Below are 72,089 nucleotides of genomic sequence, written 5' to 3'. Positions count from 1 at the left end.
TCAATTGCATGATTTAGGGCCTTGAGGGCCCTTTTTATGGATTTATTGGATGAATGTGAGCGAATTAATTTTTTTAAAAAAGTAATTTTTTTATGCCCCGATCAGGTAAGATAAGTCTAGTAACGCCTCGTACTTGACTCCGGCGATGGTCTCGGGTAAGAGGTGTTACACTTATTGGTATCAGAGTAAGATTTTAGTCAGTTCTCAGAATATTCTGTATGAGTAAGAGTCTAGCTATACATGCCATACTTATATTTTGATAGTGTGACGATTCTTGAAGATTTTAAAATATTTTTCTTTTATAGTTATGGATCACGAACGAGTTGATGCAAATGATGTAGAAAGTAACGCGCCAACTCTCGCAGAAGGGACGGTGCCACCAGATAGTAGTGAAAGACCCGTTACAATTATTCAGGAAGGAGGGGCTCGAAAAGACTTCTTTCAAGCTATGAATGAATGGTTTGCTGAGTTCGTTCGTACGAATCTGGCCGCTAGACCTCCACCCTCTCATGATCCTCAGACTACCCATGTAGCTTCCCTAGTCATAGATACAGTCAGAAGAGAGAAGCCATCAGTTGATAAAATTAGCAAATAGGGGCTGATGAGTTTCGGGCTACTAAAGATGATGATGCAGAGAAAGCTGAATTTTGGCTCAAGAATACTATCAGGGTCTTTGATGAATTATCCTGCACACCTAAAGAGTGCATGAAGTGTGTTGTGTCTCTTTTACGAGACTCAGCATACCATTGGTGGAAGACATTTTGTCAGTAGTACTGAAAGAGAGGGTTACTTGGGATTTCTTTCAGGAGGAGTTCCGTAAGAAATACATTAGTCAGAGGTTCATCAACCAAAAAAGAAAAGAATTCCTTGAACTAAAGCAGGGTAAGATTATAGTGACTGAATATGAACATGAATTTGTCAGACTCAGTAATTATGCTCGAGAGTGCGTGTCTACTGAAGCTATTATGTGCAAGAGATTTGAAGATGGGCTCAATGATGATATTCGACTGTCAGTTGGTGTTTTAGAAATAAAAGAGTTCGTCATTTTAGTTGAAAGAGCTTGTAAGGCAGAGGAGTTGCTGAAAGGAAAGGGTAAAGCTAAAATTAAGATGCAAGACATAGAGAAAAGATAGATGAGCAAGTCATTTCAGTCTACATCCAAGAGGCCTAGAGAGTTCTCTACAAGATCTAATTTTTCAGCAGGGTATTCTAGCCGAAACAGAGGTAGAAGATTTATGGGTCAGAAAGCTCAGACCACTTCAATTGCAAGTGTTGGCAGTATGCAGCCTGATAAACCCAAGTGTTCTCAATGTGGTCAACGTCATCTAGGTCAATGTCAAGAAACTGAGACTGGTTGTTTCCGATGTGGTGCATCGGATCATTTCATTCGGGAGTGTCCTAAGATGGTTAAAAGAGAAGTAATACCGAGTGTAAGATCAGGCAATGCCCCCGTTAGAGGCAGACCTCAGAGAAGTTCGGGAGTAGGGGCAGGTAGAGGTGCATCTAGTGATTCAGTAGCGAGACCAGATGTTAGAGCACCTGCAAGGACCTATGCTATCCGTGCTCGTGAAGAGGCACCCTCCCCTAATGTAATCACGGGTACATTTTCTCTTCATGATGTTAATGTTATTGCTTTGATTGATCCGGGTTTGACCCATTCCTATGTTTGCATGAAATTGATGCCTAGTATGAACATGTCTATTGAGTCTACGGGATTTGTGATTAAAATATCGAATCTATTAGGTCAGTATGTATTAGTAGACAAAGTATGTAAAAATTTCCCTTTGATGATTAGAGGTTACTATTTTCCGACCGATCTCATGCTATTGTCATTTGATGAGTTTGATGTGAATTGGTTGACTGCGCATGACGTGATAGTGAATTGTGGAAAGAAATTCATTAAGTTGAAATGCAAAAATGGTGAAATTCTTTGGGTTAATTTAGATGAGTCAGATAGTTCAATTGCCATGATTTCTGTTATGTCTGCTCAGAAATGCTTGAGAAAAGGATATGAAGCTTATCTTGCTTTTTTGTTGAATACTAAAGATCCAGAGTTGAAAATTGAATCAGTTCCTGTGGTATGTGAGTTTCCTGATGTGTTTCCGGAAAAACTACCAGGTTTGCCTCTTATTAGAGAAGTTGAGTTTGGTACTGAATTGGTTCCAGGTACAAGACCCATTTCTATTGCTCCTTATAGAATGGCTCCAATGGAATTGAGAGAATTGAAAGTTCAACTGTAGGAACTAACAGAGAAAGGCTTTGCAAGACTTAGTTGTTCACCATAGGGTGCACCAGTGCTCTTTGTGAAAAAGAAAGATGGTTCGATGAGATTGTGCATAGATTATCGGTAGCTTAACAAGGTGACTATTAAGAACAAGTATCCACTGCCTAGAATTAACGATTTGTTTGACCAATTCAAGGGAGCTACTGTGTTCTCGAAAATAGATTTGAGATCCAGATATTATCAGTTACGAATTAAAGAGTCAGATGTTCCGAAGACTGCTTTCTGGACTAGGTATGGCCATTATGAGTTCCTTGTGATACCATTTGGCTTGACTAATGCTCCTGCCATTTTCATGGACTTAATAAATTGAATTTTTAGACCTTACTTGGATAAATTTGTAGTTGTGTTCATTGATGATATCTTGATTTATTATCATGATAAGACTGAGCATCCAGAGCATTTGAGAATAGTTTTACAGACTTTGAGAGATAATCAACTTTATACCAAGTTTAACAAAAGTGAGTTCTGGTTTTCTTGGACATATAGTCTCAGGTGAAGGTATTAGAGTTGATCCGAGCAAGATTTCAGCCATTGTTGATTAGAAGCCTCCCAGGAATGTATCAGAGGTCAGACGTTTTCTTGGTCTCGCCGACTATTATAGACAATTTGTAGAGGGATTTTCCATGATAGCTACTCCATTGACAGGATTGTTATAGAAAGATGTCAAGTTTGAATGGACTGAAAAGTGTCAGCAGAGTTTTGACAAGTTAAAGGCATTGTTGACTGAAGCTCCTGTCTTAGTACAACCAGAACCGGGTAAAGAGTTTGTGATTTACAATGATGTGTCCTTGAATGGACTAGGCTGTGTACTTATGCAGGAAGGAAAGGTAATTGCTTACGCCTCTAGACAGCTAAAACCACATGAGAAAAATTATCCGATACATGATTTAGAACTAGCTGCCATTGTATTTGCGTTGAAAATCTGGAGGAGAAATGCCGAATATTTACTGATCATAAAAGTTTGAAATACTTGATGATTCAAAAATATTTGAAGTTGAGGCAAAGAAGATGGCTAGAGTTGATTAAAGATTATGAACTAGTGATCAATTATCACCCAGGTAAGGCAAACGTAGTTGCTGATGCTTTGAGTAGAAAATCTTTATTTGCATTAAGAGCTTTGACACTAGTTTAACCTTATCGAATGATGGTTTTATCTTAGCTGAATTAAGAGCTAAGCTAATGTTTCTTGAAGAAATTTATGAAGTTCAGAAAGATGATAGTGAGTTGCAAGCCAATAGAGCTTAGTGTGAGTCGAGTATAGAGTCAGATTTTCAGATCAGTTCTGACGGTTGTTTAATGTTCAGAAATCGGATATGTGTACCAAAGAATGATGAGCTTATTCAAAAGATTTTAGAGGAAGCACATAGCAGTTCCTTGTCTATTCATCCAAGTATTACAAAGATGTATAATGATTTGAAGAAAATGTATTGGTGAGTAGGAATAAAGAGAGATATCTCAGAGCTTGTTTCTAGATGCTTGATCTGTCAGCAGGAAAAATCCAAACATCAGGTACCTTCAGGTTTATTGCAGCCTGTGTTAGTTCCTGAGTGGAAATGGGACCGAGTTGCCATGGATTTTGTGACAGGATTACCGTTGACACCGAGAAAAAAAGATGCAATATGGGTTGTGATTGATAAGCTAACGAAGTCGGCTCATTTTATTCCAGTTCGTATGGAATATTCACTTGACAAGTTGGCCAAGTTGTATATTTCAGAGATAGTCAGACTACATGGAGTACCGTTATCGATCATTTCAGATAGAGACCCGAGATTCACTTTGCGGTTTTGGAAGAAGTTACAGGAAGCTTTGGGCACAAAGTTGAGTTCTAGTACAGCTTTCCATCCTCAGACCGATGATCAGTCAGTAAGAGTTATTCAGATACTTGAGGATATGCTCAGATGTTGTGTCTTAGAATTTCAAGGTAGTTGGGACAACTATTTGCCGTTGGTAGAGTTTGCTTATAATAATAGTTACCAGTCAAGTTTGAAAATGGCACCTTAAAACTTTGTCTGGACGTAAATTTTTATAATTTATGGAATAGTAGAGTTTGCTTATAATGTCTTGACATTAGGGTTTAAGGATACCAAGTAAGACCATGTCAAGGCATGGCATTGGTAAGTTTTACAAGGCAAGGAAATCATATAAGACCATGTCAAGACATCGCATTGATAAACTACTATAAGGCAAAGATCCCATGTAAGACCATGCCAAGGCATGGCAATGGTGAGTTCATAAGGCAAGGATACCACGTAAGACCATGTCAAGACATGGAAATGGTAAGTTTAAAAAGAAAAGGTACCCACATATCCCTAGTATTCCAAAAGGTTCAACGAAAAATTTAAAGAGTGTACCAAAGGGAAGGTAAGATAAGTCCATGTTCGAAAGGTTTAGGTTATCTTGATAATTCATTTACAATGTTGTTATTTATTTACATGCAAACTTACTAAGCTTTATGCTTGCTCCCTTTCTTTTCTCTCTTTTTATAGTATCGCAAAGCCAACTCAAAAAATCGTAAGGGCGTCGAAGATCGCCTCACACTATCAACGAGTTATCTCGGTATTTTGTGACTAGAAATACTTTAAGTTATGGCATATATAGAAACTTGGCTATTTTGTGTGTATGTCCTTATGATATGATTAAAGAATGGCATGTGAATACTTGGTAATGATTAGCTTATGATATAGCTAAATAAGAACATGTTTTGGTATTATGTATGCCTAAATGAGGTTTGATGCAAAGAAACTATGAAAGAGTAAGAGTTGGCCATGGAATAGTTAGGAAACAGCAGCAGTGACGTGGTTTTGATAAATAACTAAAAATTGTAGAAATGGAATTAAATGGTTAATGAGATATAGAATTAAAGCTTGTTGAGTGTATTTTTGTAGGAAAGAAATAGAGCAAGCAAAAGAAGTCTATATTCTGAGATATTTAAATTTTTGTAAGACTGGTTTAGAGTGACCTTGTGATCCTCTGTTCCAACTTTGGAAAATCACTAGAAATTGTAAAAAAAATAATTATAAGTCAAATCTTATATTTCTAGAAATTTTAGAGTCTATTTTCATTATAAACAAACGGAAACATTATCTGATTTCTGTATAATGAGATAATCAATTTTTAGTGAAGAGAGGTTAGGTCCACTGAACTGCAAAATAGGGGAAGTTTTAATGAATAAATTGTATTAATTGGCCAAACAAAAATTTTTGAAAAAATCATGGTAAGAATATATATATATAAGTCTAGTTTCAGGGAAAATTTTCAGATTTAAATTTCAAGTTTTGTAACTCGGGTTATAATTAATTTAATGACTGTTACGCAGATGGACAGTTTTATTATGAATAGTGAAATAAATTGTTTTGATTTGTGTAAGTAATCGAAAAATTTTTAATGTTCCCGGTTTGGTCCCGAACAGTTCCAATTGCATGATTTAGAGCCTCGAGGACCCTTTTAGAGATTTATTGGATGAATGTGAGCGAATTAAATTTTTTTTAAAAAAGTAAAAAAATTTGTATGCGCCAATCAGGTAAGATAAGTCTAGTAACGCCTCGTGCTCAATTCTGGCGATGGTCTCGGGTAAGGGGTGTTACACATGCTATCTAAACAAGTATTTTAACATACATTTAACATAATGAACATAATTTATATTTCATCAAATCACTTAAACTTACTCATCACATAAACAACATTGCCATAAGTTCTTCACATACCAAGGCATTACTCATGAGTTCGGTATACATACCTGCATCAACTCATAACATAATCTCTTACTCATTCTTCTCATTAACTTGTCCCTTGGGTCTTCTATCAAGTTACTCGATAATTTACCCGTTCAACACTCGGAATACTATTGGATACACAGAAGGCTCGCACATAAGTGCCACATACGTAGCTAAAGCTACCTCAAATCACATAACGCATAAAAGCTCACTCACGGGTCTGCTCACACAAGCTTTCGATCAGGACGTAGTTACATGGGCTGCTCACACAAGCTATCAGGTATCCGCAAAACAACCACCAGTAAGACGTACAAGACCAGCACCCGGAACCACATAAACATATATCACATGTCTCATGAGCTCATAAATCATATAGTTCCTAGTGACATGTCACTTGTATCCTAAATTATTCCTAAGGTTCAAACGGGATTTTTCGATATCACATATCTGTCAAGCTTGCTCATAATGTCGATCTCAATGTCCATAATACCAATCACTTACTCATGGAGAAATCAAAGGATAACTCATGATAGCATTAAATATTTTGAATTCACATAATACTGAAGCATCAAAAATATAACATAACATCGCATTATTTGTATATGAACTTACCTCGGTATAAAATAATGTAAAAGAACCTATTCTTCGTAAACCTTGTTTTTCCCCCTATCAAGACCCAAATCACGTTTTTCTTGGTCTATAATGCCAAATTTAACTTGTTTAATACATACATTGTCCAAATTGACCCATAACACATACTTTGGTAAAATTATCTTTTTACCCCTAACTTTTCACTTATTTACAAATTGGTCATTAGGCTCGTAAAACAAAATACATGCATTTTCTTTGTTACCCAAGCCTAGCCGATTCATATTCATACTCCTAGCAGCCCACATTTTTCTTTATTTTACATATTTACTACCCATTTTACAACTTTTACAAATAGGTCCTTTTTAGGTGTTTTCATGCAAAATCACTTTGTAAAATATGTTTATCACACATCAAACTTTCATCTTCTTCCATTAAACATCAAAATACATGCATGTCACACATTGGTAAGTTTTTTAACATGAACCCTATCTCAAAATAATGGTAGAAATAGCTAGATCGGTTGATGACAACTTCAAAAATGTAAAGAATATTAAAAACAGGGCTTGGATGCACTTACTATTGATTGAAAGTTGAAGAAACCCTAGCTATGGTGAGCATGGAAATTTTGGCCCTAGCTTGAAGAAGATGAGCAATTTTTTCTTCATTTTTCCCTTTTTATTCTTTTAATTACTAAATGACTAGAATGCCCTTACAGCTTTTCTTTCAAATTTTTCCTAATCATACCCATTTTTGTCCAAAATTTTAGAACTTGGTCAAATTAATATTTAAGTAATTAATAATCCATAGCAATTTCATTCTTAAAGTTCTTGAACTCAAGTTTTCCAGCTTATTCAATTTAGTCCCTAATTTCAAATTGGACACTTTAGGCATAAAATTTCTTCATGAAAATTTCACACAAACATGCATTCATATCATAGGTCATTAATTAATCATAAAATAATTATTTCTACTTTAGATTTGTGGTCTCAAAACCACTGTTCTGACTAGACCCTAATTCAGGATGTTACAGTAACCCTATTTCGGCAATGGATACGGGTTAAGGGTGTTACAATATTTTTCTTTAAAATTGGCAGAATGCTAGTTTGGTATCGTTTTCCTTATCAGCATCAATACCTTTTCACAAAATATCGATACCTGCGTTTGTGTATCAATACCTATGTGACTTCTTTGGATATCTTACTAAACGGTCCCTAAGTATGTTTCATATTGTTCTAATGCCAATTAAAGGTGGTTAAGTTGTTTTTAATGTTGCCTAAGGTATTGTAGACTCAAAATTTCTATAAATATTTTGAAAATGGCGATGGTTGCATATAATTGATATTGTGTGAATATGTATGAAGTTTGATGTTTAATGTAGCGTCCTATTACTTGGGTCCAGCGATCGGACCAGGTATGAGATGTTACAATTTCTCTAAAGTTTTGTATTTTATTCAATTTAGTCTCTAAAACCAAAACTATTATATATTTCAAAATAGAGCTTTGATTTTTAATCCAATTATAATTCATCACCATACAGCCCAATGAAAACATAATTTCTAAAAATTTCATGACAAATTTTGCATTATTACAGTTTGGTTCTTTTACCCAGAACTAAAAATTTAATTAACAAATTAGTCATATTTCATTATTAAGATTTAAAGTCTACCATAAACATTCCAAAGCATCAATTTTCATCAATGAAAACTTTAGAAATTTTGAACAATTTTAAAAACGAAGATACAGGTTAGCTGGACCTAGTTGCAACGATCTCAAAAACATAAAGATGAACGAACTTGAATTACATACCATGCAAATGAAAGAGAGCTTGGACGAAAACCCTTAGGCCACGTTTGGTTAGAGGGAATGGAATAGCCATTGCCTCCTTATTCTTGGATGAACAGTTAAGACATAGTTTGGTTCACCGTTTTCTTCATTCGGTGAGTGGTTGTTCCTTTCTTATTCATTTATTTACCAAATCATCATTCGGCAAAGGGGGTTAAGAATATTCCATTCAATGATGGATGTAATAGCAAAATTTTTCCCTCAGACAATTTTACCCTGTATTTCTTCACCAATTGACCATCAATTCCGTCGTCGTTGTAAAAGTGGTGCCTCCCTCGATTCTATCATCAAGAATCATAGATTCATCTCCAACATGTTCCCCACCTCCGCAAAGCTGCCTCCTTTCCTTTGTGAGAATTCTGTAAGTTCATCTTTTTTCTTCCCCTTCTTGTTTTATAATTTCAACTATATTTGTATTATTGGTTCCGTTTTTCCTCTTTCCTTTTGAATTTTTTTCAATTATAATTGTTATAAGAATTATTCAGAATAATATTGAGAAATCCAGTTCAGTAATTATTTTTCCATAATTTTCTTGAATTTTGAAGAAAAATGGAATTTTTTTAGTTGCAAAGACTGCAGTCTAAGGATAGGGTTAGAAATTGTAGATTTTGGTATTGGGACCTTTTTCATTAGCCAACTGGTTAAATCCAGATGATAGAACTGGTATATTTGTATTATTGGTGCTTGTTGCAATGGATACAAGCTTGTTTTTTGTCTTGTGACATCTTTGTTTTCCTTATACAGGGTAAAGACTACAGGTCTGATTTTCAAATAGGAAATGGTGTTTTATTTGGAGCTAGTTATATCCAGGTAAATTGTATGAAGCCATATTATATTTGTTGAATTGAGTAGAGATGAAGAACTTAGCAGAATGGACAAGTTACTGGATTTTCATTACCTACAAAATTGACTTTTATGCTTAGATTCAGTATAACATGGATCTATGCACTGTTATGGTTTATCTTTCTTTTTTAAATACAACATACTATAAGATAATATACTAATTATGGTAGAAGCAACCTAGACTTTCTCTATTGAAGGCATTCTGCATTTGGCATTTTATTTGCAGTTGCATGCATTGTCAATCTTTAGCTAAATCCACTAATTCTGCAATTATGATTCCGTCATTATTAATGAATTGAATCTAAGCCATATTTATACAGAGTGTGACACCACATTTATCCTTATCTAGATGATAGAACTGGTTAAATCCAGATGATAGAACTGGTTATTTTGTATGGTATGACTTATTGAATTACTTTATTAAAGAACTCTATAAGGGGGGATGTCATAATTTAATAAAACTATGTTTCTTTGTTTCATGTCGTTTTCTATATATGTTAAGACATTTGATGCTGTTCAACTTGTTTTAGAGGAGTTTGGTCGAAGCATTGGTGAATTTTTTTAGAATTTTGATGTAAATCTTCTTGGTTCTGCATCAATCGTACAGGTATTATTTATGCTACCTAATACATGAGACTTCCTCTTATTCTACTCAATGTTATCTGTATTGTTGTAATGTTGATTTCTGGTTGATGATTGCATTGCTCTTTCAAGGTCAGATGTTCTTGTTTATGAGTTACTATTACGTGATAGGGATTTAAATGGGGTAGATAGCTCAAGTAATACCATATACCCCCATAAGTGACCTATATGCCATAAGACGGGTTCAAACTCCACCAAGGGTGAGCTGCTCAAGTTGCCTCTTAGTGGGCGACTGTATGTCCACGTACAGGTGAAGTGCTTCCAGCTCTGTGAACCAGGTTCTCAGGGCAGCTGCTCATGGTACTCTGGCTCTCGATAGAGCACGAGAGGCAAAACCCTCTCCCGAGGACGATACCTTCGGTTGTTGGGGGACTGGCAACAATATTTTGTGGTTGCTATTTTGTAGTTTTGACTCTCTACACGTGATCGATTAAATAGGGTAGGTATTAGGCATTCTGTTTTAGTTGGTTTTGGTTTGTGATTTGAACAATTTGGCATGGATTTGAAGTTAGAGCAGTTCATTAAATAGTGTGAAATAGAAGCACATTGATCATAATAGAGAAGAATTGGAGTTCAAATAGAATCCTTTAATACTGCAAGCTTCTATCGTGTGTTGCATTGATGCAAATGTTGAATAGGACAGAGTAGGAAATGCAAAATTGGATCAATTCCTTTTATTGAAACATATAAAATTACGTAAATAAGACTAGTGTATCGAATCGGCTACCTGTCTAAGAGAGAAAACAGTTTTTTGTCTGGTCGTAAGAGTTGTACTTTTTCTTTATTTTGCATTCTTTTGTTTTGTTTTCTAAGTATTCGTTTCGGGTACTTTAGAAGCTTGCCATAGATTTTTCACTCTTGTTAAAGAATACAGGAGATGTTCATTTTTCTATACTGTTTGTAGGTATTCCTAGAAAGTGATTTCCTTATCTGTTCATAATTTGCAGAATTCATGAAATTGAACCTGGAAAATCAGAAACTTGCAAGAGGTTGTGAAAGATGGGAGCGTTCAGTTCAAAAAATCAGCGGATAAGTTCTTAAAATCGAATTTTAGGTTTCGTGATGGGATCATATTGAACTAGGAAATGTAATCGCTTGAGCATTTGTTTCATTTGGGATTGCTTCTGCACTACCATTTTGAAGTACACAGTTTTATCATGGCTAAAATTTGCTATTATTTGGCATCACTTCATGTATCTGTTCTTTTGTTAAGCCTAGCAGAAGTTTTTGGTCAGCTGGCACCGCAAACTTCTTGTTATCATGTTATTATAAAGGATAAAATAAAATATAAAAAATATGTTTTCTATTAAAATTGACTATTAAAATAAAATGTTATTAGAGGATTATCATATAGTATGTTAAACTCATTTTTATATTGGCGATTGTGACCTAAGAGAACAGTGAGAGGTTAGATTAAAGCAAATATATTAGGCATTGAAATATTCTTAATAATAATTTTATATTATATTAAGAATGTTATTAAATTATATATTATCTTATTAAATTGTATTTAAAATTATGTTAAAATATTATTAAATTATTTATTTTATTTTTATTTTTATTTTTATTTTTATTAAAATATATTTAACAATAATCTTATTAAAATTTAATAACAATAATTATCTACCTACAAAAATTTTGTTAAGGGTACTTTGGTCATTTAAGTCTATTTCCTTATACTATTACAACATCTATTCCATTCAACCAAACACGAGAATTCTATTATAGCTCTATTCCATTCCATTCAACCAAACAATTGAATTACTGATTACAGCTCTATTCCATTACAACTCTATTCCATTACAGCTCTATTCCATTACAGCTCTATTCAATTACAGTCCTATTCCATTACAGTGAACCAAACGTACCCTTACGCTTGGCAATGGAGTATTGGGTGTTTGAGAAGAAAAAATAAAGATGAAAGTGGTGGTTTTTTGTTTTATTCATTTTGATTTATTATATAATTAATAAAAACAAGGCTACCAACCGTCCACTTAAAACCATAAAGGTGTATTTCCACTTTTAAACCTTGATAATTGGTTTAATAAGCCTTAACTCATTAAAAATTCCATAGTGATAATGTTTTATAATTTTTACAATTTAGTCTTTTTTCCTTAATTAACTATTAAATTATCAAAGTTTGCAAATCAAACTTCAATCCATTTATATAATAGCTCTGTAAATATTTAATAATAATATTTATAAGCTCGATTTATGAATACGAGGTCCCGATACCTTATTTTTTAAAATCACACTTTTGGTACGCACCACTTATACCTTAACTAACTGACTAATTAATAAAATCTATTAAATCATAGTTCATTATTATACTATATTTAACTCATAAATATTAATTAAATATAACTATGGATTCTCACGTCAAAAATTGTAGTCCGAAACCACTGTTTTCGACACCAATAAAAAATGGGTTGTTACACTACAAATTGTGGCAGGTCAATGCCTTAGAAATGGCTTGTTATATTGTGAATGATGTACAAACTAAGGTCGCATATAAAACTTTATACGAATTATGGCATGGTAGGAAGCCAAGTCTAAATCATTTAAGGATTGGGGATGCCCAGTCCACGTGCTAGATAAAGATGCAAGGAATTTGCATTCACGAACAAAATTATGCATGTTTGTAGGATACATTAAGGGAACAAAGGGTAGTTTGTTTTATAACACGAAAGACCAAGCATGTAACGCCCCGTACCCGAGACCGTTACCGGAGTCGAACACGGGGTGTTAACGAACTTAATTCATTTGCTTACACAGTTCATTTTAAAATTTCCAGACAAGCTGGCTAACTGCATCACAGTCACTTTAAAAATCATATCTTGAGTTCCAAAACTCGAAGACCGATTTCGTAAATTTTTCCTGAAACTAGACTCATATATCAATCTGCAAATTATTTTCTAGAATTTTTGGTCAGGCCAATTAGTACAGTTTATTAGTTAAAGTTTCCCCTGTTTCAGGGTTCGACTACTCTGACCTTCATACATTACGACTTAGATATCTCCCTTTACAGGGCTTCAATGCTTATGCCATTTGTTTCTAATGAAACTAGACTAAAAAAGGAATCTGTACATATAAGGCATGACTTCTAATTATCTCTGGTTAATTTATAGTGAATTTCCAAAGTCAGAACAGGGAATCCAGAAATCGCTCTGGCCCTGTTGCACGAAAACTTAAACATCTCATAAAATACGGCTCATATGGTCGTTCCGTTTCTTTCATATAAAAATAGACTCATCAAGATTCGATTACATAATTTATTCATTATTAAATTACATTTCTAATATTTTTAGTGATTTTTCAAACTCACATCACTGCTGCTGTCAGCATCTAGTTTAAGATAAATTTCACCTATTTCATAGTTTTCCATGAGTCAACTAGCCATTTGTCATACATAGCACCAAAATGATTGTGATTAACCATTCCAATGGCTAATCATTACCAAGCATTTCCATACCACTCAATGAACAATATACAAAATGATTATAATGCTATGCTCAAAATATATATAAGCCATTTTCGCATGGCTATCCGAATATATACATTACCAAAAGGTACTTGATTAACAACAAAGGTCAGTCCTATACATGCCATTATCAAAGTTCAACTAAAAGAGTACCAAAAGGGCTTTGATAGTGTGGACGACTTCGACTTTGACACTCCCGAGTCCGATAGCTGACAAACAAAATCTATAAAACAGAGAATCAAAGCAACGGAATAAGCATTTTAATGCTTAGTAAGTTTAAGTAATGAAATTATTTACGACTAAAGTATAGCGTTCATATGACTAAATGAATAATTGCATATACGCATATTCCCAAAATCACACTTACTTCATGCTTCAACCAGTATATTCATACACAAGGGATCAAACCTAACTAAGGCCGGAAGTTTGTTAATCAATTGAGCGAATACTATTTAAAAGAAAATCAACTTTCCGATGCATATACGAAACATACCTTATTGTTTGGATTTTATGAGCGTATTAATTGAAATTATTACAGCAAGATCGCTCATTCCCAAACCTATGTACCTTCAGGATTTAACCGGATATAGCAAATCGCACAAATTCCTTCGGGACTTAGCCCGGATATAGTAACTCGCACAAATGCCTTCAGGACTTAGCCCGGATATAGTCACTAGCACAAAATGCCTTCGGGTCTTAGCCCGGATATCGTCACTAGCGCAAATGCCTTCGGGACTTAACCCGGATATAGTCACTAGCACAAAGTGCCTTCGGGTCTTAGCCCGGATATCATCCGAATAATCATGCACATATATCAATAAATAATAACACATCTATTTTTCATTTTCGTTACTAGAACTCAAACACAAGACACTTATCAACCATTACCACTTTCGGCTCCATAGCCACATACAAAGAGCATGATCTCTTTACACATTCGGCTACTAGTCATAGTATAAACTAATTACCTCGATATATAATTCAAGTAGAATCATTATATCGTCGTTTATTTGTTATGATTATATGTCATGGCTTAATCAAATCATAAACTAAGTTCCATTACTCAAAGACTTACCTCGGTATCTTGGAACGGTTGTGGGTTGATTACTCTATTGCTTTCTCTTTTCCCCGATCCAACTTTGATCCCCCTTGCCCTTGAGCTTAATATATATACAAGTAGAAGTATTAAATATTTTTACCAATAAGGTTTACTTGTTAATCACATTCGCAATCACATATCAAACTCATTTTACTCATGTGGCCGATTATACTTGGTCATACATACACATAATTAAGTTATTTAACACCTAACTCACATAGCCATAGTGTACAAAATCTTAAGGTCCAAATATGAATACCCCAAGTTCTCATGACTTAACCCTAACCACATTCTGCGAAAATCCTTTGAATTTCTACTAGCACACACACATATAATCAATTTGGAGACTCTATTAACCGAACATACATCCAAAGAATAGTCTATAGCTCTCTCGGCCACTCATTTCACAACTTAACAAAGCTTCAATTCAAATCATTAGCAGTATCAATTAACTTAAGCTACCTTTAAACTTTTACTTATCACCTCATGCCAAACCATCAAAATGAACTAATTATAATTATATAAGTACTACCAAAACCGAAACCTATGCATGATATTATTTCTTATGCCCAAACCAAAGACCACATTCGGCAACTCATCCACCATTCTACCAAGCACAACCGATTACCCATTCTCTTCTTAAATCTAAATTCGGCACCTCCAAACAAAATGAGTTAAGAATCTCAACTTTCATGCTAACATAACCAGCAACTTAACACATCCACATATCTAACATGTTAATAGCATCAAGGCATCAACTAAAATTTTTAAGCTTCTTAGTCGAATCCTAACTCTCCAACAACCCCAAATCCAACCATGAGTTAGATAGAATTTAGACTAATCATCCAAGGGATGTATAAACTTCCAAAAGTAACATTGAACATACCTTAATCTAGAGAACCACCTTGGCCGAATTTTTCTTCATCTTCTTCCTCTAGTTACGGCAATGGAGGAGCAACCTAAGCTAACTTTGGTTTCTCCTCCTACTAACCACTATTATTTTATTACCCATATCCTTTATTTTATTATTTTTAACACAAAATGTTAACATAACATATTTATAATATGTTTTAACCCATAGCATGGCCAGCCACCATCTAGATTTTGGCTAATTTGACATGCAAGTACAAGCATTTTCTAACATGCTTTAATAGGCCACTTTAACATTTGCCTAGCACATTTCTAAATTTTCTCACACAAGTCCTATTTGATAAATTTCACATACTATATACGAAATTTAAGCATGAAATTTTCACACGTGCATGTTCATATATAATAAGCATTAAATATGACTGTTAATTATTTTCTTATGGCTCGGTTTCGTGGTCCCGAAACCACTTTCCGACTATGGTCAATTTAGGGCTGTCACAAAGCAGTAATAGTGTCCTCTCATACTATTTTCCTTGAGGAAAGTTACATGAATGACTTTAAACCTCGAAGGAAACTATTCGAGGAACTTTTGGGAAATACACAAAGTCTTACAGTAACGATTCCAAAACCAACTCTTAATAGTAGACTTGCAAACGATTAGTAGCATAGGGAGCTTTGTTGCATAGGGAGCTTCGTCGCAATGAGACGGTCTCTCACAAGCTCGAATTCTTCCAATCTGGAGAAAGTGTTTTAAACATTAAGTCTTTTGAATAGGAAGATGATGACCCACTCACATTTGATGAAGCGATGCAATGTGTTGATTTCAAGGTCTAGTAAGTAGCTATGAAAGTTGAGATGGATTCTGTGCAATCCAACTCAATGTGGGAACATATAGTCATTCCATAAGGGATAAAACCCATAAGGTGTAAGTGGATCTACATGAAGGAAAGAAATACGGAGGGAAAAGTGGAAACTTACAAGGTTAGACTTGTAGCAAAAGGTTATACTCAGAAAGAAGGTATCGATTATGAAGAAACCTTCTCTCTAGTTCCAATGCTCAAGTCAATTTGCATATTGTTGTCCATTGCGGCGGCTCTCGATTATGATATTTGGAAAATGGATTTCAAGACAACATTGTTGAATGGCTATCTTGAAGAAAACATTTATATGATGAAACCCGCCGTATATATAGTTAAAGGAAATGGGCATAAAGTTTGTAAACTGCTTAGATCCATATATGGACTTAAGCAAGCATCCCGCTCATGTAATCAAATATTTGATCAAGCAATCAAAACTTTTAAATTTGAGTAAAACATAGATGAACCTTGTGTTTATAAATGTATTGGGGAGGAATGGTGGTCTTTCTCGTTCTATATGTCAATGACATTCTGATCATTAGAAATGATATAGGGACATTATCATCGGTTAAACTGTGGTTAACTCAATAGTTTAGCATAAGGACTTGAGAGAAGCTAATTTTGTTTTAGGTATTCAAATCTTAAGAGATCAAAAGAAAAAAGTGATAGCATTATCACAAGCTTTATATATAGATAAGATATTAGAATGTTATGAAATGATTGATTCTATGAAGGAAACTCAACCTTCTATATTGAGATTTCATCTCTATTTGGAGGACTATCATAAGACAGCAAAAAAAAAAAAGTGAAATCATAAGAAAGTTTCCTTACACTTCTGTAGTAGGAAGTCTAATGAATGTTATGTACACATCTAGATATTTGTTTCGTAGTAGGGTTGGTGAGTCAATATTAGGCAAATTCCAATCCAAGACACTGGCAAGAAGTTGAGCATATACTCAAGTATTTATGGAGAACGAAAGATTATATACTTGTATATTATAGACGAGATCTTACTTCTATCAGATATACTGATTTTGACTTCCAAACGTGTTCCGAGGAATTTGACATCATTTGTGTCTTTATCCTAGGTGGTGAGTCCACAGTGTAGCTAAATGTCAAACAGGGTTGCACTGCTAACTTAACTATTGAGGGTCAAATATATGGTGTGGAAAAATCTATGACACTATAACAGTGCGAATATAGCTAAACACCAAAGAAACCACATGATAACAAAACACGTTGATAGAAAGTATCATAAGAGAGATAATAGTTATTGATAGAATAGTAGATGTAGTCAAAGATCACATCTAAGGACAAATTCTATGGATTCATTTACCAAGACTCTGCTAGCAAGAGAATTTTTAGGAAACAAATGGAGGGTATGGGAATGTGAAACATGACTCATCTACTTCACTAAGGCAAATGGGAGACTATTGGATCTATTACCCTAAGTGTAGTATTTTTGTATATGTGCACTTGTATTTTCTCAAACAGATTGGTCTAATAAAATTATTTATGAATTACATTAACACCTTTTATATATTGTCCTCAATGCTTTTTGCATGCAAAGCAAAATGGAAGCAAATATCAGCTCACTAATTATCTAATGTTTAACTAATACTAAGCGGTATTATGAGGTCGGATCGTAATACGGAAAGACAACTTATGTTAGCAGATTAACCTAAACATGTCCTTAGCCTAATCGAAAAGCAAATTGATTGAAAGATTAATATATCGTCTATCAAGTCCAACTGAGAAAATGTTGTCTTAGGCATCGGAGCGGATGCTGCAAGAAGATAAAGACAAAGATATGACTGACTAGACTGACAGTATATCAGACAGGACCCAAGTAGAATAGATCTTGAATTTGTCTATAAACAAATATGAAATATACTAGTATCATACATAAGCCTAGCTTAACTTGACCCATGAACATATCAACTACCGATAATATTTGTTGTTTGTTAAAAAAATGGTATTTTAGACTTTGTCTCAACTGAATTGATATTTGATTGATTTGCGAAGTTAAGGATGCGTCTAATAAATTGAAAATATAAGTAATAAAAAATCAAGTCTTGAATTTTGCAAGAACCGAACTTATATTATAAAACTATTTGATAAATTAGTAAAATTAAGTACTAAATATAATTATTCTGCTTAATAGTAATAAATATTTTTGAAAATTCATTATTCCATAATTTTGATTTTATTAACATGATATTACCTATTTTATTTTAAAATAGTTTTGGATAAAATTGAAAGATATAATTTGAATTTTTTTAATTCTTAATAAGATGAGAATAATTTTTTTGAAAATATAATTTCTAAAAATAAAATCAACTTTAAAATTTTTAATATTAAGTGATAAATAGCTATTTATTTACCATATTTCATATTTTTGTTGAAAATTATATATTAAATAAAAAGATAATATAGTTGCCAAAAATAATAAAATATTAAATTTTGAATTTTGAAAAAAATGATTATTTTATTGTTAATTAAATAAAAAGCTTTAATATTTATCATGCCCTTAAAATTAGATTATAACATAGTGAGTGAAAATAATTATATATAAATTTAATAAAATATTAATGAAAAGACTAAATATTACTTTGATTTTTAAGGTTGCAAGGGTGAAAGGTTAGTGTCAATGATCTGCGCTTTAATCCATTCAAGCGCATGTATTCTAGATTTTATATAAAAATAAATAAAAAAAAAGACAATGGAGTTAAAGATTTGTACTCAGTAAGAATTATGAATTATAAATAAAGCTTTTCTATATATAGTGTACATAAACACCTAAATGGATCTTCTAACTTAATTTTCTTCGGTGTGCAACATTCAATATGCCTCTCATGTGCTTCGTGCTTGGGTGCTATAAGATTTCCACCAGAGATCCAAACAGTCGTTTCAAAGCAATAATGCTTGGAAAATGATAAAGAAAAACCAAATTATATGAAGTTCGACAACTTAATGCAGAAGCGAAATAGGGTGATAAGATGATCCAAATTTACATCAATTATTTAAAAATATTTTTGTTTAAATTTGACTGTCTAAATATGTAAATATTAATATAAAATATTTCTAAAATTTTAAATTCCTTTCAGACTCAACTAACCAAATCAAACCTTTAATAAACAAAAATAATTATTCAACAAACTTAATTTATTTCAATCTGACCCACTCATTAACATCACTAAACACCAAGTCACTTTGGAGTCTTGATTGCCAAAAAATAAAATACAAGTAAACCTTTCAAGCTCCTAAACAACACATGTTAGAGAAATTTTAAATGATCGTATTGCAAAAGGACGCAGGCTGGGTCATAATTTACAAGAAGCCAAGACTCTCTGTCACTGGAACCTAATTTAATACTTTTAGTGTATTATACAAACAAAACAAAGACATGATTTTCATCAACTCAATGACAACCACAAAGCTGATTGGCATTATCCATTTTATTTTCTCTTAAATTTACCATTTCAATTCAAGAAATCCTTCATGGGGTCATCGTGGTGTACCTTTTTCATCCTATATGCCTCCATTTCCTCAGCAGTAACCTACAAAAGGCATCACGTGTTTTAGTAACATAACAAAATAACCCTACAAAAGAGGCACTGAACATCTATTATCATGGCATTACCTCATCATTCCATCTGACGTTATACTTGCGTTTTCTTTCATCTTTCTCCTCTCTTCTCCTCTCATCCTCCTGTCCGACATAAACATGAACAGTAACATAAGTGCAAGATCTTTTTGGTACACAAGCAGGAAAAATTGACATTGTACACCATATTTACTTTCTTAAGTGCCTCAGTAAGAAGTTTTTCATCAAGAACCAGGTCCTCAGGAACCTCAGTTCCCCAAGTAGCAAGTTTCTTCTCCTCTGCAGGAGCAGGGGCATCTGCAATCAAGTTGGAAACCAAATCAGAATAGAGATGCAAGGATTAAAATCAAGTACTAAATTTGTAGTGGAAATTGTGGTACTAAAAACAGCATTTTCTTTAAAGTTTATGCAAGATAGAAGCTAGCTCACCATCCAGACTTCTATTTAGAAGATTCTATGTGAACCATAATAACTTGCAGCAACAATATGAACTAGGAATAGATTGGACTTAAAGCATTAATTCCAAGTATCCATGCAAACTCTATGAAGAACCCACCTTCAGATGCTGCTTTACGTGCAATATTAGCCTTCATCAAATCCGTTGCTGCTTCTGCAGCCTCAATCCCGGCTGCACCAGTACAGTAGCTATTTCTAATTGTTTGCTTACAACATTTGTAGCCCCATTGGTGATCCTTCCACCATGAACCCCAAACACTTGTGTGGTTGTTGATGAAAATATCTTCTTCATACTTGCTTTTTGGAAGCGATGTTTCCTACAGGAGAATAAAACAAAAATTAGCACTTTCAAAAAGCACTCAATTTTTCATTAAATAGCTTATTTAAAATTAAAACAAGAATATACAGAAAAAAAAATTGAAGAAAATGAAATTTTAAAACTTCTAAAAAGCTCCCAATTTTCAATAAATAACTTATTTAAAATTAAAAACATGAATCATAACTAAACTGATGCTTTCATATAAGATAAACCTAAAAAGCAGCACTGAATAAATTTCATCAGAGTTAAGAAGCTTATTTCAGACAAGTTACAAACAAAACTCTATGACTTCAGTCATTGAAAGAAGTGAAAATCGGTCCAAAATGACACATATCTCCAATATGTCCGGGAATACCTTCACTTCTAAAGATCTTAACTACTCAAATACAGTTTCCATTTATCAGCTCGCATTGATATTCGCAGGTACATGAAGACATCATAAACCCTTAACAAGAAGTGCAAAATACCAAAACCTTAAGACACCAAATTTAATGGAGGTATGTATGAATTTCATCCCTAACAAAGCAGATTAAAGATGAGGCAACCAACATCAACATGTGAAGAGACTGGAGTTATGTACAAGGAATCCTTATGAATGAAGCAACAGAAAGAGAAAACCAAAAACTATTCATAACAAGAAGAAAGTTAGTTTCATACATACCATTCCCTTTATAACTCTGCCAGCACGATCATATTCGACTTGCCTCTCACTTTGCCCCAAGAGAAGCTCCATCGGTATCTCTTCTTCAGTCGCTGCATTGCCATATTTTTCCATAATGGTATCTTTGGTCTTTGATTTCAACTTCTCCTTGATAACCTTATAATTCCTGAAGAGGAGTTCAGCTTGAGATGGAGCAGCCTGCATATGAATATCTTGACCTTTATCAAATGCTTCCCATGCATGGATATTGAGCTGCTTGAACTCCAAAGCTTGCCCACTCATTCTATATTGATTATCACCCTGAAAAGTAACAAATAAAGAAGTCTAGTAATTTAAATAGCTTGAAGGCATATATATAAGCAATTAAAGGAATTTTTTTTGCACAAAACTCACTCCATAGAACTTCTCATTAGGGTCAGCATCAGGAAGAGGATCTTCACGCATAGATCGAGTTTTGGGATCATAATAAGCAGAATTCACATCAAGATTCAAAAGATATTTTGCTGTGTCTTCCCGGATACGCAAATTCCTAAAAGTAAAAGGGAAATACTAAGTAAGAATAATTTATTTATATTGCAGAGTTTCATTCTTTAGAAACAGACTTCAGTAAAAAAGAAAGATAAAGCTAAGGGTCACTATAACAGATGTACCTGACAGTACCAGTGCTCCCTCCACCAGTGGTACGAACACGTTTCTCAACCTTAGCAAAGTCCATTTGTTTGCTCTCATCGACCTTAGCTTCATCAACTTTCAGCTCATCGTCGTCATCATCTTCATCACTATCCTCTCCTCCTCCTCCTCCCTCTCCATCATTTTTACTATTTTTTTCCTCCAACTTCTTCAACTGCTGCTCTTTCAGGTATTTCCTTCTAGCCTCATCCCTTGCCTCATACCTTTCAATCACACGAGCATAAGTAGAAGCATCATAACCATTCCATCGGTCCCGCTTGCCATCATAATCCAGTTCAAAGGTCTCTATCTTTTCATCAGGTGCAATGTGCATATTTGTCCATTTTGCCCCCTTTTTACGGGGCCTCTCCATGCATGACTTTGCATCATGTGTCATGGCTCCACAACTACACAAGCAAGAAAAAGAACTCATCAACTATGAATTATGGCATAATCAGAGCTTGAAGTATAAACTATAACTGCATGGATAAAGAAAACCGTTATTGTAGCGTCATTTAAATTATTTATTACCATATAAAAATTATAGAGGGTATAAGCTACAGAGATAAGTTCTGACTTCCAACCTGGCCAATTAATATGCTTTCTTCATGATGCATAGCTAATTCAACCCCTTGTATCTGAAAGAAAATATGAATTTCTATCTCGGTAGCACAAACCAACTATTGCCTAATAGGATAACAAGAAGTCTTATCACTGAGTCTTGTCCTGTCGAGTTAGCTATAAACATAAACATGTCTCGATAGGATTCTACCCTAGCACTTAGGCATACTTAATTTTTAATTAGTATATTCATAAAGGATAAAGTACACTACACCTATCTTCGAATCCATAGTTACAACAAAGCTACTAAATGGAACAATTCAAAAATGTGACCCCATTCATGTAAACTAAACAGGAAGAATTCAAAGAAACAATAAAAAGGTACTGCCTTAGCACTAAGATATACTGCATTAGATTTGAACCTACAATTTAGGGTTCTCGCATCAGTCAAGGTTCAATAATCAGAATTATAATTCTTTTTTTCCATCCCAAATGCTAAAAGGATTATCGAACGAGCAAAAAAAAAAAAAGAATTTGCATGTATTAATTAAAACGCGAAATAAGGCATCGATAGTTACGCAAGCAAGTATGTATTAAGATAATAGATGAACAAACAGAAGGTTTACATACTTTTCGCAGGCTCCTTTTCGATATTTTTCTGACTGAAATATCTTTGCGCCTCTATCGTACCAAGATTTGGTATAATTGGGATCGGATTTCCATTTCCTTTGATGCTTTAAACTTGGTCTCTCAGCGTTAAGATACCAAGGTGCCGATGACATATACTGAGGAATATGAGGGTTAATTTCTTTTCCATCCTCATCGACCTCAGCAGGTGCAAGCCCCGCTTTTCGAGCTTCTTCTAATTCTAGCTGTTTCCGGTGATCCTCCCTTGATTTAAATGCCACTGAAATTCCCAAACAATTAAATGATAAAAATTTATAACTAAAGGCCGCTCTTTTTTTCTTCTTGGTATCGAAAGGAACAGAAAGGAAAATTGCGGGGAGGAATAAAGAACATACCTGATGCAGTAGCCATGGTTGAATCAAGAAAACGTTAGCAGAAATTAGGGATTTGGGATCAAATTTCACAAATTCAAGCGAAGAAGTCGAGTAGATTTGGCACCCAAAAAAAACCCTAATCGAAGAGAAAGGGTTACGTTCGCCTTTCCGATTATACTATTTTATTCGAATATCATCATTCCCAATTTTTTATAATTTTTATTTATATATAAACCGACATATTTGTAAAAAAGAAAATAAATAGGGATCTTATTATAAAAATAGCAAATCACCTCTTGATCCAATAATAAAAGCAAGCATAACAGCTTGAGCTCGATTTTAAGTAATTTTATTCTTCGTCTTCAGCTAAAGAAAAACATCATTCTCCTTCTTTAACTATAAAAAATTAATTTAAATTTTTATTTAAGTAATAATTGTTTAAGCCTTCACTAAATTATTATTAAGTTATGTCTTCGTAACTTGACTTTAAAAAGTTATAAATTGATCATTAAATTATTTAAAAAATTTCATTTAAGTCATTGAACTATTAAAATCGTTGTTGTATGGTATTCTCTGTTCGTACTACCTACACCAACCAAAAGCTCTCATTTCTCTTCTCTTCTATAGTTTAATTTTTTTAAACAACTTTAAATGCCATGAATCTACGAACTAAAATCCAAACAATGTTTTCTTTGATCTCCAACATTAACTGTCAAATCAACTTAGATCTAAGGTATTTTTTTTACTCGTTGATGGATGTTAATCCATCATACTAATCTTTGAATCATCTCTTGGAGCTCCCTAGATGGACTTTAAAAAGAAAACAGTTTAGTGACTTAAATAAAAACTTTTGAATAGTTTATGACTTAAATGAAAACTTTCGAATAATTTAGTGACAATTTTGTTACTTTTTGAAGTTGAGTAACCAAAACGTAAACTTACTAACAATTTAGTGATATTGGGTGCGGTTTACCTAATTTTTTAAATACTAATAATAAAATGATAAAAATAAAAATAATGTTGTAAAATGGATGTCCATATAACTTTCATAACTCTAATAATTTATTTTTTAACTCTAGTAAACCTTAAAATTTTTAGAGTACCTTAACTATTTTTATTATATCTTTATAACCTATGGTGATTGAGGTCCTATAAATAAAGGGCATGTATAAGTTTTTGGTATTCCAAAGTGAAAATTCTACTCTTCTCAATTGTTCTAATTCTCTTACTTGATAATATATTATAAGTACAAATTTACTTAAAGATGTTAGTTGAAATCAAAATTCATTTATCTTTTGATTTAAAATTATGTATCATAAATTGTTTTGTACTACTTCCTACTTTCATTCTTAAAGACCTTATTATAATTATGTTTCTATAGAATACGCATCGGTAAAATTATATTTATCAAATATTTCAACCTTCTTTTTCCTTCATTTATTTTCAATCTTGTTTATATAGGTGAAATATTTTATTATTAATTTTGATGTTTCAGCAATTTATTTGAAACTTGTATTATTTTTAAAGGCATTTTAATTGTAAATTCAATTTTAATTTTGTATTATGTTGCATTATTTATGTTCTTGCATATTGCTTTCTTAATTTTGCATTTACATAAGAGATGAAATCAAAATAGCAATCATAAAAGTATGATGCATACATTTTAATTTATATCTTATTATACTTGCAGTTATTCATCATTAATTTTTAATGGTCATTTCGGCTAATCTTGAAACTTTTATAAGGTCTCCAATATCTCTAGTGCTAACTTTTATTAATTTTAGTAATTCTGTTATTTTTATTGAAGCTTTATTGACTATGTAATATTTTATATTCTAATTATTATTGTTGTTTTATATTAGCTTGAATAACGTTGAATCTTGCCAAAATTGAATTTGCAACTCTTGATATCACAGACAAGAATTATTTATCATGAGTACTAGATGCTAAAATTTATATAGATGTTAAAGACTTAGGGAATACAATTGTAGTAGACCAAGAGGCATCTAATCAAGACAAAGCGAAAGCAATTATTTTTATTTCATCATCTACACGTAAGATTAAAAGTGAAATATCTAACTATGAAAGACCCTCTTGAGTTGTGGAATAGTTTAAAAGAATTATCTGACGATCAAAAAGGGGTAATACTCTCTAAAGCTCATTAATTGGATGAACTTACGATTGTAAGATTTTAAGACCGTAAGTGAATACGAATCAAAAATTTTAAAAATTAGTTCTCGATTAAACATAATGTGGAGAAAAAGTAACTGACAAGGACTTGTTAGAAAAGCCTTTTCAACTTTTCATGTATCTAATGTGCTCACGCAACAACAGTATTGTGAAAAGGGTTTAAAAAAGTATTCCAAATTGATCTCATGCCTTCTAGTGGTTGAGCAAAATAATGAGTTATTAATGAAAACCCATGGAATTCAACCTACTGGTTTTGATCTATTCCTTTAAATGAATGTAGCAATACATAACAATTATGAAAAATGAAACTATAGATGTCACAGCAGCAGCCATGGCCATGAAGTAGTTGGGGACGTGATCGAGGGCGTGCTAGTAACCAATATTGTGGTGGTCATAATGGTGGTACTTCTAATCAAAAAAAAAGAATAATAATGAAGGGAAAGAAAAATATGGTCAAAATAATCCTTCAAAGGTTATTGAAAATATATGTTATCGATGTGGTATAAAAAGGCATTGGTCACGTACTCGTACTGTAACACCCTAAACCCAGCCCAGATGTTATAGCCAAGTCTGGTGTGTCACATTGAAGTGTTTTTCGAAAACCATGTTTTCATTGAAAACCCTTCTTGATGTTTAGAAACTTTTACCGTTTAAACTTGATAAAACCTTAGCTTTTTAAAAAAAAATCAAACCTTCTTTGTTATGGTTCAAAGTGAATGGATACTACGCACCAAGTAGGATTCAAGAAAAGAGGAGGTGAGTCAATTAGACTGCTTAAGTACCTAGCTCTTCCATGATCCAATCCTAGACATGCACACATCCATTGCCACACTTTAAGCTTATTACTTGTCCACGAACAACAAATTATGTTTAAGTCTATTTAAAATATTTATTTCCTTTGAAAACATTTACGTTGCGGAAGCTTTGCTCCCTTATCGTGATATTTTGAAAATAAGTAACTTTTATAAAACGCGCCCTAGGGCTAACCAATTTTAAGGAATCAATTTAAGTGATGTGAATCTCAAGTTGAAAATAATTTAAGTAATTTAAAAAACCAAAATAAAAATAATAGAGCGGCCTTATTACAACTTTAACCAAAATAGAAATAATCAAAAATAAATGCGAAATTTAAAAGGAAGCTAATTGAAACTTATTTTTTTAAAAACTAGAAATTTAATCTTCGTGGCCACTCTGAATCCTTGACTCCAAGTCCACCAACTAGGGCTCACCGCAAGGATGGAAGAGAAAGGGGGGTGAGTTTGGAAAACTCAGTGTGTATGGAAAACCCATCCAAAGCCCAAGTCAGCTCAAGCCCATTGGGCCTAAGCCCTATTCAGATAACAATGGTATTGGGTCAAGCCCTTTTCGTAATCATAAACTAGGCCTTAACCCCTTTTCAGATAACAGATGGCCCATAGGCCCATTCTAGAACGTAACAGACATATTCGTATGCAAGCCCAACCACCTATAACCAACCGCTACACTCCACCGTACCAAATTTACACTCCATGTGGGGAATAGCTCAACCCACCCAAATTTCTACACTTCACAATTGCGGCATTCTTTGCTCAGATATCGATAAGTTGAGGCAAAGCCTCCAGTACGTGGACAAGCCACTTTCAGTACTTCCTCCATCAATAACCCAGTCCCATGCATAAAATAATAATAACATGGCATGTAGTAAATAGTAACAGTCAAACATGCATTCAGGTCAACCTTAACCCTAGGGGTATATCAGTAATTTTGCTCCTAGGGATAAATCTATAAATTTTCCACCTATAAAGGTATTTCAGTAATTTTATCAGTTTTAAGGGTTCTCATGAATGTTACGGTCCTTACTAGCCCATTTATCATCGCAATAATTTATTTATCTCAATTTCACAATTTTAGCCATTGGGCCCTAAAATCCCTAATGGGCCCTACAGTGTCCACTAGCAATTTAAGCCTATTTAATTCAAGTTTTATGACCAGTTTACTGGTTTAAGCAGTTTCAATTCCACAGTCTAACAGAACATACTTATTGCCTTTTTTATTATTTTACCCGTATGGGCCTGCAAACCCATTGGGCCTAGTTTTAGCCTATCGAGGCCCAATTACTGAAGTGCACGAGATTTCACACACGACTAACTTACCACTTTGCGATTTCAGATCTAATGATTTCTAAACATCTTGTGAGCACTCGCACACTCACAAGCCCACGAAATGTCAGATTTTCGGCATTTCGGCTTTTGCTGATTTGAACTATGAGAGGGTGTTCGATACACACCTGATTCGCGATGACTGCTACTGAGATCCCTTACGATGTCCTACAATTGATTACCACAATTCTTAGATTGCAAACCACAACAACCAATCCCAATATTCACCTACCCATATTCGAACCATGCCCCTTAAGCCTTTAGAATCTTACCTTTTTGCCGAAAACCGATGACTAGATCTAAGTCTAGTTGTTCCAAAGATCCAAGCCTTCGATCCAACCTCTAGAAGACACTAATCACCAAAAGAAATCGTCAGTTAAAGACCCTTAAAGCCCTATGCCCAAATCGATAGCCTCCCTAGATTTTAGGGACTTCGACTTTTCTAAATTGTAAAATAAGACTAGATCTGAGGTGATGTGCACTTACCACTTATTCCTCTTTAATTTCTACACAGATCTGATGCAGATCTATCCTCTAAACAATAGTAGAACTCGAATCCAGGAGATCTGAAGTTTCGACTATAAGTCCCTAAATTTATGGTATTTCGGCTTTTTAAGTGATGAAGAAGATGACGATTTGAGGCTATAACTTTGAAGTAATGTTGCCGACAGATACTAAGGGTTTAGAGAAGATAAGAGTTGATCAAAAGGAACAAAAATAACTGAAGGATTTTGGCTTGGAGAAATCGGCACAAGAAGTGAGTTTTCGGGATTTCGACTTTTATGGCGATCGGCTATGAAGGTATTGTGGAGGATGGGATCAATAGAGGAGGTGAGTAAGGTGATCAGAAGGTTTCGGCTAGAAGAAAAAGCAAAAAGGAAGAATGAAAATGGAGGAAAAAGATAGGAAGAAGAAATCTGCACCAAGGAGAAGGAATTTGCGTTTTCGGCTTTTGTGAGAACTCAGAAAGGATGAATGACAGTGAACACTTTCAGGTGGCTAACCCTAATTCTTCAAGACAGAAAAAGAAAAGAACCTAACCCTAATATCAACTAAAACAATTGGCCCAACCTCCCTAAGGCCTTGCTGAAATTCACTTAAGTGATCACATGCCCGGCATATGCCTAAAATTAAAAAGTAACAATATACCTACCTTGCAACTTGAACCCTGGACCTTTAATTCCTTCCCAGACGCCTTTTTTTTAGGAACTTAGTGGCGCCACCTTGCCACTTTACCAAATCCTTATTTGTGTCCTATTTTACCACCTCAACTTTAAAAGCCCATATCGCTAGAACCCTCTCTCCTAAAATTAAAATTCAAGAATTGCCTCGAATTAAATTTACTCTTGTGCTTTTTTTTCCCACACTATAAACCCTTCGTAATTTATTTAATTACTAAACTAAACATACGAAATAATAATAACATCCAAATTATTCGGGTCGTTTTCCACCCGAACCCAGACTCAAGGCCCAATACTTTCAGGCCCAAAAATAGGGGCATTACAACTCTACTCCCCTTAAAGAAATTTCGTCCTCAAAATTTTCAAACTATCAACTAACCGTATTACTCAAGTCAAACCACTATGCTTATACTGCGCACTCTAAAAAATAATTCTTAGTACGACCCAGAACGTCTAATTACCAAAGTAAAGAAACATCTATCAAGTACGCATACAACTCATAACACACACTTAAATAAAATAAGCTTGGCAATCCTGAGCTCGATGCTTCTTGGACCCACATCTAAAGCATGCTCCTGTCCTCCTATGGCATTCACCTGGATGATGCCCGTTACAGTTCTTGCAGGTTGGAAAGTTTGGTCGTGTCTTAACATGTTTCATAGAACGAGGCTCAGTCTTCTGAGAACTAGAATCCTTCCTCTTCTTACACTCCAAGCACCCTGCTTGAAGCGTTTCCCTAATTTCCTTAACATTGGTCTCCAATACCTCTTCTACCACTTTCTTTACTAGCTCGGCTAGTGCCTCAGTCCCAAGCTTCGAGTTACCGCTACCCGAAGTTGGCAGACTTCGCTTACCCTCATAATCCATATCAACACTCTACATTATCAGTATGCATAACAATAACTACCAAGATCTCGATTCAAAATTTTCAGTATTTATACAGATGTCCTAAGCATAAAAAGTATTTCAAAGTTCTTATTTTCGCAGTATCATATCCTATCTACAGTCTCAGTCTTCTAAAGTTTTCAGTTTTCCCTACTGTCTTAGTTTCTACAGTTTCAGTATTACATAGTAGGGTCTCAGTACTATCTATAGTAGTATAACAATATTTCAGTACAGTATAGAATAAAAATACTTACAGACTTGGTACTGGGGATTCAGTGTGCCATTTATTCGGTTATCAAATTTCAGAAACCTAGAAAAACTTAAACCATTTTAAGATTGAACCTTAAAACATGTATACCTTGTAAAATATCTTTGAAAAGAACTTTCCAAAACCGTTTTCAAAATACCCTTCTTGGGCCTAAGTTTAGCAAAGTTTTTCAAAAAACTTTTCAGACCCTGATCCACAGCCGAGTTGTTGTAACCGGGCTCTGATACCACTAAATGTAACACCCCAAACCCGGCCCAGACGTTATGGCCAAGTCTGGTGTGTCACATTGAAGTGTTTTTCGAAAACCATGTTTTCATTGAAAACCCTTCTTGATGTTTAGAAACTTTTACCGTTTAAACTTGTATAAAACCTTAGCTTTTTAAAAAAAAATCAAACATTCTTTGTTATGGCTCAAAGTGAATGGATACTACGCACCAGGTAGGATTCAAGAAAAGAGGAGGTGAGTCAATTAGACTGCTTAAGTACCTAGCTCTTCCATGATCCAATCCTAGACATGCACACATCCATTGCCACACTTTAAGCTTATTACTTGTCCACGAACAACAAATTAAGTTTAAGTCTATTTAAAATATTTATTTCCGTTGAAAACATTTACATTGCGGAAGCTTTGCTTGGTTATCGTGATATTTTGAAAACAAGTTACTTTTATAAAACTCGCCCTAGGGCTAACCAATTTTAAGGAATCAATTTAAGTGATGTGAATCTCAAGTTGAAAACGATTTAAGTAATTTAAAAAACCAAAATAAAAATAATAGAGCGGCATTATTACAACTTTAACCAAAATAGAAATAATCAAAAATAAATGCGAAATTTAAAAGGAAGCTAATTGAAACTTATTTAAAAAAAGTAGAAATTTAATCTTCGTGGCCACTTTGAATCCCGCCCAGCTCTAAGTCCACCAACTAAGGCTCACCTGCAAGGATGGAAGAGAAAGGGGGGTGAGTTTGGAAAACTCAGTGTGTATGGAAAACCCATCCAAAGACCAAGTCAGCTCAAGCCCATTGGGCCTAAGCCCTATTCAGATATAACGGTAGGTCTTGGTCAAACCCTTTTCAAAATACAGTAAACTGGGCCTTAGCCTCTTTTTAGATAACAGTATAGCCCATAGGCCCATTCCAGAACAGAACAGACATGTTCGTGTATGCAAACCCAACCAGCCTATAACCAACTGCTACACTCCACCCGTACCATCCCTACACTCCATGTAGGGAATAGCTCAACCCACCCAGCCCTACACTCCACAGTTGCAAGATTGTTTGCTCAGATATCGATAAGTTGAGGCAAAGCCTCCGATCGTGGACAAGCCACTTTCAATACTTCCTCCATCAATAACCCAGTCCCATGCATCAGATAATAATAACATGGCATGCAGTAAATAGTAACAGTCAAACATGCATTTAGGTCAACCTTAACCCTAGGGGTGTATCAATAATTTTGCTCCTAGGGGTAAATCTATAAATTTTCCACCTATAAAGGTATTTCAGTAATTTTATCAGTTTTAAGGGTTCTCATGAATGTTACGGTCCTTACTAGCCCATTTGTCATCGCAATAATTTATTTATCTCAATTTCACAATTTTAGCCATTGGGCCTTAAAACCCCTAATGGGCCCTACAGTGTCCACTAGCAATTTAAGCTCATTTAATTCAAGTTTTATGACCAGTTTACCGGTTTAAGCAGTTTCGATTCCAAAGTCTAACAGAACATACTTATTGCCTATTTTTTTATTATTTTACCCGTATGGGCCCGTAAGCCCATTGGTCCCAATTTTAGCCTATCGAAGCCCAATTATTGAAGTGCACGATATTTCACACACGACAAACTTACCACTTTGCGATTTCAGATCTAATGATTTCTAAACGTCTTGTGAGCACTCGCACACTCACAAGCCTACGAAATGCCAAATTTTTGGCATTTCAGCTTTTACCGATTTGAACTATGAGAGGGTGTTCGATACACACTTGATTCGCGATGACTGCTACTGAGATCCCTTACGATGTCCTACAATTGATTACCACAATTCTTAGATTGCAAACCACAACAACCAATCCCAATATTCACCTACCCATATTCGAACCATACCCCTTAAGCCTTTAGAATCTTACCTTTTTGCCGAAAACCGATGACTAGATCTAAGTCTAGTTGTTCCAAAGATCCAAGCCTTCGATCCAACCTCTAGAAGAAACTAATCACCAAAAGAAATCATCAGTTAAAGACCCTTAAAGCCCTATGCCCAAATCGACAGCCTCCCTAGATTTTAGGAACTTCGGCTTTTCTAAATTGTAAAATAAGACTAGATCTGAGGTGATGAGCACTTACCATTTATTCCTCTTTGATTTCTACGCAGATCTGATGCAGATCTATCCTCTAAACAATAGTAGAACTCGAATCCAGGAGATCTGAAGTTTCGGCTATAAGTCCCTAAATCTATTGTATTTCGGCTTTTTAAGTGATGAAAAAGATGACGATTTGAGGCTATAACTTTAAAGTAATATTGCCAACAGATACTAAGGGTTTAGAGAAGATGAGAGTTGATGAAAAGGAACAAAAATAACTGAAGGATTTTGGCTTGGAGAAATCGGCACAAGAAGTGAGTTTTTGGGATTTCGGCTTTTATGGCGATCGGTTATGAAGGTATTGTAGAGGATGGGATCGATAGAGGAGGTGAGTAAGGTGATCAAAAGGTTTCGGCTAGAAGAAAAAATAAAAAGGAAGAAAGAAAATGGAGGAAAAAGAGAGGAAGAAGAAATCGGTACCAAGGAGAAGGAATTTGCGTTTTTGGCTTTTGTGAGAACTCAGAAAGGATGAAGGATAGTGAAAGCTTTCAGGTGGCTAACCCTAATTCTCCAAGACAGAAAAAGAAAAGAACCTAACCCTAATATCAACTAAAACAATCGGCCCAACCTCCTTAAGGCCCTTGCCAAAATTCACTTAAGTGATCACATGCTCGGAACATGCCTAAAATTAAAAAGTAATAATATGCCTACCTTGCAACTTGAACCCTGGACCTTTAATTCCTTCCCAGACGCCTTTTTTTTTAGGAACTTAGTGGCGCCACCTTGCCACTTTACCAAGGCCTTATTTGTGTCCTATTTTACCACCTCAACTTTAAAAGCCCATATCGCTAGAACCCTCTCTCCCAAAATTAAAATTCAGGAATTGCCTCGAATTAAATTTACTCTTGGGCTTTTTTTTCCCACACCATAAACCCTTCGTAATTTATTGAATTACTAAACTAAACATATGAAATAATAATAACATCCAAATTATTCGGGCCGTTTTCCACCCAAACCCAGACTCAAGGCCCAATACTTCTAGGCCCAAAAATCAGGGCGTTACACATACACCTGAGCATCTTGTAACACTCCTAACCCATATCCATCGCCGGACTAGGGTTAAGAGGCATTGCCAGACATATCGAAACATTTCGCAATCGAAAGTCATGCATCGTCATATCATAGTCAAACATCAATGTTAAGTCCCTTTCTTAGGTCAATGAGACCATAAACATGCATTAGGAAAATGTCAGGACAAAACTAAACACATACAAATTTTTTTTTCAAAACTAAACAATTATTCTAAGTTATAAAGGTCACAATCCCGTGTGAACAGGCCATGTCCCTCACACAGCATTAGACACGTCCGTGTGTCTAGGCTATGGTGAAACAGGGCATACATACTGACCTATCCACTCGGCCACAAGACACGCCCGTGTGTCTAACCCGTGGTTGAAACTGACTTGGCCACACGGCCTGGCACACGCCCGTGTGTACGCGACCGTGTGGTCTGCCCAGGCTCATTTCAAAATTACCCTCGAGCAACACGATAGAGACACAAGCCCGTGTGCCTGCTCGTATGGACAAAAATAGACCATTTACAAGGCCAATATGCCACCCATTTGGGTCCTCCCTACAATTCCAAAATCAAGCATCATATATGCAACATTTTCAGCCAAATTCAACTCCAAACATGTATCAATCATGCCATTACATTATCAACAAATTTCATTCTCAATTCACCAACCAAAACATCCTAAATCTATATCAAAATCATACTAATACATATGTTTCAATACTTCAAATCTACACCATTCAATCTCATGATCAAAACTTACCACTTTCTCAAATAAACATATACCAATACTTACCAAAATGACCAATTTTTATAGCCATTCAAAACACATCATATATATTATATTGCATCACATATATCATACAAAGAACTCATTCATATACACAACCATAATCATGCCAAATCACATGGCTAGATATATACATCCCCAAACATATTCACATACTTCTAGGCTATACATGCCACATAACCAAATCTGAAAACATTAATTACCGAAATGATAACCGAATAGTGTGATAATGTCTCCATCGACTTCCAACCAGAGCAGACCTCCGAAAAATCTATAAATATAGGAAAATACACAGAGTAAGCTTTGAAATCTTAGTAAGTCATAAGCAATTAAATCATTTTAATGATATTTATAAACCAATATCACTAAATTAAAATTTATAAGTCTCAATCACATATACCTTCATTGTACTCGTAAATTCATATAATCACATTAAATAATTCACTTAACTTATTTATTAATGAACGTATACCCATGCTTTCAAACTCAACTAACAACTGTCAGCTCTTTTATATAAATCAAGCTCACCCATATTCATTTCATCGCCAACCAAACCATGGTCATTTATTACAAATCATAAATAAATTGATATCAACTTCTTTATAAACACTTCCAGACTCGAACATTCATAATTTCCTTATTCACATAAACCAAATTCACATACATGAATCATATAGCCAACTCAACCATTTTAATTTCATTATCTGTTCAAGTTTTCGAACCAAGCAATTTACATCAAAGCCATGTTTCATGTTTCGTAAATCTCATATCTGAAACATAAGACCACAATTTCATATAACGAGTATATATAACACATCATATTACTCACCTTTATTCAAAGCCAATCATACTTTCAACCCACATATTTAATCTTTTAAATAGTATTAATAATGATATTCAATCCAACTCATTTCATCAGTCATTTACATAATTTTTCATCTACTTCATACTTAACATCATCAACCACATAGGTTCCATACATACCTGTACCATTATGTTCTTATCTATCACATTTGTCACTTCAATGCTTGAAACACTAATTCATTCGATCGTCCTTGAACATTCAACGATCTCGCACACTTAGTGCCAATTAATTAGTCGAAGTTATAATTGTATCGCACACTTAGTGTCAAATAATTAGCTGAAGCTATAATTGTATCACACACTTAGTGTCATTTACTCATCTAATGCTGTTATAATCTTGTACACTCAGTGCCATTTTAATAGCCGTAGGTATTTCATTTATCGCACACTTAGTGCCTCAAATTCAATTCACATTTTACATACTTCACTTTACAATCATATTCCTTTACAACTTAATTTAGCACATATAATGCACATACATTTCAATTTAATTACATTTATTTACTTATGAACTTACCTTGTACTGACACGAACGGACTGGAACGACTATTCGATAATTTTCGACTTTCCCCGATCCAAATCTGATTTCCTCATTTCTTGATCTAATTCAATACAAATTTGGCTTGTTTAATAACATATTTACTCAAATTCATTCAAAAACACATAAAAGGGAAATTTTCACTTTAGCCCCTAACATTTTATATTTTTCACAATTTAGTCCCTATTTCACAAAACACAAAAATATTCAAAATTTCACCACACTTATGCTTGGCCGAATTTTCCTTAAATCCTTAGCAGCCCACTAATTCCATTTATTTCATATTTTAACCCCTCAATTTACAAAATTCATAAATAAATCCCTAATTTAGATTTTTATCAAAAATTACTTAACAAAATATAATAATCTATTAACAAATATTTATTTTTCATCACCAAACAAAAAAAAACATTAAGCTATCATCAATGGAAACTCAAAAATTCATCAACCGGTCCAAAAATTAAAGCATGGGCCAGCAAGAATATGTAACAACGATCTCAAAAATGTAAAAATTACTAAAAACTGGGTCAAAATGGACTTATAATTGCTCTCCCAAAGTGCCAAACTATTTTGAGCAGTCAAACCCTATTTTTCATTGTGATATTCGATCTTTTAATGAAGAAGATGAACCAAAAATTGATTTTGGTTCTATTTATTAAGCATTAATTGAATAATTACTAAAATAACCTTAATAAAATAACACCAAAATCATCAATTTAATGGCCATTACCGTCCATCAACCATAATAGTGGCATATTTCCATTTTAAGGAGTTAGCAATTATTAAACCATAGCAATTTAGTGCTTTAACAATTGAATTGCTACTTTTACATTTTACGCGATTAAGTCCTTTTTGCAAATTGAGCACACAAACGATAAAATTTTCATACAAAACTTTCACACATATAAATTCACATATTTTAAGCATAGAATATAATATTAAAATATTTTTCTAACTCGGATTTGTGGCCCCGAAACTACTGTTCCGACTAGGGTCTAAACCGGGCTACTACACATCTAGTGAAACTTTATCAAGAATCGATTAAAAGGAAGTTAAAGAATATTGAAACAAATTTTACATCCTAAAATGATGAAATGGAGGTTAATTTTTTTTACGAAAAATGAAGATTTTTACTATGATGCTAAAGCCAACCATTGTAATGGTCCATTTTCAATGGTATCGAAAACGGTAGTTTTGGAACTCTATTTTCTGAAGATTGAGTTCATAAATATTATTAAATAATATTTACAAGTTTATTATAGTGTCATGTTGATTTTTGACATGGTATTTTTATTGAACAATTAGTAATTAAAGTATAAGGACTAAATCATAAAAGTTAATTGTTATGAATTTTAGTTACATAAAGACTAAAATGATATTAATGAGGTTTTTAATGACAACTTAGCCATTACAAAAACATGGAATGGTCGGTAGGAAGATGAATTAAAATGATGATAAGTGAATAATATATTATTATATTTATTATGTTAAAACAATTAAAAAAGAAAGAAAGGCATCCCTTGTTCCTATTCATCATCTCCGCCATAGAAACAAGAGAAGAAAAAGAAAGTTTGAAACCTTCAAACATTCAACCTTGCATCTAAGTCTAATCAAAGTTTAGTTTTTTTTTTGTAAATTTTATGTTTTTGATATCGTTGTAACGCGATCTAGCTAAATCATGTTTTACTTTTTGAAATTGTTAAAGTTTCAAAATATTGTCATTATTGATTTTTGAATATTTTGGTATTAATATGTTAGTTTATAAGCTTAGAAATGAAAAAGGGACTAAATTGTAAAGTTAAATATTAGTTTTTGAGTATAAGGACTGAAATAAAATATTGTAAAATTATCATGAGGCTTTGATAGAAATTGATAGTAGAGGATTGTAGAAGGTTATAATTGAAATCGATGAAAAATGAAATTCAATTGTGAAAGTTATAGTTATTTCAGTTTTAAGGACTAAATTGAATAAAATGTAAAATTTTAAAGGTTTTGTAAAATGAAAGAAAATAGGTCCATGCATACATATTATGTTATTAAATTGTTAGAATTGATAAATTGAATCAAAATTATTATATAGATTAAGAATTAAATCAATTAGAAGATAAACGCAAATAAGGAACAATTGCGGAGTAGTCCCCAAAGTCATATATGTTTATTATTGTTTTAATTTTTTACTTGTGAGTTGAGTTGTTGTAAAATGATAATGGTTCATATTGAAAAGACTAAATTGTAAAATATAGTATATGTGCCTACGATGAATAATTATACATATGGAATGAATATGGATTGTTACTCGGATTATGTTTATGTATATGGCAATGTTATAATGATGAAAAGGATACGAGAACCGATTTAAGGCTTGTGTGAACCTAGTAAATGATTATTGCATGTAATTAGGGTCTAAAAGGTAACGTACATGTTTGGATGTCTTTATAGATGGTTGAGATCCTCCATGTGTTGTGATTCTCCACAGCTCGTGTGAGCAGCATTGTGTAAAGTTCAAAGTCCCGATTTACTACTCGTTTATCTGCCACAATTTATTTTGGAAAATTAGAGTCTTTTCGACACTTAACGAGCTTGTTTTTTAATCGTTTTATGTTTATTTATTGCATTTTCAATTTTACTAGCTTAGATTCATTTTGATGACCTATTGGGCCAACTCAGCCATCAGGAACGACTAATAAGTTATTTGAGTGTGTAGGGTGCCATTTCAGGTCAAAGAAATACAAAGGACGACACCAGTGTCACAACACCAGCATGTAGCATCGCGACATCGAACATTGAGACATCTAAGGCTAAAATAGGGTTGACTTCGTAATGTGAGGATCCTTGACATCATGATGAAAATCTAGATATGTTCAGTCGCATTTTGACAGCCGTCAGGGGCATATTTGTCCTGTTAAAACGTTAATTAATTCAAGGATGTTTTAGGCACTTAAAACTGTCACATCCAGAAAATCAGGTTAGAAGAAATTGAAATTGTGAAAATACGTCAGGTATGTTAATCTGGTTTAGTGGATAAGTGTTGTGCTTGTGTGTATGAGGTTTTGGGTTCAAATCTTTCTTTTGAATTTTTTGTTATTTTTGTTCCAATCCCTATCCTTGAACATCTGGCTTATATATTAATTTTTCTCAACTAATAAGAAGAATGAGCCTATTGGTTCAATGGTAAGGCCTCAGCTTATCCTTTGGTCTTATGTTTGAAACTCTGCATATATAAAGTGGAAAAATAATTATTATTAATTTTGTTTTAACAATTCAGAAGAAAAAAAATGATGTGGTTGATGGGAGTTAGTGGGGTTAGTGGGATGTGGGTAGTTTTCATTTTGAAAACTATTCACAAAATATCTCTTAATTTCACTCATTCAATTCTATTGTCCATTCTCTACTCTTTCAAACTTTCTTTTCTTTCCCTTTATTCTTTTCTTTCTTTTCTTTTTGGAGTTTTCTTCCTTTTTGTTTTTCTTTCCAATGGATTTTTGTTTTGTTGTCATTAAGTTGTTGAGGGATTAATCTTTTTGACTCTTTCGTCATCCAAGATTTGTGTAAGTAAGTATCACTCTATTATTTTGTTATTAAGTTTTAGTTCGTTCTTGAGCAAGTTTGAGTAATTAATATTTAATTATCGTTTTACATTGTGATAAGTGTTTTCATGGGTTTATAATAGGAGAAGGGTGTGAAAATTGAAATTCTCCAGCGGAGTGGTCGTTGTCTCGATGCTGTTCTTGTGAAGTGTTCGTGTGTGCATTTAGGGACTGAATTCTTTTAAGAAAAGGAGGTGGAATTTGGGTTATTTCGTGTTGTTAATTGATTCATTTTGGTCCTGTGTGTAGAATTTGGAAGTGCTCTTTTGTGTGTTTAATTAGAATATCAATTAAGTGTGTAAAATCAATCCAAAATCTCATTAGAAACTCGATACAATCGTCAAACTGGACTGTTCTTCGAAACTGCCCAATGCAATAGGCTGTGCGAAATCATGCAAGGTGTATGGGTAGATAGTGTGCACCACACAGGCTAGCTTTTTAGACCGTGTGGGCATTTGGGCCAATTTTAGGCCCGATTAAGGGACTCAAAAATTGGAATCGTAGGCATTATGTAGGCCTAGAAAAGCATAAGTTTCAGTGAACAAACACGAGTAAGTGTAAACAGTATGTTAAATAAGTTTCGATAAGTATAAAAAATGCATTATGTTTTGCAATAAATAGGTACGTGAGTTAAGCATGACTATTTTGTAAACCATGTGTGTTTTACATATTTTGATATCTATTCTGATAAGCTATCCAATTCGACTATGTAATATGATATGCTATGATCTGAATATATATATATATATATATATATATATATGATTAGGTATGCATGCCATACCATTTATTTGATATGTACGTATGTTGTTATGATTGTGCATGTGCATTAGGGTGGGTTTTGGATTTGATGGAGGAAATGTTTCTCTGGCAGTTTTACTATAATTTTGGAAGTTAAACTACAATATTTGTCTGGCAGTTCAGCTGCACTATTATGATTGACATATCACCACGACTCGGTGTGATTGGATGGATGGACTCTTGTAATCCTATTTGGTGTGATTGGTTGGACGGAATTGGTGTATAGCAAATGAGGGTAGGATCTGTGATTGCATTTGTATCTGATTATGAAATACATTTGATTCTATATAAGAGAATATGTTTGAGATTTTGATTTTGTAATTAAGAATTCCATTATGATATATGATTATAAAAATATGACATTTCGATCTGACAAATATTTCTAGATATATGACCTTCAGATATGGTTTTTGCATATGTGAATACTAAAAGCAAAACTTTATTTTGATATTTGCAATTGTGCGTATTGTAGTAAGAAAGTTATGTACGCGGGTTAAGTCACACACTGAACTTCTAGCTCACTCATTTGTTTAATATGTTTCAGGTGATCTTCTGACTTAGGATCGGACAGCGTGCAAGAGCCCAAATTGTTTTCACGACTAATTAGTTATGGTGATTTACGTTAGTAACTTTTTTGGACTTTTGGGACTGTAATCTAGTTTTGGGTTGTGTTTTCATTTTGCTCGTCTATTTTGATATTTTTCAATCGTAAAACTGCAAAATCACGTGGATTAACAAATTGAATTCAGGTTTTCAAAATTAAAACTCTAAAATTTTTCTACTTCGAGTTAAGTAAACCTTTAAGTGTTTTTCTGTAAATAAATAAATATTTTTAACTAATGTTAGCATTAATCGGAAAAGATTTGTTCAAAATCGGTATTTTCGAAGAAAACAAATTTGAAATAGATTTTGGCATTTGAAATAAGTGTTTATGAACTTAAGTTTTTCTGAACGCCTGTGAGAGTTCTACAAGTTTTATGTTTTAAAAACACTCAACTAAGTTTGGTTAAAACAAGAGTTTTTAAACAAACTAATGTAACTCTTCTAGATTCGGTCGTAACGTCTAGGCCGGGTTTAGGGTGTTACAAAAACCCTCAATTGTATCCTATACAAACCTTATTATAACATCATTAGAAGGGAGTCAACTAAGAGATTCACCCCAGAGAGCCATCAAACAATATTTTCCTACTTTTTAATTTTTAGTTCTCTTTAGTTTTTACTTTTTTTTTTATGTTCGCTTTATCAAAATTGTTTTATTCCGATGTGAAGACGATTGCGAGCGAAGATTATTCTGGAACCATGCTTCAATTATTTATTAATGAGCATTCTCTTTTCCTTTATTTGTTTATTCTATTATTTATCTTTTGTTAACTTGATCAACTAATGTTTGTATGAATATTAAGATAAAATCTTATGCATATTTTATATCTTGCATATTTCGGTTATGAAACTAATTTATTGATTAAGAAATTATTAATCTAAAATTGAGTGTTTATTCAAGAGTACTTAGTATATTAGAGAGTGACACCCCAACTAGAAATCTAGACAGGTGAAATCGAAATGGTATCCTGTCGAGTATAACTTGTGCCAAGCAGTGAGACTGAAAGGGTATTTGTATGCCTAGGAAGAGACCGAAAGGGCAACTTAGGTGGTAACCCCTTAGTTAAGATGAGACCGAAAGAGTATTCTTAAATAAGGGTGGTAAAAAATTCAGTTGAGGGTAATTAGATACTTAATTGATAATTAGAGATTTAATCTATCATAGGCCGAGAACTCGCATCGTTGACACTAGGAATAGAAAATTCCATTAGGATATCTTAAATTAATTAAATTTCATTAGGTTCTTTTAAGTTAATTAATTTAATTAGTTTATTTAATATTTTAATTTCGTATCAACACTACTAGGTCATGATTTAATTAGATTAGTAATTATTTTTTGTAATTAATTTAATAATAAAAATTTCCAATCTGCAATCCCTTAGGTATAATCCTCAGAATATTCCCAAAGTGTTCTGTTGTAACACTTCACTATATTAAAATTTGAATCGAATACCTACGAACACCACTGTTTTATTTAACATCTTTTTGCTATAGTATTTCAAGTTTAAACATTCGCACGTCTGGCGACGGTTAAGTTGTTGGCGCCATTGCCGGGGATTGCGATGGTGAAAATTGTTATTAACTTAATTACTTTGTAAAATAATACTAGTCAAAAGATATACAAGTTAAATAGTGTGTCAATTTTTAATTATTTTTATTTAGTTAATTTTTTTAGATACCTTATTAACTATTTAATTTAATCATGTTAATGATGGATTTGATGATGATAGCAGTTGGGACGAGAAACGCTAGATGCCTGCATGGTAGGAGGACAAAGTATACAATCAATAAGAAGAGAACCAAAGATTGTTGATGATAGAGCTTCTCTAACAAAGAAACGAAGCAACGAACCCATTGGAAAAGATCGTGCATGATGTTCCCAATTCTGACTGAGAAGACCATTATATTGTTGTCAACCACCCTGAACCAGATTGTAAAAGTCAACAAGAGTTGGATGCAATCATGGATAAGGTACCTTATTGTGGCTCATATGAGATGTATTCGCAATACAATGATGATGGGTACATTAACAAAGCATCAAGTTGGATGAACGGAGTCTCGACAAACCAATGGAGTTATGACAGAGAATATGGTATGCATGGATATTTAGCCTAGCAAGAATTGGAGTAAATCGTGGATGATAAGTTATACCAATATTTGTATGAGCAACATAGGAGCAATCAAATATCATGTCAGACAAACGGAGCCTCAACGAACCAGCGGAGTTATGATCGAAGGTGTAGAGACTACAAATATTCATCCATATTTCCTCCTATGTCGAATGAATTCCAGACTAACCTAGAAAGAATTCAAAAATGGGTGGACCAGTTAGAGGAATTGCTTCAAAAACAAGCAAAAGTATAGACTCTATTGCAAGAGGCTTTGCATGATGTTCCAAACTCGAATCATGAGAACATATCATCATCAACCACTCTAAATTAGATGGTAATAGTCAGCAAAAGTTTGGAACTGAAAACCATGGGGAGAGGTTTAATATAGTCGAAGGCATCTCTGATCCAATTAACATAGAGATAGGTGTAGTCGTAGATGTAGATATGGATGTAACACCCCTTACCCTCATTCAACATCGAAACAGGGTACGAGGTATTACCGGACTTAAACACAAGCAAATATACATTTCCAAGTCATAAATTTTTTTCCAAATTAAAACTTTTCGAAATCGAGCATAAAGTCCATAACACGAGCGTACGAGGCCCAAAACATGCTTTGGAAGTGATTTGGGACTAAATCGAGAACTTTAGAAAATTTTTGCTAAACAAGAGTCACACGCCCGTGTGGACAGGCCGTGTGGTCACACACGCCCGTGTCCTGAACCCGTGTAACTCTCTGTTTGTCACCCAAGAGCAAATTGAAATCACACGGCCAGGGCACACGTCTATGTCTCGGGGTCGTATCCTTCACACGACTGAGTGTCTCGATCGTGTCTCATGCCCGTGTGCATGATACTGAGCATTCTGTTTTGCAACAATTTATGTGCAGGAGACACACGGCTGGATCACACACTCATGGGGCTGATAGTATGTCACACACGGCCTAGACACACGGGCTTGTGTCTACCCGTATGGACAAAAACAAGGTTATTTACCAAGCCATTTTGTCACCCTCACTTGCACACATCTACACAACATCACATGACACAAATTCAACATGTAAGAGCAACCAAACAATCACAACCAAGACAATAACATGTCATTCTCATACCACTATTAATCATGCTTAAGAAATTAACCTTTTCGCATCAAATTATGCAAGATTCCACATTCACAAATGACATTAATATAAATATACTCATAACCAACATTAGCCAACTTCCAAGGCTATATACAAAATGAGCTATGGATCTTTACAAACCAATACATATGACTAAAAGACCGAGTCCCTATACATGCCATAAACTCAAAATGCTAGAATTCATCAATACCCAAAATGATAGCTTGATAGTGTGATAGGATCTCCGGCGATCTCTAACCTGAGCTAGCTTGATGGCACTATAAAACATGGGAAAAGAAGGGGGTAAGCTATATAACCTAATAAGTCCGTACGAAAATAATAAGCAACTCTTACCAAATTTTTATCTAGTCCAACAAATTAAACACAAGATAATATTAAATTACTATGAATCTTACAGTTATAACTTTATTCAGTCACTATGGTTACTCTATCAACCTATAAGCATAATTTAACATATTTTGGCATTAGCCTAACAACCGTAATCTCTCCTTTGTAACATATTACAGCAATTAACAAATCATTTCAAACCTCATAGTAAACATGCACATTGATTATGTGTACTCATATTTCCAAGCATATATCTTAATATTTTTCAATTACCTAAACTTTTATCTTCCAGTACTTTCATCACCATTTTAATAGGCAATTATGGCAATCTTTCCTTATTCTCATATTCGATAAATCGCAATTTAAGTGAATAAAACATGCTATTTCACAACTCAATTTGGCCCGAAATCCAATCACATGATCTTCAATTGAATTTATCATAAATTTCATACATCACAAGTATAGACTAATAGTCACAAGGTTTTCACAAAATCATTCTCGTGGAAATCATGAACTCACAATTTCATGAAGCCAATGCTTATAAACTTTACGTACATACCTGTACCAATTCGTAATACTTACATGCTCTTTCTCTTCTTTGACATACCCATTAAATTACCCGTTGAACCACTTGGAATATTACAAGATACTCGAGAATCTCATATACGCAGTACTGTACCAATGCCATATCCCAGATATGGTCTTACATGTAATCTCGTATCGATGCCAATAGCCCAGCTATGGTCTTACACGAAGTCTTATATCGATGCCATATCCCAGATAAGGTCTTACACGTTATCTCAATAATCTTAATGTCATGACATTTGTATCCTATCTATTCCTAAGGTTCAACCGGGATTTCACGCTTGTTGGAACTTTGTCAAATATGTCCAAGAGTCAATTACAATTCATATAATAATAAAGCATTTAAAACATAATTAAAACAATACATTATTTACATACGAACTTACCTCGGCATAAAAATGGTGAAAAGGACCTAATCGTTATATGCTTGTTTTTCCCCCGTTCTAATTCCGAACCTCATTTTTCTTGATCTATAATATCAAATTGTTTAATTATTATACTATTCAAGTCAACCCAAAATCATATTATCGCAAAAATTAAATTTTTACCCCTAAAGTTTAACATTTTTACATTTTAGTCCCTAGGCTCGTAAAATGAAATGTACTCAATTTCTTCAATACCCGTGCCTAGCCAAACCTTATACATGCTTATAGCAGCCCACATTTTTCTTTAATTCGCATTTTAACACCTACTTTACAACTTTTTACAAATAAGTTCTTTTTAGGCATTTTCATCGAAAATCACTTAGCAAAAATCGTTTATCATAAACCAAACATACATTTTTACCATTAGACATCAAAATACACAAATATCCATCATGGTTAAAATTTTAGTACTTTGATTATTTCTTAAATTAGTGGTAGAAATAGATAGATCATGTTACAAGGATTTCAAAAACATAAAAAATCATTAAAAATGAGGCTAGAACGGACTTACAATTGAGATTGGAAGCTTGAAAAACCCTAGCCATGGTTTCTTCTTGGTAAATTCGGCCATGGGAGGAAGAGGGACAAAAATTGGCTTTTATTTTGGCTTTTTAATTCATTTAATTACCAAATTACTAAATTACCCTTAATGAAAAACTTTAGAAACATACCTAACCATGTCCATTTTTGTCCATCAACTTAACCAATGGTCTAATTACCATTTAAGGATCTCCAATTTAAAATTTCATAACAATTAGACACCTTTAACCTATAGAACTCACATTTTGCACTTATTACAATTTAGTCATTTTGACTAAATTGAGCGCCCAAACGTCAAAGATTTTGAACAAAATTTTCACAAAATCATTCCATAAAACTGTTGAAAATAAAAATATAATAAAAATAAATTTTTCTGTGTCAGATTCGTGGTCCCAAAACCATTGTTTTGACTAGACCCAAAATCGGGTTGTTACAGTAGATGTAGAAGTAGATCTAACCACTAACATGGAGCTTAACTAGATTCTAAATGAAAGTGTAGACGAGCTGATTGTAACACCCCTAACCCATATCCGTTGCTGGAACAGGTTACAGAGCATTACCAGAATATACAGATCAAATACGAACATATCAGATTATTTAACAATCATGTTAGAATTATTCAATCAGTTCCTTATATGAACCCTTGAGGCCCAAAACAAACATTAAAAACAAGTTGGGACTAAATCGGGTACTTAAAGAATTTTTCGCGAAATTTCAAAAGTTTTCCTAAATGCAGGGTATACACACCCATGTGCTCAAACCATGTGGCTCACACGGCCAATAGACATGCCCGTGTTTCAGGCTGTGTGGGCATTCGAAATAGGGCACACAACCGTGTCTCAGCTTGTGTCTGTACCCGTGTAACTCTCTGACTTGGGTTACACTGCCAAGTCACATGCCCATGTGCTAGGCCATGTGTAGGTGTAGCAGTCACACAGCCAAGCCACATGCCCGTGTGCCAAGCCGTGTGAAAAATCCTGAGCATTCTGTTTTGAAATTTTAAGATGCAGGAGACACATGGCCAAGACAGACGCCCATGTGCTAGGCTGTGTGAAAAATCCTGAGCATTCTGATTTGAAATTTTAAGATGCAGGGGACACAAGGCCAAGATGCACGCCCATGTGCTAGGCTGTGTGTCACAGATGGCTGAGACACACGCCCGTGTCTCTACCCGTGTGGACGAAAGTAGGCCCTTTCCAAGGCTATATTTTTCACCCAAATTTTCTTCCACCTATACCAACACTTTAATACATTCACCAACCAATTCAAGACATTCAAACCAGGCCAAAAACTAAGTCTTATGCATGACATATTATCACATATGTTCAAATGTTCAAACTTACCAAATACACATATGTGCATATGGACATATTTTACTAATTATGCTATCTCAAACCTAATCATCAATAGATCTATAAACTGTCCACCATTTAACCATTTCAAACACACACATCAAACATGTTTAGGCTATATATTTATATATCAAAATATACCAAACACAAGCCATACCAATGGCTAGTTTCAACTAAATATTTATATACCATCATTTGGTCAATTTAACCTATACATGCCATTATATCCAAAAGAAATTTTGCTATTTATACCAAAACGAGTTGAAGGATAGTGTGATGTTGCTTTGACCTATGTCCAACCTTTACGAGCTTCTGAATACTATAAAACAGAGGAAATAAACAAGGTAAGCATTTAATACTTAGTAAGTTCATATAATGGGAAATTAACTTACCATTCATTTTCATTAAAATAAACATATAAGATGCATTCAAGCAATTTGGCTAATAGCCTAAAACATACAACTTCATCAAACATGTTAGTCATTTACTTCACATAAATTTCAAGAATCGTGTATGAGCTCATCAATACCAAATTTCCATGTATTTCATGTATATACAAGTAACAATTTACTTTAAATTCATTTATTTCCTCGTATCAGGGTTTTACCCATTGAATCATTTAAAATATTGATGGATACCCGGGTAGTACATATAAAGTGTACAGGTCTATACTTTTTCAGTTCATATTCGGGAATGCTTGTACGAGCACATAAATGGGAAGCCCTCTCTCAAGCCATATAACAGGAAGCTCATATGAGCCATGTAACGGGAAGCTTATTCGGGCTGTATAACGGGAAGCTCATAAGAGCCATAATCAGGAAGTTCATACAAGCCAATAACGGGTAGCTCCGAAGAGCCATTAATCGAGAAATTTCTGATAGCCAAATATCCGGAAGTTTAAGCGAGCCATATCGGGAAGCTTACAAAGAGCTTTTAATAGGGACGCTCATAAGAGCTGCGGTGTCTTTAAAACACATGCAGGATCACAACCAATCGGGAAGCTCGCAAGAACCATTTAACGAGAAGCTCGAGAGGGCTAATATCAGGATGCTCTTTGGAGCTATAGTGTGTCTGCAACACATGTAGGACCACAACCAATTCGGGAAAAATCTTGTATCCATCAAAATTTCATTTATTCAAACGGGATTTATTACTTATCGGGTATTATCGGATATGTAATCAATTTCATACATATAGCATTTATACATTTCACATATACAACATCTAATTCAAACTTATACATATACACAATTTAGTTACACGAACTTACTTCGACAATGTTCGTGAACTCGTATGCTACTAATTCGTTACTTTTTCTTTACCTCGATCTAGCTTCGTATTTGATCTATCGGGATCTATACGAGTAAATTTAGCTCAATTTAATACAATTCATATTCAATTCAATTCAATTCACATCTTAGAAAAAATCATCATTTTGCCCCTATACTTTTAATTGTTGACAATTTCGTCCATAGGCTCGAAAAATGAAATTCATGCAATTTAATCCTTATTCCAATCCTAACAGATTTTTATATGTAACATTAACAGCCCATGTATTTCATAAAATTCAAAATTTTTCCATGAATTTTACATCTTTTCAATTTAGTCTCTAAACCACAATTTCATCAAAATTCACTTTACAAAAGTTGTTTATCTATCAACAACCTTTCATTTTCTACCATAATTTTCATAATTCATACATACCCATCCATGATAAAACCCTAGTACTTTGATAATTTTGCAAATTAATCCTCGAGATAGCTAAATTAAGCTATTATGATATCGGAAACATAAAAATTACTAAAAACGGGACTTGAATACTCACCTAATTAAACCAAAATAACATGCTATCTTCAAGCTCTTCTAAACTAGGGTTTCCATATTTTTATTTGGGAAGGATGATATAAAATGATGATATTTTCATTATTTTATCATTTATCATCTTTTATTATTTTACTTTCCAATTTCATCCTTTTCTTTATTTAATTTTTCATGGATGAATCACTAAACTTATCTACTAACTCCTCTTAATAGTTTATTTTCCATATAAGGACCTCAAATTTTGAATTCCATAGCTATTTGATCCTTTTAGCTACTAGAATTTAACTTTTGCATTTTATTCAATTTGGTCATTTTCTCAATTAAGCATGAAATCGGTAAAATTTTCTTAACAAAATTTCTATACGATATTTCTATCTTAATGAAGATCATGAAATAATATTAAAATAAATTTTATGACGGACTCGAATTTGTGGTCCTGAAACCACTATAACGATTTCAATGAAAACAGGCTGTTACACTGATACACTTTCTGGCCAAAACCGATGAGGTGCCAACTGAAGAAACCGACGAGTTCATTCAATTATCATTTGAAACTAAAGATAAAGCTCAAGTACCCAAATCTTTACGTGACATGAAGGTGAGAAAGCTCGAGGTAATAACACCTCGAAAAATAATTTGGGGTTGGCTCGAATTCGGTACCAAGTGGCTCATAATGTAGATGTCGCAACGGTCTAAGATAAGGAAATGTTAATGGTATCAACAAAGGGCGTTGGTCTACATATCTTGATGAAAAAACAAACGACGGATCAAAGTCTCGAGGACCAGCTAGAAGTTCTTTTATAGGGGTGATACAGGTCGTCCCAATTCTGAAAAAATGACTTCTCATTTAAACTTCTTTTAATTTTAAATTCCCAATTTTTATTTAAGTATTGTTATTATTTTGTTAAATGTTGTAATTCAAGTATTTTTTTTTTGTATTTTTAAAGATTGCTAAGTTCATGAAAAGGGGAGAAAACGAACGAATCGAGAAGTTAAAATTTTACACCAAAGAGGGGTCGAAACAACCGTGACGCCATGAAGAGGGTAATCAATGTTTCATTTACTTTATATGATTCAATTCATACTTATCATTCCCAATTCATCATCAATTTCATACCAAATTTCATATATAAATTAAATCATGCTAATTTTTATTCTATTCAATTTAATCCTCTATCTCGATAACCAATCCTAATAATAGAATTTCCATTCAAATAATCATTGTCAACTCACTTCAATACCATATTATGCAAAATATCACAATATGCAATAATAAAATTGATCCCAAATCATAAAAATGCAAACTAATATCACGTGTCACTCATCGTCAGCTATCGCTTTTCCTTTCCCTATCAACGGATTGACGTTGCCTTTAGCTACGAATAATAACTCAACAATTACACAATATAAATTTTCATTCAATTCAGATTAAAATACAAAAGCCAAGCATATTTTGCAATTTATTCCCTAAACCTGGGACAAACATAATTTTCAATATAAAGCTTTGAATTAAAATTTGATTTCACATTTACTCATTAGGGACCTTCTACTTTCTATTAATACCGTAATTTCATAACAAATGTACATTTTATTCAATTTGCTCTCTAATATAACAAAGCTAACAATCAAGCTCGTTAAGCTTTACAATTTAGTCATTTTCATTATCTAAGCTTAATTTCTATCAATTTCACACTTAATTCATTCAATTTTCAACAATGATAACTTATCAAAATTTCAAAAATTAGACAAATCAGATACATGAGCTAACTAAATCAAGCTTTTATGATTCAATTTCCATAAAAATAAAAAAAAAATGGATAAGGATTTACTTGAAATTACATGACCGAATGTTTGAATACCTAAAGCTTTATCCTTTTTTTTTTTTTCTTTGATTCCACGGTTTGGGGGAAGAAGATTATGATATTTCATCTTTCTTCCCACTTTAGTTGCTATTTATACTAAATTTAATTTTAATTAATCTTAATTAAACAACTTAATTATGTTTCATTAAATTAATCTCTAATTACTTAAGATTAATGCCATCATTATTGCCATCCACTAACACCTATTTAAAAATGGATTATTAACCATTTTGATCCTTTGGATAAATGTTATCTAAGTCTCTAAGCTTTTTCCTAATTAAAAATCTATAGCTATTAGATTGTTACAATTTAGTCCTTGAATCTTAATTAACCACTTTTTCTACTAAATTACTTAATCGAATTTCAATATATTTTAACATTAACTCTGTAAATATTCTCATTTAATATTTACGGTCTCAATTTACGAAAATAAGGTTCTAAAACCGTATTTTTTAATACCATCAAAAACCGAGTCTTTACACTTAACCCTTCTCGAAATAAAAATTCATAAAGTTTGTGTATTATTAAAGAGAAATGCAGGTTTCATTATCCAAGAGAATTCAGCTCCAAATAATTGCTTGGAAAATATGGTTATCCAATTTATAGAAGACGAGAGGACAAACAACAAGTAACAATTAAAATGTCAAACTTCATATCCTATTTTTCGATATATATTTTTGTTATTTTATGATTCACTTTTATATTTAATAAGCTAAAATAATATTAGTTATGATAAAATAATATCAATACAATGCAAGCTAGGAAATTAAAATTTAATAAACTTTGTTCATATATTATATGTTTTCTAATTTCTTTTCGTATGTATATTTTTTGTTATTTATTGCAATAATTTTAGATTTTACATATTTTATATTATTTTATTCTTTACTATAATATTTTTAATATAATTGTAACAATCCATATTCAACTTAGATGTTATGACCAAATCTAGAAAAATTATTGTACAACTGTTAAAAATTCAAAAATCGTTTGACTTATAAAGATCACAATAGCTCTTATTAAGTAAAATTTAGTTTATTAGAGAACATTTCTTTCTTAACCCATTTGGTAAAACTGTTGATGGTTTACACTTTAAAAATATTTAGGTTAAGCAAAAATAATTTTCAATTTGTCTTTGTCTTGTTATGGCTATTAATAAAGCACAAGGCCAGACAATATGAATAATATGAGTGTGTTTGCCACAACATATTTTCTCTCATGAACAACTATATGTTATATTATTTAGAGGGGTTTCAACGTCATCATCGAAAGTTTTAGTCAAGTTGTGAAAGAAATGTATGAAAAAAAAATGCACAAAATAAAAAGTCTATTAGGAAGTGTTATTAAAAGAAAGGTACATATACAACAATAATTTTATAACTAAAAAACATTATTATTATTATTATTATGAGCATCTATAATATAATTAGTTTATCTATATCGATTTTGCAGTGATGAAAACAATAATCATAGAAAAGTGGAATATATGATTTTACATTATGTCTTTTTAAACATTGTACACAAATAACATTTTATAATATTGTACTATTACTTACAAAATATGACTTATTTTAAGTATTATTTATATTAAATATGTTATATATAATTTTAATTATTCTTAATTTAACAAATAAACGTGTATATCACGTGTAATATTGGTGACAAAAAATTAATATATATTTAAAATTTTGTTAATTTTTTAAAAGTAAAATTGTACAAGGTAAATTTGATTAACTCTAATAATATATGCATCCTTGTGAATATAAATTATTAATTTTTATATAAGACATAAGAAAAATAAAAATATTAGATTTAATTTAGTGAAATTAAATTATTTTTCCAAGTGAAATTTAAATTTCATAGTTTTATTGAAGATGCGGGTGAATTTTTAAGAAAAAAAAATCTTTAAAATGAAGCGCTTTTATTTTTATTTTTGGATAAGTAGATGGAAAATAATAGATTAAGGATCAAATAAAAAAATTGACAACCAAAACCCCTTTGTCAGCAGTCGTTGACAAGAAGTGATTATTTTTGTTGGAATATATAAAAATAAAATAAAATATATGTGGTTAAGCATTGGACATTTGTGGCTATAGTTTCATTGGGGGCATACGCTCAGTTTAAAGCCACTCCTTTTTAGCCTAACACCAACTAGTTTTCAGTTACAAAGCAAAACATAACTGAGATAAAGCATGATTCTCGTCGTCACTCCAATCTATGGGCCCCACATATGTTGTCCGCATCGCAACGGCATATACCTTTCTACCTCACCTTCCAAACGACAGCGTTAAACTAAAAAAAAAAAGTCCTTTTTTTTTAATTATTTTTTTTTTGTAATCATTTAACTCGGGCAAGGCATTGACGAATAAACATCTACCTCAGTTTCTTGCCTCTTTCCCTCATACCTGAAATAAATTTCTACTTCACTCTCTCCACTTAACTCTTCCATCTGTACGGCATCGTTTTGTTGTTCTTCGATCTCCATCAATGGCGAAAGAACCAGTTCGCGTCCTCGTTACTGGAGCTGCAGGTATTGTTATGCTCCACCTCTCAGATCCTTTACGTAACATATTCCGATCTAGTAATTTTAATTGGACGAGTCCGATCTCTATTATCTGGTCCAGTTAATCGTAACTTAGACTTGAACTTTGTTTTTATTTCTTATGTTTCGATCGGACTGATAATTGTTTGGATTAGAAATGATTGACCTTGTACTAGGTTTTACTGACAAATATATTAGTTTGCCTTGGATCTAAGCGTAGTAGCTCAAGTAGTGTTTGTGGAAGTTTATATGCTAAATGATGGATGATGATTCGGAGTTTTGAAAATTTTTTACTTTCATTATAGTTCGAACTACAACTGTCAATTTCTACCGGAACCCGAAAACTCAACTTGATTAACCCCAATCTAAATTCAACCAAATCCGATTTTACAGGCAACAACATGAAACCTTTCAACCCAAACCGACCTGAACTTGAGACGTATTTGAAATGACCCGAATTCGAACTTTGATCCAGACACAGAATCAACTCGACATGTCGATTTTACAGGTCTAGTTTGAAAAATCAACATGTTGATTTGCTAGTACCATAATTAAATAAATGAAAGTAAATTCTACATGATTGGAATGGCCAGGCCCGGTCCTGGGATAGTTTGGGAGTGCGGCTGCCCAGGGCTTAGGGCTGGAAGGGGCCCAAAAAATTTCTTTGAAAAAATATTCAGCCTTTAAGTTTTTTGATCGACACTTAATTGCAGGCAGGAAAAAAAAAAAAGCAAAGAAAAGGGGCCCCAAATTTTTATTTTATTACTAGTATATATTTTTATTTTATTGTATTACATTTTATATTTTTTTTAAAAGGTGCCCAATTTATTATTTCGCTTAAGGCCCAAAAATGTCAAGAACGGGCCTGGTAATGGAAGATGTGTTTTTGGATCAAGCTCGAAAATAGAGGAATTTGATATGTTTCGGATATGACATTAAAAAATAAGTGCTTGGGAACTGAATCAAATTTTCCAACAGAAGCACAGACTTTTTCTTTTGGTTTTGGTTTTGATATATTTAAAATTCAATGTTTTCGTTTTTGTTGTATTTACAGGACAAATTGGGTATGCCCTTGTACCCATGATTGCTAGGGGAGTCATGTTGGGTGCTGATCAGCCTGTAATCCTTCACATGCTTGATATCCCACCTGCTGCAGAGGCTTTGAATGGAGTCAAGATGGAGTTGGTGGATGCTGCTTTTCCCCTTCTAAAAGGTTGTATTTTCATTATCCTGTGGTTCAAGTTTCAAATGGTGTTGTTGAGATGTATTATCGATTCTATGGAATTTGTATGAATATATTGTATGGTTATGTGATCTAACCTTTTTCTGTTTTTGGTGTCAGGTGTTGTTGCTACTACTGATGTTGTTGAGGCGTGCACTGGAGTCAACATTGCAGTCATGGTTGGTGGTTTCCCAAGGAAGGAAGGAATGGAAAGGAAGGATGTTATGTCAAAGAATGTGTCTATTTACAAGTCTCAGGCTACTGCCTTGGAACAGCATGCAGCTCCAAACTGCAAGGTGAGAAAGATGTGTTCACAAAAGTTATGGCATTTTGAGCACCTATGGAATGAAATTTTAAAATTTTCATTTTTTACTATATTTAATTTCTTGCATAACTATATGATTATCATTAAAATTTTATTCTTCTCCACCGAAGTAGATGGGTACAATATAATTTTTTCAAATTCTGAAGCTCTATTATCTTGTAACCTTTGAGATCTGTACTACATTTTGTGGTTTGGTACTGATTTAGCAGGAGGGATCATATTATGTTATTGTATCTTCTTGAAGTTTATTAAGGGACTAAATTTCATTCTATACATCTATGATAATCCGATACTTCATTTTCTCTAAAGTACCCTGTGGTCAATACCAGCGTCCAACATCTATTTGGAAGAGATATGGGGGTATGATCCTCCAAATACATGGAAAAATATAGAGAAAATGAGCATGCTTGTCTGGGACACATTTTATCCGACATTCATCTTGAGTCCATGTAAATATTTTCTGTGAGGACCTTGGAACTTCCTCATTGGCACTCAAAAGTTACTAAGTTTATAGATTAACAATTCATGTACTCTTTGACCTTACTTGCCTTCATGTGCTTCCTGTTTGTTACAGGTTCTGGTTGTTGCCAACCCTGCCAACACCAATGCATTGATCCTGAAGGAATTTGCACCTTCAATTCCTGCAAAGAACATTACCTGTCTGACAAGGCTGGATCATAACAGGGCATTAGGTCAAATCTCAGAGAAACTGAATGTCCAAGTTTCTGATGTTAAAAATGTGATTATTTGGGGTAATCATTCATCAACTCAGTATCCTGATGTCAATCATGCAACTGTCAAGACTCCATCTGGGGAGAAGCCTGTTCGCGAACTCGTGAAAGATGATGCATGGTAAAGAAAATCATATTTACCCTAGTTGATTATCTGATGATATAGATATGTTTGAAGAATTCTGAGTTCCCATTCTGATATAATTAATTCATCAAAGGTTAAATGGAGAATTCATAACCACTGTCCAACAACGTGGTGCTGCAATCATCAAAGCTAGGAAACTCTCAAGTGCACTATCTGCTGCTAGTGCTGCATGTGATCACATACGTGATTGGGTCCTTGGAACTCCAGAGGTTGGTATTTGACAATGTTGTTAATCTGTTTTTTTAATGATATTATCACGTCTCAATCTCATTCTTCTGTTTCCTTTAATTGGTCGCACCGGTAGGGCACATGGGTTTCCATGGGGGTGTACTCTGATGGTTCATACAATGCACCTGCTGGGGTCATTTATTCCTTCCCAGTAACTTGTCGCAATGGAGAATGGACAATTGTCCAAGGTAAGAATAAAGCAAAAATATGATCGCATGATATTGTTTGAATTATGGGTTAATCTTATGTCACCATGTATTAACTAATAACTAGATATTGAGGCTTCTAATCATCTTATGTCACCAGTTTCTCTCTCTTGCGAGCTTTTTCTTTTAAGAATTCAATTACAACAGTTCGGTTACACTTTCTTTTGTGTGGGTGTGTTCAGGGCTGGCAATTGATGAATTCTCGAGGAAGAAGTTGGACTTGACCGGAGCGGAGCTGACCGAGGAGAAGGAATTGGCATACTCCTGCCTCTCATGAATGGATTGACCATTTATTCAATGTGTGGTATGGTATGCTTTGGTAGGATAGCAGCAGTTTTGAATAAGAAAGGGATTCTAGATGAACTGTTAATGGTGGGGAAAGCCGCCTTCCCGGATCTTGCATCTTTAAGATGGGGTTTTCTGTTTTTATTACTGACCCCAGAGTTCAGCTCGATTTTAAATGGGGGATAAGCAAAGAACTATTGTCATCCATACGAATGTTATGATATTGTATAATGTGTGTTTTGGTTTTTGCGAACATCTTTTCTGTTTCTGTTTTACCACCAACTAGAATTTCGTACGTGAGTGAAAGTATAGTTTCTAAAAACATGATTTGTGTTAAGTAAAAGCATTTTGTTTTTATGTTTTTATTTATTTATTTATGAGAGGGTGAAGGAAATCTTTAGCGGATGGTTTTTTTAAGAAAAAAAATGAGTTTTAAGAATTCATAGTTAATTCTTTTATTCATATATTATATTAATGGCATAATTCCATAAAATACCATTATCGTTTAGTGGATTTTTGGTTTAAGCCCTTAACTTTTACTCTTATTGACACTTTCAACGTTATGAATTTTTTTAAAAATTGATTCAATTTTAATGCTCAACGTGAGTTGATCGTTAATTAAATTGTAGGTCAATTAAATTGCAGGTCAACATAGGAGTTTGTGTGGCATGTCACATAAGCGCACGATGTTATAGGTTACGTCTTCTATTTAATAATATTATTTTTCATTTTCTTTCCATTTTGCCTCTTCTGCTTTCGTTTCTAATCCCAAAATCTATTGACACAACGTTGTTGGGAGACGACAAAGTCGCCTTTTCCTCAGCTTCATTTGCCACCACCACCAACATTAGGCAGCCTTTTTTGAGTTCCTCTGATGGATCTTTTTTTATCACCAATAACAACAACACACAAAAACAAAAGTCATTTTTGTTTCAAGATGATTAACGAAATATATAAAAAAAAAGAATATCCTAAGGTACCCAGATCTAAATACCCCTACAAAATAACAATTCTGCTTGAAATACTCATGGTTATCTATGAGCCAAAGAGGTTTATAGACTTAAACTTTTGCAAAACAGAAGGAGATCTATCAAGGTGGGTTAGGACTGGTTTAGGTGTGGTTTTAATTTCATTGGTTTGTTGTTGAAAAGAGATATGCAAATTGCTGTCGGAATCTAGGATTCCGACAGTGGTGGTGGTGGAAGTAAAAGGTTGTTGGGACCTGTCAGAGTACAAGCTGATGGATTTGAGCCTTTGTAAAACAGATGGGGATGGAAAGAGCTTAGGGTCGTTTGTTTCATCTCCTTTGTGGAGTGATGGGCTGCCACTGACATCGCCAAAAGTAGCGGCGCCAGAGTTGTTGAAAGAGAAGGTGGAAGAGAAATGATAGTACCAATGGTAATGTTACGGAAGACAAAAAAAAAAAATAGTAAGGGTAAACCAGCTAAAAATGCAAACCTAAAGGGAAGAAAAATGTACAGTCGACATTGATTCTTCCAACATAGAATAGAGGGGAAGAGAGAAAGGGGGAAGAAGAAATAAATGGAAAGAAAATGAAAAGAAAAAAGGAATTTTGTTAAATAGATGATGTCATTTATGACATCATGCGCTTATGTGGCATGCCACATAGGCTACTATGTTGACCTACAGTTTGATTAACGGTCAACTCATTTTAACAGTTAAAATTGGACCAATTTTTGAAAAATCATAACGTTTAGGTGTCAATAAAAAAATGTTAAGGGCTCAAACCCAAAAACCCTTAAACATTGAGGGTATTTTATGGAATTTATGCCTATATTAATTGTAATATATAATAATATTTATTTAATTTTTTTCACTCCTATAATACCTTTATAATTTTTGTATTATTTCGATTCAATCTTTACAAAATGACTAGAATGTACGCGAGTGAAAAAAATTAAATGAATTGAAGGTAAATGTAAAAATGGGTACTTTTTAAAGTATGATATTGTTTAGGCTTTTAGCAACTGGTTATATTAATGATTTATGTCATGGGTTGTGGATCAAAATTTGTAATTGCAGATTAAAGTTTGTGATCTTTACGCAAAGAACATCTTATAAAGGTTGTTTGGTTAAATGAGGCTCATTTGAATTGATCTGATTCATGGAACACATGGAAAAAGTTCATTTACTTCAAATTTTGGTGACCTAATGAAATACTTCAGTAAAATTAGAGTTACTAAGGTAATTATTATAAATTCTAATGGATAAAGATGTGTAGAACTTAAATCGTTTAAGACTCTCATCTTGTGGATAGGTACTAATCTCAGTATTGACATAATTCAATTTGTACCGCTGGATTTGGGGAGCTCAACTATAAATAGATGCCTTCTCCTTCATTTCTAACAATCTCTTGTATTCCATTCTTGAGTTAAAGGATACTTTTAAAAGCGTTTACTCAAACACTTGATGTACTATTCTTTTCTTGCAAGTTTTTTGTTCCTTTGTGGCTTCTTTCTCTTTTAGAGTTTTTTTTGCTTTATTTTCGGTGCTTTAGAGAATTTTCGGGAGAATTTTCTCTTTTCGAGAGTTAAGCTGACTTAGGTTGACTTGAAGCAAAGAAATTACCTAAGGTCGTGCAGTTTGCTAAACTATAATTCTAGCCCCCGTGACAGTTGGTGTTAGAGATAGGGTTTGAAGGTGTCGATTGATATAATGAAAGGAGTAGACAGGCAGAATATCTAGATGGAAACCCGTGTTGGGAGGGGCAGGAAAAAATAGTAGATTGAGGGATATACTTTCGACTTTGGAAAGTTGTGTAGTCCGTCTTAAGGAATCCATAGGTGAAGTTAAGGAAACACTCGAGGTAGTAGAGATACACATTTATGAATTGGACTCAATGAAAGAGAAGTTCAAGGAATATGTGGTGAAGGCCTTGAGTTCCAATATGGATGCATTGCAAGTGCTCCTCAATACTACTATGGGTAAGCTGACAGAAAATAATGATACTCTTGAAGCCACAATGACATCTTTGAAAAAAAAAACTTGAGTAGCTGAGGGAGAGCTTGCTTTGTGCAGAGTTGTTGTAGGTAAAGGTGTGTTGGGTGCAAAACCGAGCCATAAGATTGATGTCCCTAAGCCAAAAAAGCTTAAGGGGGCAAGATTCACAAAGGAAGTGGACGACTTTTTATAGGAAATGAAGCAATAATTCTGTGTTGTGGGCATCAAGTATGATGATGCTAAGGTAAATATTTTTTCCATATATTGTATTGATGTCGCTTTTTTGTGGTGGCGTTGTAGGTCCACAGATGAAAAGCGAGGTGATTCCAAAATTTAGATTTGGGAGGAATTCTAGAAAGAGTTTAAGGAGCAGTTTTACCCACAATATGCCGAGAATGAGGCTCAGGCTAAGTTGAAAAAGTTTTTGCAACAAGACATAATTCTGGAGTATGTGAAAGAGTTTAGTGAACTGATGCTCCAAATCACAGATTTGAGTAAGAAAGAAGCATTCTTCTTCTTCATTGATGGTTTGAAGTCATAGGTTAAACAAGAATTGGAACGTCGAGGGGTCCAAGAATTGTCCAAAGCTATGATCATGGTAGAATCCTTAATTGAGTTTGTTTCGAGGAAAGACAAAATTGAGTCTTCCAAGCCTAAGGAGAAGTGCAATGGTAAGGGAGATGAATAAGGATAGCTTGAGAATAGCAACAAAAATGGTGGTAATGGGAAAACAAATAATAGGAATTGGAGGCCCAACAACTTGAAAGAAAAGAAGAGCGAGATACAATGCTTCTTATGTGGAAGTTTGCATATGGTAAGTGATTGTTCGAAATGATCTGTGTTTTCTGCCATCAAAGGGGGTGATGAGCCAAAAAAAATCCATGAAGCTTGATTCGATTGACAGTGGTGTCGAAGCTAATAGGGTAAAAGAGAATGAGAATAATCTTGTGAAGTGCTTCTTATTTGTAGTCTGCATAGGATGTGGGACTGTCCAAAGTGATCTAACTATCCTTGGTTACTAAAGAAGATAAAGGAAAGCTAAAGAGAGAGGCTTTAAAGAAGCTAAAGAGGGAGGCTTTAAAGCTTGAATCAAGGATACTCAATCATGTAAAAGTGAAGAGGGATCGCATGTAAAAATGGTTGATGTTTGTTGACATCAACATCTTAGGCCGAAGGAGGAGTGCTCTTGTTGACATGACAACATCAAACTTGTTCATATCGGAGAAAGTCATGAGTAAACTTGGCCTCTCGGTTAGCAAATCAACTAAAAAGATCAATATGGTAAATTCCAAAGTGGTCCCAACTGTAGGAGTAGCCCAATGAGTTAAGGTACAATTCAGTCAATGGAAAGGTAAGGAAGACTTCAAGGTAATTCATTTGGATGATTACAAATTTGTTTTTGGCTTGAATTTCCTTAACAAGATTAATGCTTTGTTGGTTCCTTTTGTCGATTTTATATGTATCTTGCATACTCAACAACAACAATTTGTTGTGCCGGTGAGTCGAGACATGAGAGATAGAACCAAGGTATTGCCAGTAATCCAACTAGCCAAGGATGTTTCATGTGGTGGGAATAATGATTTGGTAGATCGGAATGCTACGAAGACCCCCTTGAAAATGCTAGAGGTACAAAAAACCGATGCGAAGCCTATTGAAGTATCAGTAGGGCTACCACCTATGAGAGAGGTGGGTTGTGCATCAGACCTGGGGGAAAAGTAGTGATGCAAACTGGGTAGTTGAATTGAGTAAATGCTATGAGTGAGATACATCTCAAACACTTATCTAGTGTTTTACATTATGACTTATCATTGGCTTAGCAAAAACATAAGGGCCCTTTTAGAGTTCTGAAGAGGGTAAGCCGAGAAGCTTATAAACTAAAGTTAGCAACAATGCTTAAGGTTAACCCAGTGTTCAATGTGAGTGTACCAAAGCCTATTTGTGAGGATCAAGGAAATCCAAATCTAGGCAAGTCACAATAGGGCAAGTAAGAGCAGTGGCCTCTAATCGAGATGTAAAAGAGAGAAATATGGTTTGAGTTAGGCGACAATGAAGACATAAGCCAAGGCAAATGTTTCGAGAGGAGGAATTACTTGACAAAGAGACTAGTTGGGAATCGGCTGAGGCATTGAGATAGTTTTAAGACGACTTAAACCAGTGTCATTCCGAGGATGCGACAAGGGTGTCGCCAGAATAGGCGGGGGAGAATATCATGGGTCGTGGATAAAAGCTTGTGCCTATTGTGCCTAGAACATTCCATAGAGGTCAGTTGATTAAATAAGGTTCATTTAACCTACTTGAATTGGCCCGATTCGTGGAACACATGGAGAAGCTCATCTACTTGAAGCCTTGGTGGCCCAGTTAAACACTCCAATAAAACTAGAGTTACCAGGCTAATTATTGTAAAGTTTAATAGATAAAGATGTATAGAGTTTAAATCCCTTAAGACTCTCATCTTGTAAATAGACACTAATATCAGCTATTACTATAATTCAATCTGTACCATTGGATTTTGGGGAACTCAACTATAAATAGAGGCCTTCCTCTTTATTTGTAATCATCCCTTGTATTCTGTTTTTGAGTTGAATAATAATTTTGAGAGCATTTACTCAAACAATTGGTGTGTTATTCTTTTCTTGTGACTTTTTTGTTTATTCATGGCTTCTTTCTCTTTTAGAGTTGCTTTCACTTTATTTTCGGTGCCTTAGAGAATTTCCAAGAGAATTCACACTTTTTGAAAGTTAGGTTGACATAGTTAGATTTGAAGCAAAGAAATCACTTAAGGCTGTGCAGTTTGCTAGACTAAAGTTCTAGCCCATTGACACTAGAACTTTGTACTTATTGACACAATAAGCTTTTGAAATTAAAAACAAATTACGCCTTTTCGAACTTTTTGTGTTTAATTTCATTTAATGGAGTCTTGGAGACGAAATTTTGGATTTCAGGGCTACCACCTATATTTGAATGTCAAGCAATGTTTTAAGCTCTATGGGGTTATTGACTTTACTCCTCAATATTTTGTAAATTAGTTTTTACTTTATGATGTTTATGTATATCCATACATACGTTGATTTTTATATAAAATTAATAGAATGAGGAACTGTAATATTCCATACCTAACCCGATCATCGGGAGCTTCAGAATGTCACATTTGTTGCTAAAGCAACTACAAACATTTACAATTCAATTCAACAATTCATGCATGCGATTTAAATCATTACACATTTATAACTCATGTTACAATCATGTCTGGGCTATGTACGAGCTAATAAAAGATTTTTTTGATAACTTGAGGTCGAATAAGGATTAAATTGTAAAGTTTCAAAACTATTAGGTTGACGTCCCAACTTCGGGTGTTCTAGGTAACGACGCCACTCATTGTCAATTTATCGTCACAACATTAAAGATCCGACGTTGCGACGTGACCTTTGTTTTCATAAAATTCCATATGTACCATTTTTATATACCCTTGTCAAGTATGATATTATTTTGAGCTTCGATGTTATGAAAACTTTTATATACCATTCTAGTCCTCTGTACCTATATCCCATACCACACTTTCGATGTAAATGCCAAACTAAACCAAAATTTTGTGTCCAAGCTTAGAAATGTGATGAGATGAGCCGACCATGATCCCCGTCCTAGCTCGTTGAATTTATCTTCTACCTATGTTACAAACAAAAACGTTAAATTGGTGAAGGCTTAGTCAGTACCACAAGAATTTAAACCTTTAAATATTCAATATAATTGATTATAATAAATATTCTTATACATCAAATTATTACCCAAAGACACTAATATGTGAATCTTTTTCAATTCAAAACACTTACCATCACTTACCTTGTCACATTAACCATTCTTTTTTGTTACATTTCTTTTTGTAGCCCATTGTAAAATAAATAAAACAGATGCAGAATTGCACCGAGGTGTGTTATCAGAATAGAACAACACCATAGTGCTTAACATATTAGAACTGTAACACCCAAAACCCGGCCTGGACGTTATGGCTGAATTTGGCGATGTCATATTGAAGTATTTTTCATAAAACAACTGTCGTTTAAAAACTCTCCTTTCTATTCAACCTCTTTCTATTATCTTTCAAAGACATGTTGTTCATTTCCAAAACATGAATCATTATTAAGAAGTTATATACTTCCAGAATATATTGAATTTCCAAAACGTTATTAATTTCCAAAATGTCACTTGTCATGGAAGGTTTTAAAACAATTTGTGTATTTGTGTGAAATTTGTTAGAACGCCTGATTCTTTTGAAAACCTAATTACCCCTACTTCTAGCAGTTATAAAACAGACCATTAAAAATCCCAAATTTAAAATAAAAATCCAAAAAGGCCATTATTACAGAAAAATACCCCAAAATAAAATTAAAATTCATTTAAGTACTAAAATAAAACAAAGTATGTTGTGTGGCCACCACCATGTCCTACACTGCACTGACCCGCCTATGCCAGGGGATTACCTGTATGGTCAAATCAGAAGGGTGAGTTTATGAAAACTCAGTGTGCAATCCTTTATAAATCAAACAAACAGAAGGTAAATACAGTCTGGGCTTATGCCCTTTTCAATAATAGTAACGGTAATAGTTTGGGCTTTAGCCCATTTCAGTATAGAGACAATCATGCATTCGGGCCTTGGCCCATTACAGTATCAGTAACAAATCATACAGCATACAAGTCCTACCCATCCAGCCTCTACACTCCATCTCCGTCCAACCCTACACTCCCTGTGGGGATATAATCAACCCACCCATCCCTACACTCCAGCAAGCATTGAATGCGGCACTAGACAGTAGTTTGTAGCTAAGCTGCCAGTAAATTAGGCTCGAGGCCTTTCAGTACACTTCCTCCGGTGAATTAAACCCCCAACCCAATGCAATACAATATATATAAATGGCATGCTATAACATAAAATCATACATGTAATCAGGGCATACAGTGTTAAATCAGTGGAACATTATCGTGCTTGTTCATATATAACATATAGTCATTTCAGTCAATTAGGGGTCTAGGTACGCTTATCGACCCTATAGTAGGTCCACAGTCGACTCGGGCGACCCAGGTAACTTTAGCAGTCACTCAGTAAAAATGGGCCCACGGCCCATATTGTATGCCCATGTAGGCCCACACGCTCGTGTGGCCCACACGGCCTGGCCCAATAATCCCACACACCCGTGGGGCCCACATGTCCTCAATTTGGCCCTGCCCATGGATCGCACGTGACCTGCTTCATCGACCATATGCCCATTTTCGATCTCACGGCATACCACAGGGGGATCGACTTTCATGTTTTTCGGCTTTTCACTGATTTTTATTCCTAGAGTCGTGTTTACACACCTGATTACAAAAAATACGCACACATTTCTCGATCACTCCGAAACCTGTGTTCAACCATGATCACACAATTAATCGCACCTCAAACAAATTTAAAATGACCCCTATTCCAACACTTATGCACTTGATTGATAACCACTTACCTCGTTTGAACAACCTAAGCCCTACTCACTTAAACAATTGGAAAAGAATGATCACAAGCTCCTCGATTATTTCCTGCAATTCCAGTCGAAACCCCTATTAAAAGAATATTTATAAGAACAGTCTAAGCCAGAACGAGTACCACTTATTGAAAGTGCAAACCCGTAGAAAAGAAATGGAACACTAATTCGGCAAAGAGCAGGATAGACCGAAAACGCAAGGTAAGGGGAATACTTGAAGTTTCGGCAACTACAGGAGAGAATTAGAGAGAAAGACAATAGCAATGGAGAATTTTAGCTATAACAAAAAGAAAAGAAAAGGATGGAGAGGGAACATATCAGTAGGTAGAGGGGAAAGCATTCAAAAATACGGAAGCAGCACATGGAGATTGAAGTCAAAGGAAAAACGAAAAGGGGTGGGGAAAGAGGGATAGAATTCGGTTATGGAGGCAGAGAGCAAAAAAACAAAGGAAAAAAAGATGGTAGATGAGGGAGTAACGTTGGAAAAGAAAGAGGGAGAGGGATAGCCGAACTTGTAAATACAGTTTGAATGTGCTCAAACTCCTCACTCCTTAATTTCCTCACCAAAATCCCTTAATCTTCTTCCTAAAATTGTCCACCCTTCCATTAACCACCAAATTCAAATTCCAGTCAAACTCTTTAGTGTTTCTATCAAACCACAACACTCCCACAACACTAGCAGTAAAAATAAATTCTATGATTGCGTCAGTACTCGAACTCTAGACCTCCTGCTTATCTGCACTCCATTTAACCACTAGACTAGCAGGTCCACTCTACTATATTTTATCAACATTTATATGTAATCCTACTGACTAGAGATAGGGGTCTATTCATTTAAAAGCACAAATTTCCCAAGCTAAGGCTTGAACTTGGGACCTCTAAGACACTTTCTAGAACACTCAACCACTGCAACAGGTACACATTTGTGTAACAAGAACATACGAAAATAATTATAAAGGATTTTGGGGTATTACAATTCTACCCCCTTAAAAAAAATTTTAGCCTCAAAATTTTACCTGATCAGAACAGATGAGGATATTGTTGTTGCATTCCATCATCAGACTCCCACGTGGCCTCTTCAAAACTATGATTACGTCAAAGAACCTTAACCAGTGGGATGGACTTTCTTCTCAGAACTTTAATATCGCGGTCCAATACCTGGACTGGCTCTTCTTTAAAGGTCAGATCTGGCCTAACCTTGATCTCCTCAACAAGAACAACATGTGTGGGATAAGAGCTGTAGTACCTTAACATAGAGACGTGGAACAAGTCGTGAATCTGATTCAACTTTGGAGGTAGCTCCAACTGGTAGGCAATTGGTCCCACTCGTCTCAGAATGCGGCATGACCCAATAATTCTAGGGCTCAGCTTGCCCTTGCGATCAAACCTCAAAACCTTTTTCCAAAGAGAGACCTTCAGAAACACGAAGTCCCCCACAGAATGCTCAATCTCTCGCCTCTTCAAATCAGCATTAGACTTCTGCTTATTAGAAGCTGCCTTCATATAGTCCCTAATCAGCCGAACCTTATCCTCAGTCTCAGAAATCAATTTAAGACCCAACATTCATCGTTCAACTAGTTCAGTCTAACACAAAGGAGTATGGCACTTACGACCATATAGAGCCTCGTAATGTGCCATCTGTATACTCGACTGGAAGCTGTTATTATAGGCGAACTTGACTAGTGGCAGATAGTCCTCTCAACTACGTTGGAAGTCAATCACAAAACTCCTCAACATGTCCTCCAGTATCTAAATCACATTTTCAGACTGTCCATCTGTTTGAGGATGGAACGCAGTACTGAAGTCCAACCTTGTACCCAAAGCTTCCTGTAGCTTCTTCTAGAATTGAGACGTGAAGCGAGGATCTCTATCAGATATTATTAAAACTGGTACCCCATGCAGTCTCACTATCTCAGACACATATAGCTTAGCCAGCTTTTGCAGAGAGTAGTCAGTGCGAACAGGTATGAAGTGGGCGAACTTGGTCAATCAATCCATGATGACCCAAACAGAATCCTTCTTAGTAAGTGTGAGGGATAACCCACTAACGAAGTCCATAGTCACTCGCTCCCACTTCCAAAGTGGAATCTTAACTGACTGCAACAATCCCGAAGGTAACTGATGTTCAGCCTTAACCTGCTGGCATATCAGACATTTAGCCACAAATTAGTTTAAGACCTGGCCACCAGTATAACTCACGAAGGTCGTGATACATCTTATTTCTGTCAGGATGCATAGTATAAGAGCTACTATGTGCCTCTCGCAGTATGGACTACCTCAAATCAGTATCCTTTGGAATACAAATTCTCCTACGGAAACAGAGCACCCCTTCGCTATTCAGTCCAAAATCCACTGTATCACCACTCTCAACTTGTCAGAATTGAAGACCCAATGACTCATCCTCCAATTGTTTACGTTTAATCTGCTCAATCATGTCGGTTTAACCTAAAGTTCGGCCAACAGACTACCATCATCAAATAAACTAAGGTGAACAAACATCACCCTAAGATCAGTCACAGCCCTACGGCTCAGTGCATCAGCCACCACATTAGCCTTACTAGGGTGGTACTCGATCATACAGTCGTAGTCCTTAAGCAGCTCAATCCATCTATGCTGCCTAAGATTCAACTCCTTCTAAGTGAGGAGGTACTTGAGGCTCTTGTGATCGGTGTAAATGATACACTTCTCAACATACAGATAATACCTGCAGATTTTTAGTGCGAACACCACTGTGGCCAGCTATAGGTCATGCGTCAGATAATTTTCCTTATGAGTCTTAAGCTGACAAGAAATGTACGCTACCACCTTACCCTCTTTCATCAACACACATCCCAAACTGATATGTGATACATTGCTGTAAATAATGAACTCTTTCTTAGACTTTGGTTGTATCAAGATAGGGGCCTCAGTCAGTACAGTTTTGAGTTTTCCAAAGCTCTCTTGTTGTGAATGTAACACCCCGTACCCGAGACCGTTGCCGGAGTCGAACACGAGGTGTTAACGGACTTAATTCATTTGCTTACACAGTTCATTTTAAAATTTCCAGACAAGCTGGCTAATTGCATCACAGTTACTTTAAAAATCATATATCGAGTTAAAAAACTCGAAAACCGATTCCATAAATTTTTCCTGAAACTAGACTCATATGTCCATCTACAAATTGTTTTCTAGAATTTTTGGTCAAGCCAATTAGTACAGTTTATTAGTTAAAGTCTCCCCTGTTTCAGGGTTCGACTACTCTGACCTTCATGCATTACAACTAAGATATCTCCCTGTACAGAGCTTCAATACTTATTCCGTTTGTTTCTAATGAAACTAGACTCAAAAAGGAATCTATACATATAAAGCATGACTTCTAATTGTCTCTGGTTAATTTATGGTAAATTTTCAAAATCAGAATAGGGGATCCAGAAAATGCTCTAGCCCTGTTTTACGAAAACTTAAACATCTCATAAAATACAGCTTATATGGTCGTTTCGTTTCTTTCATATGAAAATAGACTCATCATGATTCGATTACATAATTTATTCACTATTTAATTCCATTCCTACTATTTTTAGTGATTTTTCCAACTTACATCACTGCTGCTGTTAGCATCTATGTTAAGGTAAATTTTACCTATTTCATAATTTTTCCATGAATCAAATAGCAAATTGACATACATTATTATCGAGGGTAATCCCGATTAGCCATGACGTACGTAGCACTAATAGGACCATGATTGGCCATTCCAATGGCTAGTCATTACCAAACATTTCCATACCACTTAATAACCATATCACAAGACCATAATGTTATACTTCAAAATATACGAGCTATTTTCGCATGGCTATCTGAATACACATTACCAAAGGGTACTTAATTAACAACAAGGGTCAGCCCTATACATGCCATTTTCAAAATTGAACTAAAAGAGTACCAAAAGTGGCTTAGATAGTGTGGATGACTTGACTTTGACACTCCGAGTCCGATGGTGACGAACAAAATCTATAAAACAGAGAATCAAAGTAACAGAGTAAGCATTGTGATGCTTAGTAAGTTCAAGTAATGAAATTATTTACGACTAAAGTATAGCGTTCATATGACTAAATGAATAGTTGCATATACGCATATTCCCAAAATCATACTTACTTCACACCTCAACTAGTATATTCATACACCGGGGATCAAATCTAACTAAAGGCTGGAAGTTGTTAATCAATAGAGCGCTTACTATCTAAAAAGGAATTAACTTTTCCGATGCATATACGAAACATACCTTATCGTTTGGATTTTATGAGCGTATTAATTGAAATTATTACAGCAAGATCGCTCATTTCCAAACCCAAGTACCTTCGGGATTTAGCCGGATATAGCTACTCGCACAAACGCCTTCGGGTCTTAGCCCGGATATAGTCACTAGCACAAATGCCTTCGGGACTTAGCCCGGATATAGTCACTAGCACAAATGCCTTCGGGACTTAGCCCGGATATAGCAACTACTCGCACAAATGCCTTCGGGACTTCGCCTGGATATAATCACTAGCACAAATGCCTTCGGGACTTAGCCCGGATATCATTCGAATAATCATGCACATATATCAATAAATCATGACACATCCATATTTCATCTTCATTACTAAAACTCAAACACAAGACACTTATCAAACCTTACCAATTTCGGCTCAATAGCCACATACAAAGAGCATGATTTTGATTGGCTTTATAACATGATCTCTATGCACATTCGGTTACTCGTCATAGGTATAAACTAATCACCTCAATATATAATTCAAGTAGAATCATTATATCACCATTTATTTGTTATGCTATATGTCATGACTTAATCAAATCATAAACTAAGTTCCATTACTCGAAAACTTACCTCGGATATTGTCGAACGATTTCAATGGCTATTCGATCACTTTTTCCTTTCCCCTATCCAACTTTGATCCTCTAAGCTCTTGAGCTAAATCAAACAATTTACTTCTCAATCAAACACAATCATACGGCATTCATATACATTTTAGAATCAATTCATTTGAATCAATTTACCACTTAAGTCTATCACCATTTCGCTTTCAAATTTGTGTTCTTGGTAAGTCACATTAAATTACTACGAATATAACTTTAATACATGTTTATTTTGAATGTCTCAATGACACAAGGTGTATACATAAGGCACTAACATACATATAAGTATATATATTTTAGTCGATTACTTAAGTTATGCACAACCACGTATTTATATACACTCTCCTATTCATTATTATGAATATTGCCGAATACTTAACACAACCAAGCTAAGAATTTACCCAATATCACCTTAATTAATTTCTACTTATATATCAAAATTTCCAATACAAAGTATTTAGCACCTATGCACTTAAACCGGATTTGCAAACACCTATAAACCATGCCCGAATGCCATTTAAATACAAGTCAACAAAACTTCCTGATTCTAAATCAAACCCTTAGCATGAATGCATAATGCCGAACTCTTAGATGATTAACATCCAACTTAGACAATTTAGAACACCTAAACGGCACTTGTTCAAAACATTAAACAACTACATGTTCGGCTATTACCATAGGTGCATTAGAAATTTGTACTATCATTAAGCTGAACTCCTTAGCTCCTAATCGGTACACTAAGACCATCTTAACTTATTTCTCATCTTGTTAACAAAAACATAGTAAAGCAAATCTTTATACACAATTATTATCAATTCATCCATCCACTAGGGACATAGCCTAATGTTCAATAACAAACTCCTCCTTTATCAAATACATATTCGGTAAGAACATGGTAACTTATACTACATCAAATTTAAGCATATAAATTACTCAAATACAATCAAATTCACATTCGGTCTTGGTACATAATAGGGTAGCCGATTCTTTTCTCTTAGCACCTAATGCTCACATATGATTATTTGTATAGTTCAAAGACTCATCTACCATTGTTCATCTAAATTTAGCATGAAACAACAAACATCACCCTTATTAATTACCATAGCCGAAAGCCCTAATCATTCCCACAATCAAAAATTCAACATGGGTTACTAAAATAACTTGGTATCTCATTCAGGATTAACCAAAATTTCAAGAATTAACATAACTTCTTAGCTTAATGTTAACTTAAGGTGACCGAATGCCTTTCTCCCATCTTCCTCTTTACATTCGGCCAAGAAGAAAGAAAATGCAAGCTTTGTTTTCATCACCCTTCATTTCCTTATTTCAATTACTTTTTTTTTATGTTATAAAATATAAGCTACTAACTAATAACTAATACATATTATATGTATATAACCCATCATGCCCGGCCACCACTTATCATTAGTGGAAATTTGACATGCAAACCCATTGTTTTTATAACATGAACTAATAGATCGTTATAGATTAACCTATCACATTTCAAAAGTGTCACACATGAGTCCTATTAACTAAATTCACATGCCATCGACTAAATCGAAGCTTAAAACTTTCACACATTCATATTCACATATTTTAGACAATAAATATCATATTCAAATACTTCAGCGACTCGGTTTAACGGTCCCGAAACCACTTTCCGACTAGGGTCAATTTAGGTCACACAACTCTCCCCACTTAAGAAATTTTCGTCCCGAAAATCTTACCGTAAATAGGTTTGGGTATCGTTCTTTCATAGAGTTCTTGGTTTCCCAAGTAGCTTCTTCGACCCCGTGCTTGTGCCATAACACTTTTACTAAAGGAACCTTTTTATTTCGTAATTCTTTCCCTTCGTGAGCTAGGATACGAATTGGTTCTTCTTCATAACTCATATCGGATTGAATTTCAACCTCGGAGGGATTAATTATGTGCGAAGGATCAGATCTGTAACGTCGAATCATCGAAACATGAAAAACGTTGTGAATCTTTTCGAGATCAAGGGGTAAAATCAATTTATATGCCACTGGACCAACTCGTTCGGATATTTCATACGGCCCTATGAACCTCGGACTCAGTTTGCCCTTATGGCCAAATCTGAGTATCTTTTTCCAAGGTGAAACTTTAAGAAACACTTTGTCTACCACCTGATACTCAATATCTCTTCGTTTTAA

General features: G+C 34.2%; 2 protein-coding genes across 2 annotated transcripts; one reads left to right on the top strand and one right to left on the bottom strand.

The window, feature by feature from the left end:
* Nucleotides 1-19,369: 19,369 nt before the first annotated feature.
* On the bottom strand, nt 19,370-23,880 carry LOC108483640 (pre-mRNA-splicing factor SLU7). The gene is made up of 9 exons (XM_017787148.2): nt 23,518-23,880; nt 23,126-23,402; nt 21,916-22,341; nt 21,659-21,794; nt 21,266-21,565; nt 20,386-20,602; nt 20,023-20,126; nt 19,866-19,934; nt 19,370-19,782 (listed from the first exon to the last, which is right to left on the bottom strand). The coding sequence occupies exons 1-9, from the start codon at nt 23,531-23,533 to the stop codon at nt 19,705-19,707; spliced, it is 1,623 nt and encodes a 540-aa protein (XP_017642637.1). The 5' UTR covers nt 23,534-23,880; the 3' UTR covers nt 19,370-19,704.
* A 29,281-nt stretch (nt 23,881-53,161) lies between these two features.
* Nucleotides 53,162-56,879, top strand: LOC108480091 (malate dehydrogenase-like). Its single transcript, XM_017782943.2, has 7 exons — nt 53,162-53,403; nt 54,470-54,628; nt 54,758-54,933; nt 55,537-55,814; nt 55,912-56,047; nt 56,143-56,254; nt 56,455-56,879. The coding sequence occupies exons 1-7, from the start codon at nt 53,361-53,363 to the stop codon at nt 56,547-56,549; spliced, it is 999 nt and encodes a 332-aa protein (XP_017638432.1). The 5' UTR covers nt 53,162-53,360; the 3' UTR covers nt 56,550-56,879.
* Nucleotides 56,880-72,089: the final 15,210 nt, after the last annotated feature.

The sequence above is a fragment of the Gossypium arboreum genome, chromosome 10 (genome assembly GCF_025698485.1).
Source record: "Gossypium arboreum isolate Shixiya-1 chromosome 10, ASM2569848v2, whole genome shotgun sequence".
Lineage (NCBI taxonomy): Eukaryota > Viridiplantae > Streptophyta > Magnoliopsida > Malvales > Malvaceae > Gossypium > Gossypium arboreum.
Note: the sequence above shows the minus strand (reverse complement) of the source record. Positions and strands in the feature narration are given on the sequence as shown.

Bases quoted from the DNA above. Each gene is read 5' to 3' on its own strand.
- LOC108483640 (XM_017787148.2), bottom strand. The intron at 21,795-21,915 runs GTACATCTGTTA...TTTTACTTTTAG, and splicing joins GGGAGCACTGGTACTGTCAG to GAATTTGCGTATCCGGGAAG. The intron at 21,566-21,658 runs GTGAGTTTTGTG...GTTACTTTTCAG, and splicing joins CTAATGAGAAGTTCTATGGA to GGTGATAATCAATATAGAAT.
- LOC108480091 (XM_017782943.2), top strand. From the start codon at position 53,361: ATGGCGAAAGAACCAGTTCGCGTCCTCGTTACTGGAGCTGCAG. The intron at 53,404-54,469 runs GTATTGTTATGC...TTGTATTTACAG, and splicing joins CCTCGTTACTGGAGCTGCAG to GACAAATTGGGTATGCCCTT. The intron at 54,934-55,536 runs GTGAGAAAGATG...TGTTTGTTACAG, and splicing joins ATGCAGCTCCAAACTGCAAG to GTTCTGGTTGTTGCCAACCC.